The following is a 72,089-nucleotide window of genomic DNA, read 5'->3' on the forward strand; positions in this document are numbered from 1 at the left end:
ACTTGTTCAGGTAGACAATAGTTTCAATGGGATCTTAGACATACAATTCAGGAAAATAACATATTGTGCTTTGTAATATCTTCCCTCTGTGTTTTCATTACAGCCACAGAAAGTAAAGAAGTATTCTTCTAATAAGGAATATTCTACTCAGTTTAAGAACTTATTACCCAGAACCCCCATTGTGTCTAAGACACTCTGCCGTGCACGGCAGGGGATTGAACAACCTCAATGATCTCAGTGAAGTCTAGTTGGCGGAATAAAAACAGAATGAAAATTACTTCAATCTTAGACTCCTGGCAGCGTCAGAAAGGAAGTGCAACATGCTGTAGGTTTTCAAAATCTCGTTAGGGGGACAAAGAAGCCTTTTTAAAGGATTCAGTGTAAGCACAAGATTAAAGGAAAGGTTCCTTACACTAATATAGCAATTTATACCTTATGAAATAGTTTTACATGTATTATCTTGTTTAGCTCTTGCAATATGTAGGGCGGTGATTCTCCAAGCATGTTCCCCAGACCATGGGCATCAGGATCTCCTGGGAGCTTGTTCAAAATTCAGATTCTCAGGTCCCACTTCAAACCTCATGAATCAGAAACTTAGACAGATGCACTTGGTGATGTAACCACCCTCACCATGAAGATACAGAACAGTTCTTTCCCTTCTAAGGTCCCCTCACACTGCCCCTATGCACCATCTCCAACCGCTGCAACCAGACTCTTTTTTTTTGTTGTTGTTGTTCCTGTAATTGTGCCTATTCCAGATGATCTTGTAAGTGGAAGCATATACAATGTAGCCTTTGGAGAGGTCTTTATACATCCTGGATAGATGCTCTTGTTTAGAGATGTGCTTTGCAAATAACTTCAGCACATACTTGAACCCAGCACCTCACTTTCCCCTTGCTCCGCGACACACTCTGAACCTCCCTGTCCGCTCCTGGGTCACGACACTGCTGTTTCACCCAGTCCACGTCTGTGCCAGGAGATCACGTCCAAGAAGTCAGCTCTCTCCCGTGATCTTGGAGGAGGGAATTTGCATTCAGCTTGAAGCCGGGAATCAAGGCCCCAGAAATGTCATGCAAAGTGGTTGCAGGAGACTGAGGAAATAGGCTGGAACTAAGGGGATAGAGCTGTGTACTTCTGAGCATGCTGAGAAGTGGTTTGACGTCACCCATTGTGAGTCACCTCTTACATCTTACACTTACCATCATCGGTAGACATTCTAGTCTCATTCGACATTCTAATCTCATTTGAGGTTATACATAATGGTACAAGAACAACTCTATTTATATATATATATACATACCAGTGACAATATCACTGTTATATCCAGTACTGTTATGGCCTAGAAATTCTTTTGAGACCCAAATTGTCTATTTTTGGTCTATTGTCTTACCTTTAGTCACTGATCATTCTGAATGTTAAATTTTTAATAATCCAATGGCTCGAATCTCACCATCTTTAGTAAAGATATTGATGATGATGTGGGGTGAAGTTGAACAATGAGCAGTGGCTTCCTTGTGAAAAGTAAATGCTTTATTTTCTATGTGATCATTTATATAACTATCTCCCTTGGCCATACTGCTGCTTGAATAGTGTCCACTCAGAGCTGTCCTTGGAAAAAAAATAGAATAAGGCTGAAAAGTAGGCGACAAGCCTCAGGGCTTGAAAGGTTCCCCATTTGTTCTCCCCTAGCTATTGCCAATTGTGTTGATGCTTTTAACTACCAAGTCCAGTAGCCAAATTTCACGGAGCGACACTGAAAAGGCAGTGTGTATGGCGCCATCTGCTGGTCACTTCTGCTCCCTGCCTGGAGGTGTTCCCCGGGTACCCGCACGGTGCTTCAATTCAGTCCTTCAAAGAATCTTTGTCGTGTTTATATATATGACTGGACTCCTTTTGTGTGTGTGTTTTTTGGACCAGAGTCTTGCCCTCAGCTGAAGTTAGATGGAGATTGAATACGCTCTGTAGCTCTTACCAGCTTCTCTCCCTGGGCTAGTTCTTGCACCTTATGCCTTCAGTACTTGGCTTGGATTTGTCATTCTGTCTCTGCCCTGCATAAGGGCCTTTATCCAGAGCGTGGGGCCCTCCCCTCATCTACTGCCTACCACACGTGATTGACCAATTTCTTTCTTCTCCATGGATCACACATGTTGACTTTTTCTCTTTAAAGCTTTGCCAAAAGCATACCACGTACTAGTTAAACCGGAGGACATGCATTACATTTAACAAAAAGGATAAAATGTTGGTAGAGGAATACTAGGCGCATCAGTGGAAGTGCTGTCTCAGCTGCAGCTGAGTCACCTATCGGCTGCCTCCCTGGACATCGCTTCCAGATCTGATGTAGGGCATTGGCTGGTCCAGCCTTCAGAGCGAGACCACGCATGCGCAGTCAGACACCGCCGTCCTCTCAGAACGACCTCCAGCGACCCCAGCCAGTTTCCATGTGCAGGCCAGTTTTATGGTTTTTGCAGTCACTCAAAGTGGCTCCTGCCTATTTATTTCTCCGTTGGTCTGAGTATATGATCCAAATATTCCTCAAATCACTAGAAAGCAAAACGGGAGTAATAAGGTCAGATATTGATTGTATTTCAGGCACCAGTAGAAACCTGGGATTACTTGCAAGCATGGAGTTCCAAAGCAAATGATTGATTGTGTCATCCAAAGATCTGGACATTGCATTCTTTTTTTTAAAATATCTTTTATTGAGATGCCTCCACAGTATCTCCCTCTACGAGATCCAGATTCATTTTCTGCTTTCAAAAGCCTTCTTAGTACCCTAAAGGGTATAGTGGGTATACCAATTTAGGGAATCATATTACCCTTTGGTCTTCGTCCAGGTCCTCCCTGGATGCAGCTATTGGCTGAGTTTGAGCCCAGGTCAGCCAGACCCCTCTGCACACCCTGATATGGACCACTCATGGACCACGCCCACAGCAGGAAGCTGGCGCTGGGTTGGAGTTGTCTGTCCTACCTCTTCCTGCTTTCCCTGTAAGTCTGTGTCGCAAAGGTCTTGAAGGACCTCACCATTTGACACAGAACCAATGGAGCCGTCATTTAGCATCAGAAGGGGCACAGCTGCTGTCCACTTGGTTGTCATCTGTCTGATTGTCTGTTATGGTATTCCAGGGATCATGGGCAACAAAGGTTACTGTGCAGCCAGAATTGAGTTCTATTTCTTTTCCTTCATACCTTCGTCCTCATCCTTTTCTTCTGGGAAAAAATTTTTATTTTTCAAGTTTAAAATGCAAGTTTAAAATGTTGTTTTGCAAACCCCATTTGCAAATCCCATTTCACAAACCACGTTTTTCTCATTTAAAATGAAAATAGATTTAATGAAGCCATTGGACAAATTTAGGGATTCATTACTTTCTCCAGTAGAAGAAGTAGACTAAACAAAATGGTCCCACTCTTTAGTCCTTGGACAAATGTCCTCACCCAAGGACATTATTTCACTGCTTGTGGAATGAGGGGGGAGGAGAGAGAGAGAGAAACATTGATTAGTTGCCTCTCATGTGCTTCCCAAATGGGGATTGAACCCACAACCTAGGCATGTGCCTTGACCAGGAATCAAACCCACGACCTTGTGGTGTATGGTATGACGCTCCCACCAACTGAGCCGCACCAGCTTGGGCAGCAGGGAATTTTGCTATCTTTAATTAAGTAGCTCGTTTACTTTAAGGACATATATGAATATAAGGGAAAAATAATTTACTGCTAGTGGAAAAAGAATCTACTTGTGTTTTTTGAATACATGTATGTATCATACACATGGTATATGTATCAATAATGGGGCTGTTCATCCACTCCTTTTATTAAACAAATGAACCCAAGTTTTAATCTTCCTCAAAGATGTACTCTTGGAAATTAACTTGTGAGTCATATTTTAAAAAAGAAACAAACAAAAACTTACCTCATATTTTATTTCAAACTTTATAATCCTTCATGATCGCTCATTTTATTACTCAAAATTCCAGCTGACTTTTGAAGGGATTCCAAGAATAAAATTTGCCTGTGTAAGTTTAAAGTATCTAAATGTATGTGTAACATAGACCGGGGAAATAATACTTCCTCAGTGAGCTCTGGCTTCTGAAACAAAATTCTACAGATGAGGTGGCTCACCCAACAGAATTTCATTTCTCACAGTTCTGGAGACAGAGAACTCCATGATCAAGGCCCTGGGAAATCTGGTGTCTGGTGACAGTCCCCTTCCATGTTTGCAGATGGCTGTCTTCTCATTGTGTCTGCCCGTGGTGGAGAGAGGGATCATCTCTCTTCTCTGTCTCTCGTCTGTGAGTGTGTGTGTGTGTGTGTGTGTGTTAAATACGGCACTAATCCCATTAATAAAGCTTCCACCCTCAGGACCTAATCACCTCCCACAGGCCTCATCTTCTAATGCCATCTCCTTGGGGATGAGATTTCAACAAACAAATGTAGGGGGGACACAACCATTCGGTTTATAGCAAATGGAATCCTACGAACAGAAGACCACTGTGTAACAAGGAAGCAGGGAAACTATTACTAGGTAAGCACTCTTGGATTTATATGTATGTATAGCACAGAAGTGATTGTGAAGTCTGGACAGAAACGCTCACACATTTTTACAGTAAATGCAAGGAAGAATAGTTAACATATCTGATCTCTACGAGAGGCGAATGAACATGCACCTCGTGTCTGTCTCCTGCGCACCTCACGAGAGACTCTGTTACTTCTGGATGGGTGCACTCGCCATTGCAAGGGTTAGAAGACTTATGACGGCTTTTTGTTTTATTTTTTATTTATTTATTTTTCCTTTTAAAAGATTTTATTGTTTATGCTCTTACTGTTGTCCTGCTTCCCTCCCATCCCTGCTCCACCCAACCCCACCCCACCCCACCCCCACTTCCCTAACCACTCCCCACACTGTCGTCCATGTCCACGGGCCCTTCATACATGTTCTTCAACTAATCAAAGAACATATATGACTCTGACTTTCTGTGACTTTCGCCTTCTTTCAATCAGTCTCCCCCTCCCATGTCCCTTCTCATAGCTGTCAGTCTGTTCCATGTTTCTATGGCTCCTGTTCTAATTTGCTCATTAGTTTATTTTGTTCATTAGATTCCTCTTATAAGTGAGATCATATGGTATTTGTCTTCACCGACTGGTTTATTTCACTTAGCATAACAGTCTCCAGTTCCTTCCATGCTGTCGTGAAAGGCAGGAATTCCTTCTTTCACTCTGCAGTGTACTAGTCCGTTGTGTAACGGTACCACAGTTTTTTAATCCACTCATCTACTGATGGGCACTTAGGCTGTTTCCAGCACTTGGCAATTGTAAATAGCTCTGCTATGAACATGGGGATGCATAAACTCTTTTGAATTGGTGCTTTGGGATTTTTTGGGTGTATCCCCAACAGTGGAATCACTGGGTCCAAAGGCATTTCCATGTTTAGTTTTTCATAGAAATTCCATACTGTTTTCCACAGTGGCTGCACCAGCCTGCATTCCCATCAACAGTGCACTAGGGTTCCCTTTACTCCACAACCCTGCCAGCACTCGTTTGTTGATTTCTTTGTAATGGCCACTTTGGCAGGTGTGGGGTGGTATCTCATTGTGGTTTTAGTTTGCATCTCTCTGGTGGCCAGTGATGCGGAGCAGTTTCTCATGTGTTTATGGGCCCTCTGCATGTCCTCCTTCGAAAAGTATCTGTTCAGGCCCTTTGCCCGTTCTTTAATTGGGTTGTTTGTCTTCCTGATGTTGAGTTGTATGATCTTGCTTTTCCAAAATCAAAACTTCTGTGATCTCTTAATTTTTGAGGAGCCATCCTGAAGAAGTGAGGGCAGGAAGTTACCCACATCTCTCCTCAAAGAAAATCCCACTTTACACGTCCACTCCCTAGCCAGTCCCCCGAGAAATGTTCTAGCTGTGATTTGAGCAATGGCTGTATAATTGGAAGAGGTATGTTACCTGCTAGGGTGATTATTTTGAATAAAAACACTAATGTGATATATAAGTCTTGGTTTATTTACTTAAAAAATTAGTTCCAGTCACAGATTGCATGTGGGCTAAATTGCTAAATGTGAAAGCTCATTTAAAAAGTCATTTTGCTGAGTCACTCATCGGTGAAAACCTGAGGGAGGTAATTAAACTGTGGAAGTTGGAGACAGTGAGAGCAGATGACTTGATCTTCTTACCAAAAAAAAAAAAAAAAAAGGACAGAAGTGAGGACTCGGCTGGAGGAGCCCAGAAGGCGCGGAGCTGCAGCGATGCCTAGGTGTCAACTGGGTCGTCGTAAAGATGTGGGGGCGTCCACACACGCGCCTGACACTGAGGAAGCACTTCTCCCACATCTCAAAGCTATGGCCTTGACACTTAGCAGCTGAATGTAAGCTGTGAAGTCAAGTACCAAAGCGAAAGAAAACAGAAGTGGAGGAGGAGCCAATGAAGAGTGAAAGTTAAAACTTTGTTTAGGTAAAAAGCGACCCGGGAGGCCGTCTCCTTGTTGTTACATGGATTATTGTTCTTCGGCCGGTCCAGGCCTTCAGAGCGGCTTTCGCCAGCAGCATTTTCTGCGATGATGGGGATGTTTTATAGCCGCGCAGATCGGTGTGGTACCCGCTCCCCACAGGGGGCTGCTGAGCGCCCGACGTGTGCCGGTGTGACTCAGGAACTGAACTTTCAGTTTTAGTTTTAATTAACTTAAATGTAAATAGCCACATGGGCATCCTTATTGGATACTACCTCGGTAAAGAACTCCATACTTCCACGGTACTTAGAAAGTAGACATACTTTTTTTCTTGCAAGTGAATTTTGCTGATTTGTTTTCTCTCCTTACACAGCCACATTGCTTCCTGAGAACATAGAGAGCACGAGTGTTTTCAGCTTCCCTTTGCCCTCCCCCGCCCCTGAGTCTGCAGCATACAGGCCACCGCACTCCAGGGTGGGCCAGGCCACCGTTTTGGGACGTGGTGGTGCGCACGCTGACCAGGAGCTGTGAGAGCAGACACACTGCAGCTGACAAAGACATCAACAAGTCACCTTTGTCCCAGCCACTGCCTCTCGTGTCTTTTTCTGAGCAGACATAGCGGGGAGGGAGAGATGACAGTGTCACTTGCAGCGTTCAGGGGCAGAGCTTTCATCGCTGAAGCCAGTGTAGGTGCGGTGGGACTGTCTTTCAACGAAGGTCAAGGCTGGAAGGGAACTTCCTTTATAGGTACGGTTCTTTGCCTGCCATGAAAACGCTTGCTCTTCCCTCTTCAATCGGCTTGTGAGTTTTAAGATCTCTTCCAATGCAGGCCATGTGCTTAGCATATACAGGTAGGATGAAGAAGCAAAATTCAATTGCTTTCATTTCAAATCCCACTGGCTTTATGGATATTCCTTAAATCAGCTGGAAGGACATTCAGGGATGCTGTGGTACAAGGTTTCCATTTTCCAAACACCTGGTCCTGAGACCCAGGGTGGGGGGTGGTTTGTTTGAGGTCTGGGTTGGATGGCTGGTCCCTACAGAGCCTAGATTTAGTTGATTAACTCTCAAGTTGATTTGTATTTGGTCATATATTTTTAATCATTAAAATGTGATCTATTTGACCAGGGGGTAGAATAGTCATAACAGTCATCCTAATCTCCTCCAGAAAAGGGAAAAGGCTTTTGCTTTACGCTTTCTCAGGTCCTACAGTAGGGACAGTTTGCTAGGTCCTTAGCCCCGCTGGGTGCCGTTACTCTCACTGGCGTCAGCGTCCTGATCAAAAGCCCCAGAGCCAGGACTCCGGGCCCAGGGCTGGGGAATTAAATCAGTCAACATGACTTGAGCAATCCAGAGAGTCCGCCCATCTCCAAGGTGACATTTTGTGCTTGGCGAAACTTCTGAACCTGAGGGAAAGCCTCACCTCCTCGCGTGACTGTTGCTTGTTGGGACTGAGCGGAGCTTCTCGGGAGACCCCACTGCGCTCCGCTAAAGCAAGGAGAGGCCTGAGCAGAGAGAGTGACTTCGGCGGGAACAATCCTTCCAAATGCCGCCTCCGATCTCAGCAGAGCTGCTCTCTGCCCACGACTTGCGTGAGTTCACGACCAGCCTTCTCCGAGTCCCCTTAGTGGATTTATCCTCTTCGTCTATTTCTCCTAAGTTCCTGTTACCTCTTTACTTCCGGGCCATGTTTGTGGCTGCATCCCTGGGCTCGTGCCCTGGTCTAGCCCTGTGCTCCTGGCAAATCCACCTTACGTCCTGATCTACTAAAGGGTCACCTTTTTACTCCGTTGTTCTCTGCCTCTCTGTGGACAACCCGGACACTGTGTTTCTGCAGCAGAAAGCAGATTCTGATTCCCTGCCTGAGCTCCAGTCCCGGTAAATATTTTTCTAACACTTTTCTGGGTGAAGAGGAAGGAGGACTGCCCTGTAAGTGGGTCTCTTTTTTTTTCCCCGTCCCTGCTGCTTGTCAGGAGGGGAGAGGGAGAGACTTGCAGACACATTGGCACAGGCTCCCGGGGCTCTGGGATCGTGACATAATCCAGTTTTGCTGAACAGGTGGTAATGTTGATTCTTATTTGCATGTATTCTTATACTTTCCCCACCCACACACTCTCATATGCATGGTTCTAATTTGTCCCTCTGGACCTGGAGTTAAAGAAATTTCTGGATCACAAAGCAAGGTAGGAGGTGAAACAAAAATAATGCAGGCGTTTGCATCCACTGAGTTTAGCGGCGTCACACTGGGCTTTTCTGTACTGTGTTTCTGAAAACTGGTTACAGCTGCTGCTTGTGCTGTCTCAGTTGATACCTGCACACTGGACCACGTTACCTGAGTTAGAAGCCTCTGACTCATCCTCTGTCCCTTTCTGTCTGCCCACTCACCTGCAGCTGCCGCCAAGTGTTACTGATTTGAGCCTCAAAATACTTTTTCAGGCCACTTTTTCTCTACGTCTTTGAGCAAGAGTCAGGGCGGATCCCAGTCTTTCCCATCTATCACCTGGACAATCAAACTTGCCTCCCAACTGCGTCTTCCTCCACCACACCTACCGAACTCATGTAATGAGTGCATTTGCTGCACTGCTTTCCGGGCAGCGAAGATTGTCTTCTGCAACATACACTTCCAAATTGGAAGTTCCATTCCCCTTGTAAAGCCTGTATAGCCAAGAGGGTTAATGTCTCAATTCCTTGTGAGGTTCTCTCAGACCTTATTTACAACACCTGTTCATCACACAGCCTAGGTTCCATCAAAGGATCTTTTTATATGCCTTCCTGAGCCTTTGTGCAAAAGTCTTTTATTATTTTTTACAACCAGAAGGACCACTTGTTGTGCCCAAAGGACTCCTTCTTAGTCTTCCAGGTGCAGCTCAAGTACAACGATGTCCCTTCTGTGCATTTGTCCTCACTCCATTGTCTATTTCGTATCTTTCGCTCTCATCACTATGTGCTACATGCACTCACTGTTCTGTGAGTCTAACTCACAGTCAGCGGGTGGGGGAAAGACTGGTGTTAATCTTGTCACTCTTTATTCCATTTGCCATTTTCTGCTCGATCACAGCAGCCTTTGGAAGTGTTGGCATGGTATCTGATAAGTATTCAATGTGCATTAAATGTTAATTTTTCACCCACTCCCAAAGAAGTAAAAGCGGCTGTCATTTATTCAGGGATTACTCTGTTTCACTCACTTGGCTTTATGCACCTATTTGAATTTCGGGATTTCTATCTCTTCTTTGTAAGGACACTGAGGCTTCCTCTCTGTTTGCCTTTTGTTCCAGGATATTGCAAAATGACTCATCAGTCAATCTAACAAGTTAAATTGTTTATGGATTCTCCTGGGGGACTGTGTCGCCCTTCTCGGGCACGACATTATGCTATTCATTAGGACTCCTTTCAAATAGTGGCACTGATGGCTGGTTGGGGTGGCTCAGCGGTGTGCTGGAGTCAGATTATGCTGGTTCCTGAAGGTCGACTTTTAAAAATGTTATGAATTTTATTAGCTGGCCGTTCAACTCAACCTTTACTAAAAATTAAGTGATATAATCTTATCAAACAAATTGTGTATTAAAATTATTTTCTAATTATTTTCCTACATTTTACTATTTGCTGTACACTTGAGGTTATACCTTTATTGTACCTGTATGGTATAAATGCTATATGCTGGTGTGCTACTGTGTATCTCTTCCCAGTTCAGTGTTTAGTGATTTCACACTGGCCACGATGAGAGAATTTACAGCATAGGAATTGGCATGCACCGCACCTCAGGACTTCTATTCCCACTCCTCCCCTGGTTAGTAAACATTTAGCAGAGCATCACTGGAATGGGAGCATAGTTGAAGATGCTATCCTGCCAATATACACCAGTATAGCCATAGTGATTTTTAAATTATAAGAATGCCTCTGTACTGTTTGGCAATAAAACCTGCTGTTCCAGGGCCCTCCAGGGTCCTCCAGCCGCCTGCACCATCCAGTCCCTTCACTGGGACCTGCCCACGAACTAGCCAGTAAAAGATCAATGCCTGGCCCAATGGGGGCCTCCCAGACCCTGATCCTGCAGCAGCCCCTTCCAGCTCTTCACTGTGTCAGGCACAGTGTAGGGACAGACGAGAGCCCATTTTCGATTGGGAATGTCTTTCATTGGCTGCCAAATTATAACAAGCAGACAAGCACCTCTACTGACACATAGCACCAGTGCAAACCCATCAGTCTTCATCCTTCTCTGATGGAAGAGGTTCTCAGTGCCAAGCAGCAGCCTGTGTGTGCATGACACGCCCCAGTGGGTGGCCATTTCCATCCAACAGGCCGATTGTCGGTCTTGGCTGCGTATTTGTGTCCACTGAGGAACTCTTGGGAAACTAAGCACTCCCGAGCCCCAGTTAAGTCAGAATGTATTTCCAGGGTGAGAGGGGTGATGGATCGGTGCCCTGACACCAGTATTTTTAAAGAGATCTCTGAGTGATTGCAGTAAGCAGCCCCTGATCCAACACACAGAGTGAGGTCAGAGATTAACATCTCTGGCGTCTATTTTGGCTAGAGTGAGAGCTTTACTGTTCGCCAGCTGTGTGCCACTGGGCAAGCTGGTACCACTTTCTGAGCCTTGGGTTCTATGTCTATGTATTGGGAAGATTAACAACCTGCCTCACAGAGTGCCATAGTAATTACGTGAAAGTATAAGTAAGAGCAATTTCTGCACGTCAAAGTTCTAAACAATACAAGTGACTTGGCTGCTACCGCATCCTTGCTTTATCCAACGGAGAAGCTTATAGCCAAGTCACATATATCAGTGTTCCAGCGCTTTTCAAAGACTAGCCGGAAATCCTTTGCCCACACCTGGGGAGATGGATAGCGCTAATAATTTTAAGCACACCTGGTATAGTTGTAAGATCTGGTTTGAACACTTATCGCCTTCCAACACCATTTTTGAAAGTCAGCTGCTACTGGCCATGGTCACATCCCGGGGCAGGGTGCTCCAAAGGCTAATTTCAATCGGCTGCCCCTGCACCATCTCTGATGCCCTGCTGCTGCATGTCACCCCGTGTCATCTTGTTTTTCTCATGCAACAGGAAAGCCAATCACTCCCATGACCTTTGCTTCTCTTCCCTTTGTTTTGGAAGCAAATACACTTTAGCTTCCAGGATTACACAAGTAGAAAATTGTGAAAACAATGTTCCAGTTCCTTTGTTTGCTGAAATATGCAGGGTTCTGGCGAGAGGCTTATGTCTGAGGGTAACAGATGAGAAGGCTCGCTATTTAACTTCAGACCAGGCTGGCCAGAGCCGGCCCTGTGTTTCTTTTCTCATGTACCCACACTTCAGGGGGGGGAGAAGAGGCAGTGGCCTGCCTCGGGAACCCAGAAACGCCACAGCCGACGTGCAGGGACAAGCTGTTGTGTGCAGGAGAACCAGCTGTCCCGACACCAGAAAGCGATGTCACAGATCTGAGAAGAGCTCTGGCAGGAAAGAGCCAAGTGACAAGATTTTTTCTCCTTTCTAATTAATGTTGGTTTTCTGATTAATGCATGCTTATTGGAAAAAAAAAACCCCAACAACACAGAAAGGCATAATACATCTAAAGTATTCATAATTATAGGTAGCAGATTATCACTTTACATTTTGGAGACTATTTTTGAATATATTTTTTTGGCAGAATTTCTGCTTATCACATACTTTTCATGATTTTCTTCAAATAGTAAAATATTATGAACAGCTTTGTGGCGTCAGACCAAACATGTTAATGTTAGCCTCTTTCCCTCTCTGCATGCACACCACACACACGCAGTGCACTGAGCACCGTGCTGTATGCTAATTTTTAATTAGAGCCATTTTGAAAAGGGGGCTGGCTGTCAGGATTATCACCGAATTCCTGGCTGGCAGAGATTGGCAGCACTCATCTGAAAGCTCTCCTGCGCCAGGCAGGGCTCGGCTTTGCATCCACAGTTATCTCACGAAGCATGCGGCATGCAGTCTGCATCGCCTTCTGCTTCTCATCTCGGGAAACCGCACAAGGTTAAAAATATCTTCACCCCAAATGAGATCAGCTAGGGCGCAGGTCTACCGGCAGCTCTGCTCGCGGCGTTCGGTGTCCTAGCCAGTTGCGAACAGGGCCCATGAGCCGGAGCTGGGAGAAGGCTGCCGGGATGTGTGGCCAAAGCTCCCAGCGTCCGTCTATTAGCAGATGTCCGCCAGCAGGTGGGAGGAGGGCCTCTGCTCTCGCGGTGACTTTCAGCAACCGCAGGAGAGGGCCCCATAAACAGCCAGGCTGGCCAGTCATAGAGTCACCGACCCGGAAGGGTCAAGGTGGCTTATTCCTCGGTGTCAGTTTTTGCCTGTCCATGTGGGACAGAGGACTCTTCAATTTGAAGCATTGTTAGGGTACCTGAAGGCTAAGGATCCTTCCCTTATTCCACTCCACCTTTTCTGGCATGGAGTCCCACCCCGCACTGACCGCACCCAGCACGGGCAGCCTTGGAGGACACCCAGTGCTTCCGCAGCAGGCCCACTCACAAATCCCACTCACAAATCCCACTCCTGGGTCACACACTGTCGGGATGTGTGCCCAGCGACCAATGGACATTTTTTAGGAGGGTTGAAGATCCCTGATGTTCTTTTAGGCTTGATGCCTTCCTCACTAGCCCATGGGTATATGTTTATTTATCACCTGTATAGTCAATAGTTAAAAGAGATGTACAGAATATCTACTAAATACGTGGGGGAATGCAGAGAAATAGAAGGCATGGTCTTTACCCTAAAGAAGCTTCCACTCAGGAGGCATAAAACAGACGCACATAAAACAGAGTTGCCGCGGCAGAATATGACTGGAGAGAGATTTACACGGTACATGTGAACACACGCCAGATCAGAGGAGCACAGGTGAAAACCAGCGGGGTCTTCAGGGCTTCCTCTCAGAAGGGGCCCCACCTCCGTCCTAACGAATGGGTGGAAGTGCGGATGGGCTGGGGTAGGAGGACAGAGGGTGAATGGGGGTAGAAGGGGAAGAATGTATGTTTCCACATAGAAAGGAGCTATAAATGTGCTGGATGCACGAGACAATGAAAACAATGAGACAAATCTGTGGTGGAAAGATATGTTGATTGTTGTCCACCCATGGCAAAGGCTAGATTAAAACTGTAAAGAAGCAGGGGAAGGCACTTGGAGGAAATGAGAAGCTGTATTGTAAGGAGCCATTAGGAGAGAGAAAAGTAAATCCTAATGATGTCTTTGTGATGGATTTTCTGGCTTTACTGCTGGTAGTTACAATTCAAGGGTTGAGTCTCTCTTGGTATTCAAATATGGTGCTGATTCTAAATCTCTGGGCTTGGAGTGATCTAGAATAGAGTTAGAGAATTCCTAGTTAATCCCTTTCATACTCCAAATGTGGAAATGGAGGACCCAAGAGGGAAAAGGACCTTTTCTGTTTCATTAGGAATGGCCCAAGCTCCAGTTGCCTGTTGCTACTATAACTTGCTACCTCTGTCTTCCATAAGCCCCCATCTGGCCCAAGCCCCCACCTGGCCACCGATTTTCTCCTATTACCATTTCCCATAGAGGCATGTAAAATAAAATTGCTTAAATAAAAAATGTTAAGTCACCAATAATCCCCCTACAATAATATAACTATTAGTGTACATATTAACATTGGATTTATATCTCTTCAGTCTTTTTCTTTGTGAATATGATTGTTGGGTACCTAATATATATTTTATTCACACATGGAACCACGTTTTTATTTGTTCTGTAACTATTTTTTTTACCTTCACTTATCATGGTAATCTTTTCACGTCACCAAATCTGGACCGTCCTCTTCACTTTTAGACACTGGATTGGATTGGATTCTGTTTTCTGGATGAACCATAATATTTGAATACAATATTTTGCTGTTGTACATTTACATTATTAATGGTTTCAGCATATGCCCATTTACGTCCACAGCACGAATCCCAATATGTGGAGTTGCTAGGGCAAAAGACGTGCATTTTTTGAGACTTTTGATACATACTGTCACAACGCCCTCTGGGAGGCTGGAAACATTTTCAGTCTCACTAGGAGTATAGAAGAACACGCTTTCTCCACATCCTCATAAACAGTAGGCACTAACATTTTCATTCTTATTTTGTAGTCTAATAGGCAAACCATTTTATGCTCTTTCTGTTTTAATTTGTATTCTTTGATAACTGGTGAGGTGAAAGATTTTTTGGTAAGTTCATGGGCCATTTGTAGAATAGAAATGTTGTCTTGATTTTCCACAACACACTGACCTTTATGCATCCCATTAAAGGTACTAAAAGGTGCACTAGCTGGTTTATTAGACACAGGACACACAAGGCAGAGATTACATGCTGCATCGCTATCAGGAGTTTCTGGGGCTAAACACTAAGCAGAAACTAATGAACCCACATGGACAGCAACACTGATTTATACCCAGAGTTAGCAGAATACTAGATTGGTCCTTTTTTTTTTTTTTACTATTGCCTGAACATTATCAGTTATGTTTTAAAACTTGACCAGGTCCTATGGAAGCCCCTCTGACCCACTTAATTTCCAGTTCTCCTCCTCTACAATCACTTGAATATCATCCTCTTTGCCAACTATAGCCAATTACAACTGATCAGCTTTTCTCTAAACATTCTAAATTGTGTGCTTGCAAAATAATAGTCACCCCATCTTGGTCCAGGTAGGCTTTTCTTACTTAGTTTGGATATCATTCTCTATCAAATAGTCACTATGGAGATATATACAGTATAGGTGAGTATACACATGTATCTATTTTATGCCTGGAGGCTGATTTCGATGATACATTCCACTCCCAAAAGCTTATGTATCTTTTTATTGGAGCATGGTCTTGGTTTTCTCCACGAAATCTTACTCGAGACCAGGGTGCTCTTCTGTGGGGAGGGGTCCTCTCCTCTCTAGCCATGTAATTCCTGCTCTCGCATAGTTCTAAGATAAGTTAATGGTTTACTTTATACGGACCTGTCTCCCTCCATAAGTTATGGGCACATTGAGAGCAAGGGATTTTTTTTATTCTTTGTTTATAACACCTGGCACTTAGTAGCTGATTAATAAATATTTCTAGAAAAATTCAATGGAATTCTCAATGGGAGTTGCACAGCGGTAGGGACAGGTCTTCAGAGGAACTGGAGGGAAATCCAAAGTACCTGAAAAAGTAAGTTTTCTGAAAAGATGGAGACATGGTCCACCTTTATTTGCTTTGCAATTTTGTCCTGAGCTAGCCCTATGGGCTACAGATTCCTAAATTCTTGGATTTCACATGATAGTAAAATTTCAAAAAGTGATTTTGACCAAATGACAAAAAGCAACAAAATTTTATCATCCTTTTTTATAAGAAATTTTGAAACTCTGAAGGGGAGGGACACATAACATGGGATAAAAGACAGTTGTTTTTTTTTTTTAAATTGAACACATGTAGCTCACGAAGGTCTCTGCATTTTCTTTGTTGTCCTGCTTTCCTGTTGGACTGCGAAGACTTCATGTCACAGCAGCACCAACGTGCAGGCTGGCATTTTAAAACTGCTTTGCAGCCCAGTGTTTGGAATGTGGGATGGATTCAAGCTAATTGAAGGCAGAGGGATCTCCTCTGGCAGACGGACCCCGTGCCCTCATTCTGGCCCCAGGAATAAGTGCCAAGGAGAAGATCAGAGTCACAAGAAGAGGGTCCTGTTCCCCTAATTACTTATGGAGTAAGAAAGAGTCTTGAGGACACAGTTTTATTGTTGTTTTGTTTAAAAGGGGAAATGGAGGGGGTTTGGGTTCCACATGGGATGGACCTGCAGGCAGGGCATTCTGTGCGCTGACTTCATAACGTCCATCTCAATGGCACACATATCTAGGACTTTAGGTTCCACATGTGAGTGAGATCATATGGTACTTGTGTTTCTCTGGCTGGCTTATTTCACTTAGCATAATAATCTCCAGAGCCATCCAGGCTGTTGCAAAGGGTAAGATTTCCTTTATATATATATATATATATATATATATATATATATATACATATACATATATATATATATATATGGCTGAGTAGTAGTTTGTTGTGTAAAGATCAAAAAAATTAACACGCAAAATAGAAGCAGACTCACAGACAGGGGACAGACTGACAGCTGTCAGAGGCGCAGGGGTTAGGGGACTGGGTGACAAAGGTGAAGGGATTAAGAAAAAACCCCCAGAAAAACCTCATATACACATATAACAGTGCGGTGATTAACAGAGGGGAAGGGGGTAGGGGGAGGTGGAAGAGGGTATGGGGGCAATAAATGGTGAGGGAAGGAGACATGACTTGGGGCAGTGAACACACAATACAATACACAGATGATGTATAATAGAAGCACTTGAAACCTGTATAATTATTAACCAATGTCACCCCAATAAATTCAATAAAAAATGTAAAAAAAAATCTGGGGATCTACTACAGCTTTGACATTAGCCATTGCTGTGTCAGAACTGAAAGCAAACTGAAAAGAGGCTCTGGCCTCGCTAATTCCCTGACCCGCCGACCCCCCGACCTAGAGGAGACGGCACGTCATGTTTGGAGACATTGAATTTGAGTTAAAGGGGGAGTCTGAGGAATGTCAATCAGTCATTTTGGGTGGCATTTCTCTTTCTCAACTTGCTTCAGCTAGGAGTCTGTGGAGACTAGTTTTGACATAAGAAATGTCCAAATATGTAGAGAATTTTTAGAAGAGTGTATCTGAGCCAGACTGATGACATATGCCAGGGAGCAAGATCTCAAATGCTCTGGAGAACGAGTTTTGCAGCTTGTTTCATGCATTTGAAATGAAAGAGGGAGGTAAGGAAGATTACATGGAGGTGGGAAAAAGCAAGGTGGGAATTGGATTACAGGATAGTTAACAAGATTATGTGTTCTCTTGAGAGTGGTTATGGTTTATTTCAAAAATGTGTTATCCCAGATGCGCAGAATCAATGGACAGGGCTGGCTTAAGGCAAAGATAAACCTTTGACTAAAGAAGTTACATGCCTGGGGCCTGACTACCCTCCATGACCTGCCCAGCTAGGAATTTATGATCAGATCACCCTGTGAGGTTGCTTTCCATAGAAGCCCCCAAACCCCTTTTTTTGTCTGTACTGGGGAGGGACCCTGACAGACAGGGAAAGATGGTTTAGAATAGAAAGGCTCCATGGCCCAGACGTGGAAAGGTCTCTGCAAGGTGTGTTCCTGATTTCATTTTTCTTTTTTCTCTTCTTTGTTTGGTTTCCCCGGAGTCAGAACTTGATACAAGGTTTCTAGTGCTGGCAGTTTCACGGGAGGCCCTAGGAGCACGTGCAGTGCAGTGCGTGCAGCTCAAGGAGAGCGACCGACCAGGCAGGGGAGGTGGCCAGCACAGGGTGCACTGTGACACCGGCCACTGCACCTGCAGGCTGGACCTCAATCCCAAGGTGAAGTCTGGAAAAGGCCTCAAAAGTGTCCAGGTCAAAGATCAGAAATGGGGTGTACCTCTGCACTAGTCACTCACGGGTTAAGAACTAGCCCAGGGTGGGGGGATGTTAATTCCCGGACAACTGTCTCCATTGCCTGCATGTCTCCATCGCCTGGCAGCGCCAGGCAGCAGTCTGACCACCTTGAAGGTAGCCCACCACGCCCCCACATGGTAAGAAGTCCAAGAAACGTGGATGGGCCCCCTTCCATGGATTGGATGCACTCTCATATTTTACTCTGAGGTTAAAATATTGTGAAAAGATAATGTGCTATGGGGTGAGAGAAACAAGCTAAACTGGAAGGATCTTAAGGTGCGGATGAGCCCCGCGCAGAGAGGTCATGACCTTTGTAGATGGGGACAGGTACAGGGCAGAGACGGACAGGAAAGGAAGGAAAAGGGGCCCTTGCTAATTACATCCATTTCCACCTGTTGCATTTAATTTGTCCTGAAGATGTGTTCAGTGAAAGGAACGGCGGGTGTCTCTTTCTGATGGTCTAGGGTAAGCTGAAGGTCAGGTTTGGGAGTTTTTATCTTTGCTCTCTCTGTAACACTGGATAATTATTTCTCCTTTATTAACTGCCCCTAAATCCTCCTTTCTGAAAATGATGTTCATTGGCATAGAACTATCCAACATAAATATTTTTTTTTCTGTGGTAGGTAATGAACAAAATGCAGTAAACTGGTTATAGAAATTCAACCGTCTGTATACCCCACAGATATTTAGTTGGCACCAGCTGTGTGCCAGGCAGTGTGTTTGGCCTCAGGAATGAGAAGTAGTGAAGAGCTGGTGAGGAGTTCACCTGGGGGTCATTTGGAATCTAGTTCCGTTCTGGTGGAAGAAGGGGCAATAGGACTGCTGCCTGAGTGCTCCTTTTGCCTGGAGAAGAGCATCTCCTGGGTACGGAGAGAGTGATGACACGCCTCTATTTTCTAGGGGAATCTCCTCTCCAAGCGGCACTCAGCTGCAAAGCAGAATTCCGTTGAGTCTACCCACGAGGGGTGTCCTGGTTGGCCCTGGGCTCCAGGAGGGTGGAAAAAGGAAACACTGATTTGCCGTGCACGGTGCTGGATGCTTGCACGTGCAAAAATGTATGCGTTGCTAGGGACTGACTATGTGTGTACTCCCACCTCCACCCCCGAGTGTATATGCTGAAGCCCTAACCCCCAGTATGATGATGGCATTTGGAGGGGAAGCCATTGGGCAACACTTAGGTTTAGTAGAAGTGATGAAGGCAGGGTCCTCCTATAGTGCTTGTATAGGAAGAGGAAGCGAAGCCATCAGATGTCCATTCTCTCTCTCTCTCCCACCTCCTTCCTCCCTTCCACCTGAAGACAGTGAGATGGCAGCAATTCCTATACCCACGAGTTGGGACTTTCAGACTCTCTTTAGCTCCCAGCAATGTCCAGGTGGTATTAACCTTTTATTTCCATGTCCAATGATACAAGTTAGCTTGGCCCACTCTCCTTACTGGGAGAACAAAATGACTCCAGCACTTACTAAACAAATACTTACTAATAAAAACGATGTGCCAGGGTCTGAAGTCAAAATAGTGAAGCAGCACAGACCTGGTTCCCGTCCGCATCAGGTTCATACCCTGAGGGGGCTGTGCCTGTGGGGGAATGCGGGCAAGGGAACACACAATGATAGGCACTGCTGAGTGATAAAGGCTGCACTGGAGGAAGGCACCATGCAAGGCAGACGGGTGAGGGGAGTCCCTATTTGGGTCTTAAAGGGGTGGTAAAGGAAGGATTCTGAGGGAAGCAACAATAAAGCAGAGACCTAAATAAGTCACGTGAACAGGGTTTTACCAGGTGGAGGAGGGATGGGGAAGAGGGAACAATCTACTTAAGGGAATAGTCAACTGAGGAGCCAGAAATGCAAGCCAACATGGTGAGCTCTGGAACCTGAGTGGCGGGAGAGGACACTCTAAAGGTACGCAGGGGACAAATCACCGCATGTCTCGTGAGTCGTGCTAATGATTTGATCCTCCGGGCTGAGGTGACTGGAACCTACTGAGTTGTTCTGGGGAAATGCTGGAGAGGCAGTGACATGCAGAGACACATTTGTGGACGACCACTCTGGCCAGTGTGCAGAGATTAGGGTAGAGTGGGCAGAGAGTGGGCACTTGTTTTTCTTCTTGTAGGTTTTTTCTCTTTTTCCCAAGCACACACATAATGGTGGCCTGGGACAGGGTAACAGGAATGAGGATAGAGAGACATGGTCCAAATTCAAGGTATATTTAGGAGAGAAAGAAATATGATCAGTAAATCTCTTACTGGTTACAGGAATGAAGGATTGTTGGTAAATACTCTTCATGTCTCAAGACGCTTCACACACTGCACTCTCCACGTCTCCGAGAGTGACAGTTGAGGAACATTATCAGTGTGTCTGTCATTATCAATGCATTTTTAAAAACGTGTGTTAACATTCGCACCGATGTTAGGGTCTAAATTTCAATTTAAACAGCATTTCTTGCTCGATGTAGATATTGTCCACAAAGAAGCTGATTCTCACAAGCACCTTTGGTTTCAGTGAGGGGGTCTGGGAGTTGCAGGGAAAGAAAACACCTGTCGTGTTTGGGCAATACTACGGTGGCCTTAGGTCTAGGGAAGGACCCGTTCGCTTGTCCTTCAGACATATTTGCTCTTGACTTTGGCTGTTTCCTTATCAGAGATGCTTGTGACTTTGCAAAATGCTACACATTAGAAGCAGTTAAGTCAAGGTTTAAAATCTGGATCTTTATCTCTTTTAAAAAGTCTTTGGTAGACAATAGTGTTGGAGGAAGTTCATGATCGAAGGCGTGCTGTGAAAAGACCGGTCAGAGACAAATAACGGACTGCACATTTCATTGTACGGTTCTGCCGTTAGCAAACACGCTAGTAAAGGGGCAGAGTTATTTCATTCCTCTGATATCCTACGGGTCAAACATGACAGACGCATGGAAGTAATTTTATAATTTTGAAAATGTCTCCTTTTTCAAAAAGGAAGTCCCACCTCCTTCGTATTAGAGGACATTGTAGAGGCGGTGTGCCCCGTGGAGAGTTCCGTGTTTCCCTCTGACCCGTGAGTTCAGGGACTGGCACACAGGCCGCACACAGCAGACAATTTGCAGGTGGACAAAACAACACCTTCTTTCATTTGTTCTACGGGGTCTGGTGCAAATACCCCCCCCCCATTTTGTCACAAAATTTTTTATTGCAACATCATAAGCATGCAATTCTGTAACATAGCAATATCATACTCAAGCACATCATATGACATTTTAGGTGAAATGTTCAAATTAAAAGGATAAATTATTACACCCATGTTATTACCCCACCGACCACACTCAAGCAGGCCTTACTCCTGCCGGACCCTGTAGAATTGCCTCTTCACGTTTTACGGCATTCCGTTGAACCAATTGTATCATATAAGCCTAAGCTATGATTACTATTGTTTGTTTTTCTTTTGTCCTTGATAATAAGCCTTTTTAGTTAAAATTTCCCCTAAACTAAAAAGTTTTAGTCTTTGCATTAGTTGCCCCAACGATATGTTTTCTGGTGTGATAGGTCACCTATTACATGCAGATGGATAAATGATGCCTGTGATTAAGCGAAGAGGGTGAAGAATCTCTCTTGTGTTTCTACTTCTCCGTCTGAGGACATACACAGGGCGCTGGACTGAGCTACCGTTCCCCGTCATCCTCTGCCCTCCCTAGAACTTGTCATGTGATGTCTGTGGCTTCTCGTGGGAGGAGACTTCTTCCTCACCTCATGGCCACCAAGGGTGGCCCTGAGACCCGACTTGGCCAGGGGCATGTGAGCAAATATGACATAAGTTGGGTCTAAACAGAACCTCCAAAAGCCATGTCATTGTTTCCGCATCAATATTTTACCCTTCCCCCAAGACCAGGGTGGGGCTACTTCTTTAGCCTAAATCACTCATTCTCAACAGGCTTCTATTACCCTCATTGGGGTAAAATTGATAGCTGTGGGGCAAAAAAGTGTCTTGACCTGTAGAGCACAGATATATTTACAGTACATAAAAGGCTATATAAAAACGGTTGGGAAGCACTGGACTTGATCCTCAGGACAGAGAAGGTGCACCCAGCAAAGCCACAACCCACAGTCGGCCTACAGCTGATGTGCAACTGGAGGGGGAGGTAAAACCTGTGGTTGTAATCCACTCAGGGTTTGGGGTTGTTACCACGGCAATCCCTTGGCTTTTATGGCCCTAATAGTACTCTGGCCAATTTCGTGGGCCCTAACTCCTGGAAGTTTGGTTCAGAAGGTCTTGGTGTAGCGTCTGGTGACACCTATTTTTTAGAAAGCTCTCTTGATCATTCTGATGGGCATTTAGGTCAAAGTTCTATGATTCAATGGCAGAATCGAAGCATCTCAGTAAATTGCTCTCAGATGTATTTGGTGTTCTGAGCTGTTTTAAAATTAGCTGAAGGTTACAGCAAACACTAAGTAACAAAAAGTATCACTAGCCAAGAGGTACTTTGCAAAACCCACATGAGGCTGTTGTACCATTTCTCCAGCAGGAATTTCTGCAAGTTTATAGTTGTTTGTTGTTTTCTGTTTTGTTTTTCCGGGGTTTAAGGGGCTGGTTTGGGAACTTGACTGCAGAGTCTTTGGTGCTGGATTTCCAGCCCAGCCTTAGTTCTCTGCCCTCTGCTTTGCATCCACGGGTGGAGACTGTGGCCTGTGAATGGGAACCTTGCTTCTGTTCTTGGTTCCCTGCTGAACTCCTGCTCTGATTTTATTGCCAGTTGGAACTCTGATTGGGTTCTGTTGCCTATGGACCCAGAATCTTCCAGGTGCAACTCAAGAGCCCATGGCTGGTCTAAGCCTGTTATGGCAATCATGATTCCTGTCCCTTGTCACCAGTGGCTGCTTCAAGGACTGAGCATGGCAGCAGTTCTGGCCAATGAGATGTGAGGGGAACTATGTTGGGGATTTGCAGGGAGTTTTTTCTCCTCCTTTCAAAGAAGGGCTTAGAAAAGTTTCTTTTTTTGTCTTACTGGCTAACTTTCTGCTAGGGATGCTCAGGGATGAAGATGTGATGGTCAGAGCTGCAGCAGCCACCTGGTGATCATATTGTGTTGGCCAAAAGTCCGTTGTGTTTCGTCCATAAAATAAAAGGCACAGTTTTCATTTTTTACCAAGAACTTTATGGATTTGGATATTTTGAGTATGTTGGCAGTCTCTTGCTATCTCATTCTAGTGGGTAGATGCCAGTGGTGCTGCTAAACATCTTCCAATGCATAAGACAACCCCACAGCAAAGAATGATTTGGCCAAAATGTCAATAGAACCAAGAAATCTCACAAACCACCTTTGACACCTTCAATTAGTCACAGCACCTTCTCTATATACTACACAAATCTTTTTGGTGAGTTTCAATTGTGTTTTTACCTTTCTTGAAATAATAAGGCATAATACACTGAAAATGTTGCCTATTTTCTTGTATCTTCAATCTTAAAATGGCTGCACAAAAATTTGCCAATTTTGGTGTTTTTCTTAAATCATACTGATATGATAGCTGTCATAATACAATTTAATGAAATTGTTCTGAGTGAAGTTAAAGACAGCTAAGTGCTACTAGAGCCATCCTATGGGGAAAACATAACAAAATTTTTGGCCAGCTCAGTATCCCAGGTGGGCAAAGTAGGTTTACAATCATTTATATGGAAAAAATATATAACTCAAGAATAGATAATAATAAAGAAGAATATACTCCGTGTTTTGCATCTTCACAAATGTAAAGCTACTTTTGCCAGCCCCCATATATTACTGACATTTTGAAGAAGGAAGAGAGGAAAAGCTAGAAAATGTGTTGGGTCTTTGATAATACTACTGAGAGGCTGTGATAATACTGGAACTTCCTAACTTACCTTATATGTGAGAGACTCCAACGTGTCCACTGTTAAAGCCCCTGTTAATTAGGCATCCTATAAATGCAGGCAAAAATATCACTAACTGATACAAACTTTCTTCTCCATAAAGGCTTTTCCCACTACTCCTGCTTTTATGTACTTTCTTTCAAGTTCCATATCGTCTCTCCCACATATTTGGTTCTTGTGTCTTGTTAAGTATTTCACGCCTCTCCATCTTGCCTATCTAAATGTGTGAGCTTCTTGTAGACAGGAGCCCAATTGTCTATTTGTTATTTTAAGTGTTCTACACAATGACTTCTCAGCATGGAACAATAAAATTCTTGTTGACTACCTGAATGAGGTTTATCCTACAATGTTAAGCATCTGAAGCCCAAAGTAGTAAAGTCTATTACTCGCCCATGTTAACAGTATTGAAGATCAGCTGAAATCAGCCTTCTTTTCTTGTCATTTTGATGCACTGTTAGTTATCAGAAGCAGACACTGATATACATTGCATTTAGTCTCTATGAAGGAGAGACTAATGCCTTTTGGGTAAACGTAGGGTTCACCTCATTTGTTTGCTCCTTTTAACCTCTTTGTCATATGTTTTAAGGGACTTCCTTGGTCTGTAGATATTTGAAACATTAACATAATTATCTACCTTAACATACTATATTTACCACTAGCTGGGGACAAAACATGGAAACTCTCACCGGTTGCTCATTAGCAATAACACTAGTCACTCATTAACAGTGTTGACCCGGCGACCTGTGTATACCAGAGACAAATCACTGTAATTGCAACTAAAAGTGATTTCATAAACATGGTGATTCTTTTTTTGAAATGCAAAGTAGGATGCATTATTTGAATTCACCACATAACTACAGGTTTAAGTGAGAGAGAATCGTTCAACCAAATAAAATAAAAATCCAATCTAAAGAGAGGCCATTTGGAATCAATTGGTATAGCGCACTTTCGGCTTTGAAGGATCGAAACACTTTTGTTGCTGGCTGCAGAAATTAAACAAGGGAGCAACAATGGACGTGGACAGCTGGTAAGTGACATGTACCCTGCCTATCAGCAGGTATTGGTCTTCTTTTGGAACCATTCACGGGGTTGTCTGTTGTCCAGACAATGGAAGTCTGATGAAGCATTTCTATAATCTGCCTGGAGGTTTTCAAGCTCCACTGAAGACATAGAAAATCAGGGAGTTTTGTGTGAAAAAAAAAGCTCATTATATACACATATTTGTCTAGGTAGATATACACAATTATGCCTCCGCCTCTCACGTGGAAGAGAGCTGCATAAACAGAAGCAAACATAGTGTAATATATTTTCAGATCTAGGGGATTCTCATGTACGAGGCAATGACTAGGACACGAAATTAGGCAAAGATAGCCCAGAAAAACTGGGCAGAGACAGCTCTGAGAAAGAAAATCTGTGCTTAAGTCAAAAGGTTAAAGGCTGAGACATTTCTTCAATACAGGCAGACTGCTCCACAGCCTTTGCTCTGTTGCTGGAAAAGTCCTGCCAGAGGAAGACGGCTAAGGTCTGGAGGGGGAGGGAAAGCCAGGGGGCAGGGTGCGGGCAGAATACAACTTTCCCACTCACTGCCCAGAAAACCTACTTCCAAGATTTCTTAGTCTCAGATGTTTAGCGCTTTGGCGGTGCCGGCTGTCATCCTCGAAGGCAGCAAGGCCATGTGGTTGGTAAAATGCTGTACTTACCTTTTACAACGTGAACATCCCCAAACACGGACAGGACTCTCCCGGGCATGCAGGAGGTGGGGGGTGGGGGGGGGAGATGGGGGGCGGGGAGGTGCCCAGCAGGTGAGCCCTGGGTGGGCCTGCCTTTCAGGAAGACATCTCTCTCATGCATTACCATAAAAACACCGATAAGAAGATAGCCTGCACAATTTTATTTGCCAATTATGCTTCAATAAACCACACATGCAGAAGGCAGTCTGGGTAAATACTGTATCTGAGGAACAAAAGCAGGGGTGCAACCCGCAGCCCGCAGGCTGCCTGCATCCCAGGATGGCTATGAACGCAGCCCTACACAAAATCACAAATTTACCGAAAACATGAGGAGATTGTTTGTGTGGTTACGTGTTGCAATGTATTTAATGTGCGGCCCAAGACAACCCTTCTTCTTCCAGCGTGGTCCAGAGACGTGACAATGTGGGACATTCATTCGAGAAACAGAGAGTCTGAGCTCCGGCTTGGACACCCAGGAGCTGACGGACGTAGGTAGAACATTCACCCTGAGCCCCGCTTCCTCGCTGTGAGGGTCTGGGCGCCAGGTCTGTGACGGCGGAGCGCACGGTGGTGCCCAGGGCAGGGCTGTCCCGGGGGCGTCGGTGAACCCGCCTGGACGCCGGTGGGTGGGGGGTTTCTCAGGGAGCCCCGCGAAACTGCGCAGCAGGGCTGGGGTGCTTGACCGCCGAGAATGTGCTGAGTTTGGAAGTTAATCGGATCCAGTGAATCAATGGCAATTGACTGATGTCACACGGCTTTTGCCAATTCTGCAGGAGTCTTTGAAGGAAAGTCGTTGGGACTTTGTGTCGTTTCCCAGCCCAGAAAATGTGCAGGAAAAATGTTTCCGCGCTGTTTTCTACCGTGACGCCCCGTCCGCCTGTCTCTTTCTTCTGTGAAGGACCTTTCATGGACTCATACAATAGCACGCAGTTGGAGCTGCCTCGCCTGGAAGCCCCTGCAGTTCTGAACATGTGTCACCGACCTGCTTATTTCAGTTTTACAACGAACCTCAGGTGCAGCGCTTCACCGTTTCACCGAGGAAGCGCAGGAAGCGCAGACATTCGCCAAGTGGCTCCGCTTACCGGGGGCAGAGTGAGCAGAGAGAGCGTGCCTTCCCCTGCCCACTGTTTGCCCAGCACTTCTCCCATGAAGAAGTACTTGGGCTCCTTCTTCAGTGCACTCGGGGCAGATCGGGATGTTTTCTTGTCCCCACACTAGTGCGGATTCAGGGAAATGCCACCCGGTCTGCTCCATTCGCCACACTGTCACCGTGCGGCGCGTTAGCTCACCCGGGGCCGAAGCGAGGTTTATTTCATTTTGTTGGACTGGAGTTACAAATTCGACTCGATAGCCATCTATAGTTTCTACACGCTTAAGGTAAATATTTAGATAAATCAAAGACTATATATATATATATAAATATTTTTTAAAAATTTATATTTATTTATTTTTCAGAGAGAGAAGGTAGGGAGAGAGAGAGAGAGAGAGAGAGAGAGAGAGAGAGAGAAACATCCATGTGCAGTTGCTGGGGGTCATGGCCTGCAACCCAGGCATGTGCCCTGACTGGGAATTGAACCTGCGACACTTTGGTTCGCAGCCCGAGCTCAATCCACTGAGCTATGCCAGCCAGGCTTCAAAGACAATATATATTTTTAAGGTCAGTTCCACGCTCATTCTAATAGCATGACAATGGCAAACATTTATTTTCTGATTTTCTGACTTTTGGTAAGTCCCCTCCCTCTCCCTCTCTCATGAACACACTCTCTCTCTCTGTCTTGGATAGGCCACTCACCTGCTGAGTGTGAAGTGATTTCTGCCTTCTAGATTTGACTGTGAAGGTTTTCCCTGAGGGGCAAGGAGATCACTGCCCCAAACTGGGGGTTCTAATCATACCAGCTCAGTGGGTATGGGATAAAGGGGGGGCTTCGTATTCACCTTCTGAGTCTGGAATTCAGGGTCAGGATCTCTTGACTTTGTTCCTTGCTATCTATTCAAAACCACATTGTACAGCAGGGTCTCCTCCATACAGAAACGTGCAGTTTTACGTTTTCTGAATACATTGGAAAAGCAATGAAAAAGACAGTTTGGAAGAGAGTAATGTCACTGTAGTGTTCTAATCATTGCTACCCCTCCCCCCACAATCAATCTCAAGATCAATCCATAGGACTGTGTTTCAACCACCAGAAAAGCCTGACTTGACAGTTTGAAATACAAAAACATGTTTTTCAGGATAAGTAAACAACCGCCCCCCCCCCCCCCCACCAATTTTAATTCAGTAAATGAAGTTCTCTTGGGAGAATTTGGATTATCTGCAGAAGGAGGAGAAGCTGGCTGCACACTCTCTCTCTGTGTATGAAGATGCATTAAACCAAAAACTGAAAAGAGTGGAATAAAATGTATCCTTTACACCTGGCAATGGTGGTAATCAAGATAATCTGTGTATATGTATGTGTTTTTGTGTGCGTGTGCATGTTTATGAAGCTTGAAGTGTGTACAGTCTTTTGTATCCACTCACAGCTCTGTTACAAAAAAAAAAGCACCGTTTTGCAGGATATCTCAACTGATCTTCCCGTTAACACTGTGAGGAAGACCCAGCCAGTAAAGTGGCTTGCAAATGTCAAGATGGTAATGGTTTTGATGATAAATAAAGAAAAGGGAAATCTTATCTGTAAGATTGCTTACCTACCACCCCTAAGCTCACCTGTGGTAACAGCTTCATGCATTTTTACTGAGCGTAACCTCTCTCCAGCTCTCAGTCTGTGTGATTCCAGATTTGCTAACCAGGTGACTCAGGCTTAGTCAATGGGAACATATCCAGGGTTTCGTTAAAAAAATAGAATTATCTGGAAAAGGGTACATTCACCTTTCTGGATTCCAGGCTCCAAGGACAAAGCAAGTTGGGGGCTGGCCAGCATCACCTTGGTCCCTACCTGGCCAGCCTAGCTGTGCATAAAGCCATCGGAGAGGATGGCCACCTGAGACATGGAGAGAGGCAGGCTGCATCCCAAGAGCCTGGCCTGTGCCTGCCTAAATGAAGAATTTTTTGAGAAGTAGAATAAGAATAAGTAGAAGTAGAAGAAGAATTTTTTGAGGTGCCTCCTTTAGATCAGTGCCAGATTTGGCAAATAAACACTGTTGGAGAAGGTCAGTGAGAGGTGACCACTGGTTGCCCCGTAGGCTGGACCTGGGCCACTGGAGGCTCCTCACCCCCTCCCCATCCTTGAAATGTACAGTCCGCCTACTGTTTGCACAGTGGGAAGCATTTTCAAAGACGGAGTTTTGAGGGAGCAATGTGTTGTTTGGGGCATCTGGACGGCATACGTGACTAAACTCTGTTAAAGCCCCTATATAAACTTTTAAGATTCTGGTGGGCATGAAGATCGATTTATCTTGCAGCCACCTCAGACAAGCCTTGTGAATAAATTCTCTGGCTTGTTGAAACTGCTGCCTACCATTCTAGAGTGGTCTATCTCTTTCTTTGGTCTCTCCTTGCCCTCTGTGTATAGCATTCAGTTTTAGATTTTACCCAGGGAACTCCCAGAGTTGCAAACCAACGAACACCTTTATGCAAAGGAAAAGAGCCTTCTTCCTCCAGGAGGGTGCAGCTCAGCCTCCAGGATGCATGATTTTGAGGGTGGAGTGTGAACTGAGTACATATATGCAGTGCACACACTGAATACTTATTTCTTGCATGCCTAGATCTAGTCATTCCTGCAGCCACTGTATTCCTGGACTTTGCCATTACATGAGGCAATAATTTTTCTCTTTGCTCAAGCAAGTGAGAAGTTGCTTGCAATCAAATGAAAGTCGAATGCTGCAAGTGTCAGATCTTAGAATGTGATGTGGGCTGTGGGCTGGGAATTTGTATGTGTTGGGTGGTAGCTAAGGAAGTGGTTGAAATGGGGCTTACTGAATCTTGGGACTCCCAGAATGCTTTCCATTAAGACTTGAGTTTTAGAGTTTAGATAAAATTAGTCTATAGTTTTAATTTTGTTTTACTCCCTAACATTTTTATGCAAAGGTTACGCCTTATTTATAAAATGAATTGGGATGAATTTCAGTTGAAATAGAATCATCTCACCCTGAAATATGTGACCAAATTTACCAGAACAACTGTCTGGGATTAATATTTTGACATAATTCATTGGAAACAATTTGTTTTTTCCAAAGTTCTTGCTCTACTCAATTTCTCTACCTGTTATTAAATAAAATTTTCTTGCATATATTTTCGTAGAGAATTTTCATCATTCCTTGTGTATTAATAATTTCATTTATTTCTGGAATAATCCCTGGCAGAAGTTTCTCTATTCATTATATAATTTTAAAGAACCAAGATCTGGCATATAAGCAAAAGAATTTATACTATTTATGCCTGTAATGTTTTATTGCTTTTTTCTTTTAGCATTATAATCTCCTCATTTCTATTTTTCTTGGGTACATTTTGTTGTAATTTTTCTAGTTTCTAGAGTTGATTTGATTCTTTTTTTAACAATGAAGGAATTTTGGCTGTGACTTTTGGCTGAATAAAACTTTTACCATCTCACTTAAATTTTGGTATGCTCAATATTGTTACTTTCTAAGTAGTCTGCAATTTAGTCTAGATTCTTTCGTTGAAGCAGAAATAATTTAATTGCATGCATTAGCCCCACCTTTTTCTCTCTCTTGTTTATTTCCATGACCTTTTCTCATTATCACATAATTTAGCTACATTGTATTCATGACACAAAAGAGTCTCCATGCCTAAAAAGAAATTGGAGAAGGGTCTGGTCACAGACTATTAGTGGATTTTATTGGTTTCTAGGTGTTTTGAGAAAATATGGAGGCTGACTTTACCTGATTTCAACTCAATTTAAAAAATGATTTCACTGGCTTTTTAAGGATAAATCCACATGCCCAAGCTTTCTGCTGTTTTCTAATCTTTGCCTTCTCTCCATCCCCAACTTTTATCTTATTATCCTAAATATCTGAAATTCACAATGAATCGCTGGAGTCACTAATGAATAAAGATTGAGGAGAGACTTCTGAGGTTTTTTCATGTGGGGTTTGATTTCTTAATTTGGCTGCCCAGTTCTACAGCACCACTTAGATTATTTCAATCATTGCAAATATTTTTGACTCCCTGCTTCAAATTCAATGTCATGTGCAGCTTCCCGAAATCTACCACTCAAACATAAAACTATCCTAAGTTATGGGTACTTATATATCAAGTAAAGAATGAGTTCGTAAAAATGATTTTGTCTGAAAGTTTTTTGAAAAATAATGGGATTGAATAATAACAAAACTGTGTTATCTTTAAATCCAAAAATATGGCTGTTCTAAGGGTTCTTAAGTTTATGGTCCAAAATCATTAAGTTCCAGATTTTCCTTATCTTTCTGCTCTGCCTAATCTGTACATGGCATCAACACCTCCCTCTCCCACTTTGCTGCAAGAGTGTTCCAGCAACTCCAGGCGCATCACATCTTATACACTATCAAGGGGGCACCACCTCCTTCTATAAAGCAGAATTTTCCCCATCTCTTTGTCCAGAACGGAGTCACTTGTGTTTCCCTAATGCAGTCACTGATGAAGGAAATAGGTTACATTTATTGGCTTAGAATCACCAGGATTCCTCCCCTTAGGTAAGGACAAGGGGCCTGGCCTGTTCTAGGCACTGGTGTGATTGATAATTTAACAAAATCAGGAGTGAGTTATAAAGGGGGAAGGAGGAAAAGTTGCTTAAGCTGCTAATAATGTCTGCCACGAGGAACACTAATTTCCCATCCGGAGGTCCAGAGGGAACAATAGATAAAAAACAGACAGTGTTCTTAAGCTGCAGTGACTCTAAGAACAAAGATTTCTCAATAAGACAAAGAAAAAGAGAGATAAAATAGATTTTAAAGTCCTCTGTTCTTCAGTAAAGTTTATTTCATTTCTACTTGAATAGTAAGTAGGTCTCTATAATGATAAGCAACATATAGTTGAGTTTTGACTTGGCGCAATTTGGGAATTTTTTGTCTTTCGTGGGGAGTTGAACCAATTTAGATATATTGGAATCGCTGGTATATTTTAATTTTCTTTCCTTCTTTTTTTAAATTTAATTTTGTTCTGCTTTTAGAACAAATATTCTGTATTTCCCTATACTGCTATTTTTTCTTTGGCTTATATTTTCTTCTTACCTTAATGTTTTACAGAAGCTCTCTTTATTTCTCAGAACGTGCGAATCAAAAGGGAAACACTAGTGTGTGAGAAGGTTAGCACAATCTGACTTCGTCTACCCCCATGAAATGTGTTAGTCACGTGGGGGATTTTTTGATCAAAATTCTTTTTCTAACTTTAAAAAGTACTTTTAAAATAATAGCTTTATTGAAACATAAGTGAATAGTTCACTCTTTTAAAGAGTACAATCCTATGTTTTTAATATATTCACAGAGTTTAGTGTTGATCACCCTTATCAAATTTCAGAACAGTTTTATCAGCCTCTGGAGAAGTCCCATACCCAGCAGAGTCACACCCAATGGCCCGTTTTCCCAGCCCCAACAACCACTGATTTATACTTTCTGTTTCTGTAGACTCACTTGCTCCGGATAGTTAGATCAATGTAATCATACAATATACAGACTTTTCGTGCATCTTTTCCTTAGCGTGCATTATCAAGGTTCCAGCATGTTGGAGTGTGTGCCAGAACCTCTTTCCTTTTCATGCCCTTTTCACAGTTGAGAAATATTCCATTGTGTGAATATGCACATTCTGTTGGTCCACTCCTCAGCTGGTAGACATTTGGGCTATTCCCACTTTGTGGTTATAATACACAGTGTTACTATGAACATTTCAGTACAAGTTTTTTGTGGGCATATGTGTTCATTTCTCCTGGCTGTGTACTTAGGAGTGAAAGAGCCGCATTATATGGCAACTTGATGTTTAACGTTGGAATGGATGCCAAACCGTTTTCAAAGCAGCTGCACCACTTTGCATCCCCACCGGCAGTGTCTGAGGCCCCAGTGCCTCCACATTCTCACCAACACTTGTTTCTTCGGATGACAGCCCTCCCCTCCTAGCGGGCAGCTCATTGTGGGTTTTGATGAGCCTTTCCCTACTGACTAATAATGTTGAGCATCTTCTCATGTGCTTACTGGCCATTTTCATACCTCTTTTGAAGAAGTGTCTGTTGAGATTTTTTGCCCATTTAATATTTGGGTTATTCGTCTTCATATTGTTGAATTGTAATAGTTCTTTACTTGTTTGTCCTGGACCCTTTTCGGATATATGACATGCCAATATTTTCTGCCTTTTTGGGTTGTCTTTTTACTTTGTTGACAGTATCCTCTGAAGCCCACAGGTTCTAATTTTGAGTCTAATTTATTTTTTATGTTGATTACTTGTGCATTTGGTGTTATATCTAAGAAACCATTGTCTAATTCAAAGTTATGGAGATTTACACCCATATTTTCATCCAAGGGTTTTACAGTTTTAGTTTTTACATGTAGACAGGGGCGTATGTGTGTTTGAAGTGGACTCTGGGTGCAAACATTCATTTAGTTCACTGGCGGTCAATATGGTCCTTCCACCCTTAACTGTGCTGGACTTTCCCTGGTCTGAAGAATGTCTATTTTACTATCTTTACAGGACAAACCTTCCCTTTTCTGCCATGACGGGGGAGGGAAGGGCACCCAGCTGCCTGCAGCAGGGGATGGGGCACCAACATGGTAACAAACCTAATGGATGCTCTTTGTAGCCCCGCCTCCACCTCTACGTCAGAGGCACCAGGTGCCGCTGCTACCTTATTCTCACCTGTGAATGCCTGCGGTGCAAATTGGGCCCTTTCTCAGCTTGCCCTGCAGCTGCTTTGGGAGCCAGCATGTTACTGTCTGGGAAGTTGGTTCTTTTCTATTTACATTTTAGTTTAAAAATTGTGCTGCTGTCGTTTTTCTTTTTCCTTTTGGTCTTATTTTCTTTTGCTCTTGAGTGCAAAATAAAAATCCATCCTGTAGTTTCAGTGAGAATTCAGAAGGGAGCACAAGTAATGTGTGAGTTGTCCCTATTCTAGTTCTACCCATTGAATAATTAGTGTCAATTCCTCTCGCGTTATGTTCTTATGTTTCCTGACAGTCTTGGCGTCCAAAGTTGCAGTGAGTCTTTTTTCAAAATTGTTTTTATGGATATTTCAGCGATAGGTTGATTGAGGCTGTATTGAATTCTCTAGTCAGAGGCCATTTGGAAGCAGAAGCCATCGATTTTGTTTAGAAAACGGTCGCTTGATTGGATTAGAAACTAGAATTGGGGACGCTGGCTTTGAGGATGATATTCCTCAAGAAAAAAAGCCTTCTACCACATTTCATGAATGGCTTTTCCCACCACCTGAGGCCTATTTCAGTATGTCTGGTCATCGCGTATTCAGGGAGTGTGCCCAGGCAGCGACTTTTCTGGGAGCGTCTTTTGTAACAAAACTCCTCAGCAGAGCTGTCTGTAGGTGCTTTACAGTGCTCACTCCCCGGGCTGATGTCAGTCAATGCCATGACTCTGAAATGCTGTCAACACGGCGAGGGTCCAAACACGCAGCTCTGTCTCCAAACTCCTCTTCAGGTTGGGACTCCTTGAGCCCCCTCCTCCTTGGATACCTAGTCGACATCTCTAACAAGGAATCCTAATTATACTGTGCTACCTGTTCCCCTCACCCCGGTTATTTCTATCTCAGTAAGGGACTCTTCACACATACTCTGTTGCTCAGGCCCAAATCCTAAGAGTAATTATTATGGAATCTTTATAGTGTTTGACCATGGTTTTTTCCAAGACATGGGACTTTCAATGCTAACAAAGGAAGTCTCAGGTGCACAATGATGAGTTAAACACCAGCTCCGAGGTATTAAATGTGTGTTGACTAAGTGAGTGCGAGTTTTGTAACAATGTGGTGTCCCAGAGAATCACAGTAGAATAGAGGCGGCCACTTTGAACTGGTGGTGAACTACAACCTGTCTCCCTGTCCCCTTTGTAAATTACAAAGCCAAAGTAAAAATGTTGGAAAAACTGGAACGTCATGTTGAAGGATAGTAATCAACTACTGTATGGGGGGAGAATTCTGAATTTGAAACCACTTATACTATTCCATTTTTTTTCAAATTTACATAAGTTCTCACTTAACTTATCAATAGGTTTTGAGACTTCAAATTTACATAAGTTCTCACTTAAACCATCAATAGGTTTTGAGACTTTAAGCAAAATGATGTATAATGAAACCAATCGTACCAGAGGCTAAATGATATAAACAAGAGTTAAGTTCTTATGGCATTTCATCAACGTTACAATGAAATGACATTAAACAAAAAGTTGTCATTTGAGGACCTGCTGTACCTGAAATTTTGTTCTATGTATCAACTTATGATTCAAAAAAGTACCACCCATTTGAAAGAGATTCCCTAGTGTGGTCCCTGTGTGTTGTTAGAGCTATAATTGGGTAAGGATTATTCTTCTTGGTGTGGTTAAGTAACATAGCAAAAACAACTATATCTTTATTTTTTAGGTCAAATTCGTTGTTTTCTGGTGACAGAAAGTTAACTTTGACTGGGAAATGAGCTTATTAACAAATGATAACAACTCTGGGTGCCAAGTTCTCTTCTAGACACTGAGGAAAAGACAATGAATGAGACAGAATGTCTTATACTCCACTGGGAGACTCAAGACACTTTATAACCATATATAGGCAGGATAGGTCCTGTGAGGCAAGGAAAATGGGAATAAGGCAATAGAACGAAGGGGTAAAGGACGTGGCATGAAGGGAGATGGAAGAGAGTGAAGGGAGCTGCCACTGTAGGTGCCAGCCAGCCTCCCCGAGGAAATAACAACTGAGCAGAGACCTGAGTGAAGTGGAGAGAACCGTGCAATGGTCTCGGGAAGGAACATTCCGAGCAGAGGGAAGAACGCGAGCAGAGGCCTGCCTGGGGAACGGAAGGCTGGTCTGAGGGGGCTGGGGAGGCGTGGAGAGGAGAGGATGAGGCGGGGGAGGCGGTGGGGGTCAAAGCACTGCAGGCCTTGGCGCTGCAGAAAGGGCTTTGGAAACACAGGGCCCGGCAGGAGTATGGCCTGCTTGGGCGTGGTTGGGAGGCTAATGATATGGTGAAATAATTTGTAGTTTTAATTTGAACATTTCACCTGAAGTGTCATATGGTGTGCTTGAGTGTGATATTGTTATGCTGCAGCATTACTTGCTTATGATTTTGTAATAAAAGATTTTATAATAAAAAAGTAGCATTATTTGTGCTGAACCTGGTACTTTTATGTGTGATGAGAAGCCAGGGGAGGGTTTTTGGCCCCTCTGGCTTCTGCGTGGAGAACGACAATGGGAAGGCAAGAGCAGGAGGAGCAAGGGCTGCTGGGAGGCTCTTCCGTTATCCAGACGAGAGGTGCTGCTTCAGATTAAGATGGCACAGGTGAAGGGGAGTGGTCAGAGCACACCTCTGACCAAAGGTGGATCCAAAGGGTAGGATGGTGAATGAATTAATTCTTGGTTCAGAGAAAGAAAGGAATCAAGTACGACTGCAGCTTTTTGGCCTGAGCAACTAAGGATGAATGGATTTGCTGTTCGCCTTTGTAGGAGACTGGGTGGCGGGGCGGGGGAACTGGCGTATCTGAGCAGGGGAACCGATCTGTTTTGGACACAACAAGCTGCTGGATATTCCTATCGGGTGTGCGGGGAAATGTTCAGCAGGGCGTTAGGTAAACAGATCTGGAATTCCAGGGGCCGGCGACGTGAATTGGGAGATGTCAGTGAGTAGATGGTATTTAAGGTCATGGCATAGGGAGAGACGACCCAGGAAGTTAAAACACCGAGACTTGGGGTGTTATGTCTGCACAGTACTTACAGAAAATGTTATTTAGCAAGTATTATTGATACGTGCTATTTAAGTGTTTATGAAAGTAACTCAATAATAATCCAAACACATGGAGACCAGGCCATGGAGACTGAGGAAGAGGAGGCAGCGAGGCAGAAGGAAAACAGGGGACATCGGTAAAACTGAAGGGAAAGTGAGGTGAGCAGGAGGATGTGACCAACTTTTGTTAAAAGCTGCTGAGAAGTACCCTTACAAGAGGCAAACAATGCAAAGCCCCGGGAACAATTAAGCTGGACAGTCTAAGTGAGGTTGGGGCGAAGTGCAGGGGACAAGGGAGGCATGTGCTGCATTCAGGTTGAACGGAGGGCAGCCCGGCAGTGAAGGCTGAGATTGTAGGCTGGGGATGGGGAAGACAAGGTCCTCAGCTCCTGGGAGGCTGTGCTTTGGAGCTGGCAACCAGCACAGGTGCTGGGGAGAACCACACCTGAAGTACAGTTGCCATGGGAGCCTGTGCAAGGGACTGTCCATGAAGGAAGCCCAGCCATCTGCAAGGCCACCCAGTTCCAAATGGACAACAGTGGCTTTGGCAGTGAGCTGGGCTAATGAGATTCTGCTTTAGATGGAACAACAGTGTGGGACAGATGGTAAAACCTGGTGCCAATGGTGCATCTTGGGGCTACAGCAATTGTGCCACTGCAGTTGTGGGCTGAAAGATCTCTTTTGAAGAACTGGGATAACAATGCTGGGACTCAAATACGCTGTCAGGCAGGCTGAGAGTTAAGCAGGATCTAATTCAATTTTACCAAATGAAGGCATGTATGTTATGGACATCGTAAGTATGTGGTGGAGCAGTTTTCACCCTGTACACTGCTCTGTGACTGTGTCCTCTTGGGAGAGTTTCAGTGTTGCTTTCACATTCCTAAGTATCAAGTACCATCAATACAGTCATTCTTGTCCATGTCAGGTGACCTGCATTTCAGGAGCTGCTTTTCCTTTAAGATAATTCCGAATGATCTGGAGAGAGTGCGCAATTGATAGAACTTCAGTTATACATGCGTGACGCAGATCTACCTTTAATGATCGTGTTTCCTGCCAACCCAGCCTTTCCACAGCCTTGTGGGAATGTTTGGGAGCTGTCTCCTGTGGTCTGTTCTCCCTGGCACCGGGTACGGCCACATACACACCGAACGTGCCAGTTCCTGCGTGAAGCTACTCAGAGTGTCTCCATCACTACGAGTAAATGTGTATCAAAGAATTGTATAGTAATGCCGTAACTGGTGTGGTTGTGTGGGTTGGGCATTGTCCTGCAAGCCAGAAGGTCGCTGGTTTGATTCCCAGTCAGGGCATGTGCCTGGGTTGCAGGGCCAGGTCCTTGGTTGGGCACATGTGAGAGGCAACTGATTAATGTTTCTCTCCCTCTCTTTCTCTCTTCCTTCCCTTCTCTCTAAAAATAAATAAATAAAACCTTAAAAAAAGAATTGTATAGTTATGTTACCTTGAATAGCCCTAAGATTTAAGCATAAAATTCACCTAAAGTGTGGTAATACAGACTTTCTGACCTTCAAACGGTTGCAAACGACAGCTCAACATTGGACAACTTCACAAGTCACTTGACTAACTCAAAGGCAGTTATAAAATCTTGTGTGGAAATAATTACATTTTAAGGTTTTGATTAACTTATACTGTATGTTTATATATATATGTGTGTGTGTGTGTGTGTGTGTGTGTGCTAAAATATTAATTATAGGTGTTCTGGTGCTTGCTTTTTATTTTGGTACCTATAAAACCAGAGTGTTTTAATAGCAGTGAGGAAGTTCTTTTTTTTTTTTAAGATTTTATTTATTTATTTTTTAGAGAGGGAAGGGAGGGAGGGAGAAAGAGAGAGAGAAACATCAATGTGCAGTTGCTGGGGGCCGTGGCCTGCAATCCAAGCATGTGCCCTGACTGGGAATCAAACCTGAGACACTAGCAGTGAGGAAGTTCTTAATGGCAGCCCTGGTCACATCTGTTGACGACCAACCTGCCGCATTGATGTCCTGGTGGCTGCTGGGATAGGGCGCTAGATGAGGACTGGACAGACACGCAGCTTGAACCTGATACATTGTCTGAAACCAGGGACTGAGCTGCTACTGCCTGGGAAGGACAGGAGGCGGCTGAAGCACGGGCACGTCTAGATCACTGAGTCGGCAGGTGCACGTCTGTCTGGCGGGGCCACTTCTGGCACAAATGGAAAGTGGGAGAGATCCGTAGGAACAGATTCTGGGACTTCAAACAAGCTTTGAATGGCCTGCTGGAGTTCAAAGGCCAGGGATCAGCACAGCTGAGTCAGTCAGAGGGGCCAGGAATGCAGGTAAGGAGAGCAGACATTTGTTCAGAGTGTCAGCGACAGGCAAGGTCATCTTTCTGAACTGTTTGGTCTCAGCCAAGGACTTTTCTCTCTTCCTCATGAGGGCCAGGAACAATCCTCCTATGTGACCAGCCAGCCAGGTTGCAACACTCATCTGTTGATTCATGCAACTGATGTTTGTGATTCAGCACTCAACGCAAAAGGCATCAGCCTAGCTCTTACTAAGCTGCTAGTCTGCTGGGTAAGATTGCCATGAAAGAAATATTTTAACATCGCGTGATGAGGGGTAGACTAAGGCTGGGAAGGGAAGTGAGAGAGAAAAAGGCTCCCACTGCTGTGAGGTTTGGGCCATGGATGTCCCTCAGATGTGGCTTTACGTTTCACGGCTGAGCTCTTCTCTGTCTCACTGTCCCTGAGCACTCCTACCTGAGGTCACTCCAACCTGATTTGTGAGTGCAACCCCAGTCCTGTCCGTAACTCGCTTGGCCCTGCCTTGCCACTCATCGTGCTGTGCTGGTGACGTGGTTCCACGGGGACAGGGCTGCAGCCTTGAGCGTCTGTTTCTGCAGCACAGCATTTCCTGGCCCCGGGTGAGACTCCAGGAACAGGCCTGCAGAAGCTGCTGTTGATTCCTCCCTGTGCTAACCGCAGACCTGCCTGAAACTTGGCCCTCTGGGCACATTTCATCTCATGCTTCCTTCCGACTTGGACAGATACCCTCCATCGTGAACACAATACAGCCATTCTGCAAGTCCTTAAATCAGGGTCCCCAACCCCTGGGCCATGGACTAGTATCCATCCATGGCCTGTTAGGAACCAGGCCACACAGCAGGGGGTGAGTGGCAGGTGCTTGAGTCAAGTTTCATCTGTATTTATAGCCGCCCCATCACTCACATTACCATCTGAGCTCTGCCTCCCGTCAGATCAGCGGTGGCATACGTTTCTCACAGGAGCGCAAACCCTACTGAGGACTGCGCATGTGAGGCATCTAGGGTGCACGCTCCTTATGAGAATCTAATGCCTGAGGATCTGAGATGGAGCTGAGGGGGTGGTGACAGTGCTGGGAAGTGGCTGCAAATACAGATGATCATTAGCCTAGAGGTTTGACTGCACAGAGACCATAATAAATAAATCAATTGCTTGCAGACTCATGTCAAAACCCTGTCAGTGAGTGGCAAGTGACAATTAAGCTGCATCTGGTAGCCGGCTATACATCCGCTGCCCATCCCCCCCATCAATGGGAAAACTGTCTTCCATGAAACCCTTCCCTGGGGCCCCAAAGGTTGAGGACCACTGCTTCAGATCTACACATTTCTTTGAATAGGGACCATAAGCCTACCTCCCCAGACCCTAGTTCTGGGAGTGACAACCTCAAATCGTTGATGAAAGAGATGTGCATGTATGAGTCCATCTCCAGCTTGTCGTTTTCAGCTGCGGAGTTCCTCAGGGCGGGACTCACCTTCTCCGCTGCAGGCAGATGACTAGCATTTGTTTGCTGTGTTTGGTTTTAAGCATCTCCTGGGGCAATATGCTTCAGCAAATGCACTGCAACAGCAAAATCTTGTGACATAAAAAAATGACTGTGTTTCCTTGACTGAATCTGAATCTTAATACTATAATTTTGTCTTAGCTTTTCTTGTTTAAAAAATGTGTCCATGTTGGCAAAATAAAAAAAAAAAAAGCCCCCCAAATTGTCTGAAAAGGACAAAAGCTCTTTGCTTGTTTCCACATATAAATTTTGACCTTGTTTTTTGTCTCGCAGTGAAGGGCTAAACTTCTCAAATTTTAATTTAGAAGGAAGTTCATTGGTTTCCTCACTCATATTGGTGATCATCACGACCATAAATAAATATCCAGAGCTTGTTAGAATAGATTTTCTGAGACAGCACATCAAATATTAAGGATAATAAGCAGGTTCTTGCCTGGAAAGCAATCAATCTTTTTAACGGCCAGACTTTGAAATAATATTTAATATTTAGGAGAAATTGCTGCAGTGTTGTTTATGAAATATATCTGAAACCAAATCAAGACTTACAAGTATGAAAAGTGAACAACGTGAACTATTTCTTTGAGGGCATACTCTGTACATAGATATGATTTGTCAGGTTGTTTTTGTAATATTAAATACACACGTGTGCTTTGAACAGACTTGTCAGGCTGCTGACGGGCAGGGAGCTGTGCTTCGGCAGGTGGCGAAGGCAGAGGGAAGAGGAGGAGCCGAGTGTGTCGTGACCGTGGTCCACGGCCCATTAGGGTTCATGGACCAGAGATGCATGCAAAGGTCAGAAATGAAGGTTATAGTAGGACAGAAGCTTATTCCCTAGGAACAGTCTCAGGGCTACTTATCCAGTTCAGGACTCTCATTGGAGGAAACCGAGACCCAGCTGGGGAGGGCGATGAGATTTACATATGTAATGGTAAGTACCACCTAGTGTTATTGCAAATCACAATATATGTTCATTGGACACGAAGCGAGTGATAGTCAGTTAAGCTCAATAAGTATTTGTTGAGATCTACTTTGTGTTACACGGTATGCTAAAGGCTAAGGATACAAAGATGAGTGGCGTAGTGTCTGCACTGGCACACAGAGCAGAATATTCGAAGAAACCAGGTATTATGATGGCTGAGAGTATTGACTTTCCAAAGCAGACCTGCCTCTGTTCAGCATCTGTTTCTAGCACTTACTACTTCGTGAATCAGAATAATTTACTTAGTATCTCTGTGTCTCAGTTTTCCCATGGTTGTGATACTGTCACCTGCCACATAGAATTGTCATTTACAGATTTGTATGTAAAGCCCTTGGATCCATGCCCAAGGCTTACTAAGCAACAAGAGTTCCTGTCACAATTACTACACAATTTTAACATAGCAATATCCAAAGTGGATTTTATGTTGAGCTTATAAACAATGTTGGGGTATAGGAACTGAATATGAAGTCTTCTATTTCAGTATTTTAACATGCAACTAAGACATGAAGCTTCACGATGTTAGTATAGAGGCGTGAGACTGGTGCCCTCACTCAGCAGTGCAGGAGGGGTCAGGGGTCAGGGGTCACAAGAGTGAGAGGAGCTCAGAGCGTGGGGAGCAGGTCACTACTCATTTGTTTGCTTTCAGGAGACCGTAATATATTGCATTTGAAAATAGACTTGGGTGTGTTGATTAAGAGATTATTTAGTTTTTAAATTTTTTCACTTTGTAAAATTTTATCCCGATGTGTCTAACTGAAAGAAAGGCTGCAAGAATGGGGCAAATGTTCCCTGTATTACCCTTTACTTAGATTCAGTGATTGTTAGCATTTTCCTCAATTTGCTTTATCATTCTGTGCATTATAGGTATATATGTGCATTTTTCTGAATCATTTGAAATAATTTGGAGAGCTTTTGCCCTAAATATGTTACCTTCTCTAAATATGTTAGTATGTATTTTGGAAGGAAACAGAAATGCTATTAACTACATTGTATACAATGATCGAAACGGGCGAAATGGCACGTTGACATAATCACCATTTTCTCTTCCAGGTTTCAATCCTGGATCACACGTTATATTTAGTTTTTATGTTTCTTTTCTCCTTTAATCTGAAGGAGCTCTTCAATTTTACCTTTTTTTTTTTTTGATCTTGACATTTTTGATGAGTACAGGCCACTTATTTTGTAGAATATACTTCAATTCTGATTTCTCAGTTTCCCCAGGATTGGATTTAACGGCAGTGCCACGGAAGTGATAATCCGAACATTTCCACGCACCACGTCCAGAGGCTCGTGGTGGTTTGTCCTGTTGCTGGCGATGTGAAGTTTCATCCCTCGGCTAAGACAGTGCCTGTCTAGTCTTTTCCCACTATAAAGTTACTATTTTGCCTGTTGTTTTTAAGTCATAGTTTTTGGAGAGATACTATGAGACTAAGTAAATATTCCTCTCCTCAAACTTACCAACTTGTTTTGGCATTAACTGATTATTTTCTAATGGAATAATTCCTCCTATGTTTATTAGTTGGCAACCTACTATAAGAAAGAACTATTATTTTAGCCCTGGCTGGCATAGCTCAGTAGATTGAGCGTGGGCCTCGAACCAAAGTGTCACAGGTTCGATTCCCAGTCAGGGTACATGCCTGGGTTGCAGGCCACGGCCCCCCGTAACCACACATTAATGTTTCTCTCTCTCTCTTTCTCCCTCCCTTCCCTCTCTAAAAATAAATAAATAAAATCTTTTTTTAAAAAAGAAAGAACTATTATTTCTCTTATTTATAGCAGCATGAACTCATGGATTTCTATTTTTTTGGATTATAGCCCATTAGAATCATTTGGAAGCTGATATTGTCTCGTATTTGGCTGGCATGTGGCCCTTCAGACTGATTCTTGTCTTTTTTACCTTCCCACATTATTCTTCGAGCATTTCTTACTTTCCTGTATGATGAGGTGTTCCGGGCTTACTTATCCCTTACCCGGCCTCAGCCCTGGAATTAGCCTTCTCTCCAAGGAGTCTTGATGGCTTTTAGTACAAAAAATGGTAGCAGACTAGGGAAGAGAATTTTTCTGTCAACAGGAAATGCCAAGTAATTTTCCCTATCTTTCTAGGATATTAAAAAAAATAACTGTCCTTTAAGAGTTTCTGGGTATAGAAATGCCATCATTCAAGTTTAAGGTTAAAATGCATTATTCTGAGTGGTCTGGAAACTCTAAAATATATGCATTAACCAAGATACTTACATTAAAAAGCCCCTTGCTGGACAGCTGCCTGAGTAACTGGCAGAGAAAGTGCAAAACTTCTTTGAAGGGAGGGAAGCCTCAGTCCAGGCTTCATCACATTCTCACGGATAAACCCTCCCTGAGCACGAGCTCACGGACCAGAATGACGGACGGACCCCGTGAGGAAACAGCCTGTCCGGAGTCCGAGTCAGCAGCCGCGGCAGAGAGCCGGATGTGACTGTGCCTCCTCACCTCCCCCCAGAAAAACGCTCTGTTTAAGAGAGTTACCAGATTATTAAACATTTTTAAAGTTTTCTTGTTAAAAAAAGACCTTTAAAATTTATTTTTCAATTACAGTTTATAGTCAATATTGTTTTGTGTTAGTTTCAGGCGCACAGCATAGTGGTTAGACAACCGTATACTTTACAAAGTGTTTTCCCTTCCCGCCCCTCGATATTTCCAGTACCCACCTGGCACCACGCATGGTTATTGCAATATTATTGACTCTATTCCCTGTGCTGTACTGTACATCCCCGTGACTGTTTTCCAACTACCAATTTGTACTTCTTTTTTTGATTGTTGTTTTATTAAGGCGTCCTGATTTTTCCTGCTTTGCCTATGGGAGCGGGGGTGGGAAGGTGGACTGGGTGGAGGAGGGCAAAGGGGGAAATTTTAAAAGTTCTAGACATAAAATAAAGCATCAAAAACAGAAAGAAAGCACAGGATGCTGTATTCTTAAAAACAAACCAACAAACAGGATTTGTAAAAGAGCCAGATTAGATTTCAGGAACTAAAAAGACCTCTCATGGAAAGTAACCTCCTTATAAATTCAGGTACTGACTTTTAAAATATAAATGAGATTGGTGAACTGAAAGTTCTATCTGAAGAATATACATACCTCATGAGAAGGTAAGAAGATAGCAATGTGAGAGAAAGATTCAGAGGCACGTGTACAAGAAGAGCCCACATTTGTTACTCAGAATTCCAAATGGAGAGAATGTGGGAGAGGCGGCGTTCAAGGGGAGAATGCCGGTGAAGTTCCAGAATTAATGAAAGACATAAATCTACTCCGTACACATCACAGGGAAACTGCACAACATCAAAAACAAATAGAAGATCTTGGAAGCAACCGAAAGAGAGATATTGGTTAATTATAGTATATAGCTGTGACAGTTAAGACACCATTTGAGCATTAAATACCCAGAAAACAAAAGGCACACATCTATAATTTTGTTCAGCAAACTTTAAAGTCATATACTCCATCTGGCATCTTATAAAATTTTACCAAACCAAAGCACAGACATGCAGAGCCCTGTTTGAGACTCCTTAGTGAGCAGCAAAGGCAAAAAGCCACATGCCCTGGGGATACGTTCTTATTGTGGTGGCAAGAATGGCTGATTTTACAAAGAAAATAATCACAAACTAAACTCATTTATCACTGAATACTTGGATAAGGCATTAGAAAACATTGCTGATGCTTGGAAGAGACAAATGTTTAAATATAGCGTATGGAAGGCTTTCTGTGTGTTTGAAGGAGAAGTGCGTATCTTTTTAACAGTGTTCAGTGTTTGTATTTGCTAGATTGGGTTTAAATATTGAGTAAGATAAAGGACTAATTTGCTATTCAAAAAGATATACTGGAGAAGACATTTTTCACAGTAAAAGTATGTTTGGTATTAAGCAGTATTTTAGCAGAGAACAGCTGCTTTGATTGGAATAAAAAATGGAGTTTTAAGTTCTAGGTTAGGTGTACAGAGGGCCCTACGGCGGAAACTTATTAACTGCATTAACTTACGGGCAAAACACTTCCGTAAACAAGTTGAAGTCTGAGGGGCACGGAGCTGTAAGATGTCATCGATGTAGCTAATTTTAGATGCAAAATCCTTTTAAAATATCATTGTGTGCAATATGTAATGAGATGTGTGGCCACTGTGAAAATCTGTTGCATCCCACTGATTCATCAGTTACCTTATGGCAAAATACTTAGGCACCCCGCTTATTCCTAGAAAGATTCGTGTTCTAGACTGTCTGATATTTTTTATGGTGATGAATAGCTTTTTCCATGGTTGAATTCTATGCTAGTCAGCACAGAAATAAAAATTAAAATGAAAAACTTTTCTGCCAGGTAAGGTGATTAAAAAAACAACAACAACACAATGAGCTCTGGCTGGTGTAGCTTAGTGGATTTAACACGAGCCTGTGAACCAAATTGTCACTGATTCGATTCCCAGTGAGGGCATGTGCCTGGGTTGCAGGCCAGGTCCCCAGTAGGGGGTGCAGGAGAGGCAGCCACACATTGATTTTTCCCTCTCTTTCTCCTTCCCTTCTCCTCTCTAAAGATAAATAAAATCTTTAAAAACCTCACAATGAATAAGGAAGAAATAGATCCTTCCCCCCAAGTAAAACAAAATGGAAAGACCAGAAAAATTACCATCAGTATCAACAAATAAAACAAAATGGAGAGACCAGAAAAATTACCGTCAGTATCAACAATCCACCAATCCATGCATGAGGGAGGTTAAAAAAATAAAAAGGGTGTTTCAAAGTGTTTTAATGGTTAGAATTTTTTTGGTAGACTTTACCAGTTAGGTTATAAGAGCAACTTCTATAATTCTGAGGTGGTATTTTAAGCTCTAGAGTCATTAAAACAGGTATTGGAATAAAATGAACTGAGACCCAGACTTTGAAGTCACTGTATTATAGCGCAATTAACTGAGATTTAAAAAATATAATGAAGCATATTTGATCACATTGCTTTCTCCCTGGAGTAAGATGGCTTGACTACAATATTAACATTTAAAATATATGTAATTCTTTCCATGTATTTTTGAATGCTACACATGCAAAACTGAACATTCTAAGTAAATGAAATGTATTAAAATAGCCACGTGCATGCACGCTATAGGGTTGTGAAACATTTTTGTGCTGACATGGCCTCACCTTCAGTGGAGGGGGGAGGGGAGACATCAGCTTAGACGCGCTGTCCAGGGGAGACGACACGGAGGGGCACGACAGTACAGAAGGGAGCTGAGGCTCAGAAGGCAGTCTCCCCATCAGGGGTGGCATGACTGCAGATAGATTTGTTTTCCCAAAGTAAAGGGGGAATCAATCAACCAGCAAACTTTTCATGTCCATCCTGTGATTCACTCTTTCCTGTGACACTGAACCAGAGACCATCGTTGCCATTGGAGAACTGGAGTCTTTCCCTCAGCAGTTATTTGCTGAGTACCTTCTTCAGGGTTTCATTGGCCTGAGTACTGGGATACAAGGCAGCTGTGATACCGGCTCTTATGGAACTGAAGAACAATGGACACATGTAGACAGTTTATGCCACAGAACCCAATGGATGGCACAGATGGTAAGAGATAAGTTTAGAGAAAAAGCACATTTTGCCAGCTAGAAAGCCTGTGGAATTTCCCATGTCTTCTGCCACTCTTATCCGGAATTCAGGTCTTTTACCAAGCAAAGCTTTTGCACACTCTGTTATCCTGACCTGGAGCACTCTTAGGACATCTGGTTCCTTGTCATGTCTTGTCATATCTCCAATGGCTACCCTTCAGAGAGGTTTCTGACCAGCATTGTATGGAGACATCCCTCCACTGAAATTAACCATTTTCTATCAGAGATGAATTTCTTCCGTTGGCTATTGCATATTAAGTTTTCTGGGGTTTTTTTCTTTCTCTTTCTCCCCTGTTCAACTAGCATGTGAGCTTAAAGTACAGAACTTGGAGTAAAAATTGCACTTATTTATTTAACAAATGAAACAGATAAGAACTCAGAACTGGATCTTGAAGTGGGTGTAGACTCCAGATAAATGATAAGAGAAAGAGGCATCTGAGGATGAGGAAACCATGGTCTCAGCAAAAAATACAGAGGTGGTATAATGCAAGATGCATTTTGAAGATAGAGAAGGCTGGTTTAGCTTGAGTGGAAGGCTTGGAAAATTTCATGGTGGGGCAGGCCATAAAAACGGGAAGCTCAAGCCAAGATGGGGGAGACTTTGAATGTCAGTCTGAGCCTATCACAAGGCAATTTGTATTTCACCCTGTATACGCTCTAGAGGGACTCACCAAACTTTTATGGAAATTATAAATTAGGAAGCTCAACCTCACATGTGCCTTGGCACTGAGTAAGTGAACACGCAAAACTCTTGGTTGGTTAAGAATCGCTGTAGAGGTTTTTGTCCAGACAGTGGCAGGAAGCGTGTTGGCCGAACGTGTGTGTTAGCGGGGAAGACACAGGACTACTTCTGGGTAAGACTCTCATTTCTGTGAGTCCTCTGGACAGAGAGAAGGTGGGTGGTGCACCTGGAAATCCAGGATGCGGGTCTCCGTTTTCTTTTCTTCCAAATGTATCCTACACTGAGAGACTTTACAGGGGGCTGGACTCGAGGCCACTAAGTTATAGACAAATCATGAGTCTCGGCAAAAATTCAAGCTCTGCCACTTCCTTGGGATGATGGGCAACTTAAAGTGACATTCTCAGCTTCAACTTCTAAAACTGCAGAGTTGACAGAATAAATACTGTCCTTGTGAGGATGAGCGCTAATTTATCTTCATCACTGGCACGTTCTTGCACAATAAACTTTGTTCCTATCCCTTTGGCTCTCTCTTTCCACAAAGGTGGTTAAATAAGGTGTAGCCGTGTTTCTTCTTTGGTACCGGCACAGCCTAATCAGGAAACCAATTGAATAATTTTTTGTCTACAATTATGATAGTACTCTCGATACACTCAAGGCTTTTGGTTAGATGTCCCTATCATTTGCATATCTCTGAACCTGTCAAAAGGCAAATGTTTTCTTAGAACCCAAGATCTCTGGTTACAAAACTGTTTATGTGCAATTTTCAGTTGGAATTCCATATTTTTGCCTTATAACCTCCCAGTGCCAAAGAGCAGTTTTCAAATTACTTGTGAAACACTGATAATGGGTGAGTCATCTGTAAATTGCTGGTTTTGCTTCGGCTGAGGCGGTGTGGTTGGAATCTAAATGGGCTGCTCCTGGGCCTCGCTCTGCAGACACATGGTCGGCTTCCCTGAGTGTGTCACTTGCGGGGTTGTGTTAGGTGACTTCTGGGTTGTCTTCCCCTTGTGAGATGGCACGGTTTTTGGAGAAACTGTATCTCCCTAAATTATTTGACAATTGCTGCAAAAAAAAAAATTCTGTGCAGTGTGGGAGGTAAAACCACATGACCTCTAAGGTCCTTTCAATGTCCAAATTCTGTGACTAAATGGAATTCGTGGATTCTCACAGACAATAGCTACTTAAAGACATTGACATCATCCACTTATCCATGTTAGTAAAACTGTTCATTTTGAAGCTTATAAATATTTCAGAAAACATGCCAGAATTCCACCTCTCCCTCTCTGCTTAGATCATCCTTAGGTAATTGTTCCTTTATGGTCCCCATGACCTCTATGTAAGGAAAGTTATCCAAAGTACACTGACTGCTGTCCTGAAAACTCAGGCCACAGAATCTTCATTGAAATTCTTAGTGGCTTTGTGTCTTTGGGAAAATTGACTTAACTGCTATAATACAAGGGGGAACCCCCAAAACTGGAATTATCATTGCGAAGGTGGACCCCTTGTACCACAGACCTCCCTTGCTAGGTGAGTGTTCTAGGAACCCATCTGTATCTGTGTGCCAGCTGGCATTGTTGTGAGAGGCTGTGTTAGGCTTCAGTGAGTTTTTTAAAAATACTCTGTCAGTGCATTTGCCCATTTCATGATGAATGAGTTACAAGTGCACCTGCCCACACCATGCTGAGTGTCCAGCAGTTTTTGACCAAAAGCAGCTTGACTCTGGTGCCCCACCCTCCTTATTCACAAGCTCTCACCCCGAGTGACTTTTTTTTGGTTGTTGTTTGCCTAGAAGAAAAAAAGTCCTTAAAAGGAAACATTTTGCTGAAGTGGAAGAGATGAAACAAAAACAGCAGAGGCACTGAAAGTCATCAAAATCGATGAGTTCAAAAACTGAGCAGTGGGAAAAACATCATGATAGGTGTATTGCATCAAATGGAGAGTACTTTGAAGGCGATTGAAGTTTAAACATGTAAGAATAAATACACAATTTGTTATAAATAAATTCTAGTTTCTCAGGGTCCCTCCTTATATTTTCTATATTACCACACAGAGCATAAAACATGAAATGTTGTTTGTCTGTTCAGTGCTAGGGAGACACACCTGAGCGGGGACAATGACTAGAGTCTGGACACCATTGGTCTGTCCACGTGGATGACGGCACCCAAAGGACCAGACGGGGGCCCCCCCCCCCACCATTGCGTGCGAGTTAGAAAGGGTGGAGTCACGTGGAAGCCTCCCAGAAGCTCAGAGCCTGGCTCACCTGGGACATGGACACTAGCTTGTACCTGGCGTGATGTTTATAGTTGTCATTTTATTTGTCTATGGAGAAGTTTGTCCTTCAGCCCTGGCCCGCATGGCTCGTTTGGATGGGCGTTGTCCTGCAAACTGAGAGGTTGTCGGTTCGATTCTCAGTCAGGGCACATGCCTGAGTCGTGGGCCCTGTGCTCTGTCCCCACTGGGGTGCTGGCAGGAGGCAGAAGGCAACCAGCTGATATTTCTTCCCTCTCTTTCTCCCTAAAATTAAATTAAATTAAATTAAATTAAAATTAAAAATGTTTTTTTGAAAAGGAAGTTTGTTCTTCAATGTTCTTCTGGTCCCCCTTCCCCCCTTAGTTTTCAACAAAGTGACCACCTATAGTAGGAGGTGAGCAAGCTGCTTGAGAGCATTTGTATAAATTTACTTTGGTATTTCTACCCAGTGCTTACTTCAGTACCAGCACATAGCAGCATTTAAAGATACAAATGTTTGTGCAATTAGGCTTTTAGTGAAAGTGGGTAAGTATAAAAAATAAAATGAAGTATCATTTAAAGAGCATTTACTGTATGGCAGTTATAGTGCTTGGCATTAATGTACTGTACCTCATTCAGTGGTACAACATAGGAACTATTGTCATTTGCCTCTTTAAAACGAGAAAATGGGAGAGAGAGAAGTTAAATAGTTTTTTCAAAGTCCAAAGCTGCTAAGTGTGGCTTAGACTAGGTAATTTACTAGGGCTGTCCTCTTAACAGCCACACTGTAACTACTTCTGTGCAATTGGGTCCAAGCTAGATGAGCCGAATGCAGTGATAAATCATGAAGACATGTCACTTTGACTCATACTCACAGCGGACATTGAAACTGTTCATGACTTTCTTTCCCCCTAAGCTCCTAAGTTGCTACAAAATCAGCATTAATACAGTGTCCCAGCATTAAGAGTGTGTATGTCAGAACAGTCACATGAGTTGAAGCCCATTTGCTGTCTCTGGAGTGGGGGTAAGTTGTGGTGTACTTGACCCCCGGCCTTCACACCACGACTTCTCCCCCGAGGACCATAGCTGGCGTTCAATGGCCTATTGGATGTCTCTAGTTGGATATCCGACAGATACAAAATTGAAATGATTTGTGTGTTCTCTGACTTGGCTGTGCCTAAAGCTCTTTTTAAGGCCTCTGTCTCCGTTGATTCAGTGCCATCTATCCAGTTGCTCTTTCCTTTCCTTGAACCCCTACCAACCTCTCAGCCACCGAGTCCTAAGGACTCTCTAAAACGCTGTCATTGGAACATTTTCCCTGAACTCTTCCATCCACTCAACTAGTTTAAGTCTTTATCGGCCACCAGATGGGTCTCTCCCCTACAGGATCCATTCCTCCCATGCTTCTCTCTCCTCTCTGTTCTGGATCATTCCACCCCTTGGTTAATCCTCAGCAGGTCCCTGTTACCCACAGGCTAATGTCCCTTTATCTCTGGTGTCTCTTGCCGCTTCTGCCCCCTTTGCTCGGGCCTCATCCTGCACCCACATCCCCATCTCAAGCCAGTCCACGCCCTCTCTGCGTCAGCCACGGCAGGGGATGTTCAGTTCTGAAACGCACTGAACCTTTTCCCAAACTTTCCTTGGGCCACTTCTTCTGCCCCAAACACTCGACATTACGTCTTCTCCTAGCCAACCGCTCCTCTTGCTTTCGAGGCCTAACTCAAAGAGCCGTTTCTGTAAACTTGTCTCTGGCTACTTTGGTTTACGAATCTCATTTTAATTTGTTATTGACTTATTTACTAATCCACCCAACACGAAGTGCTTAGGCACTACACTGATCTGGATGGAGAGAGCTATTAATCGACTGATCACATGAACAAACATAAAATTTCTCCTGTTATGAGGCAGAGATTTTAAAAAACTGTAATATTAGATCATGCTCTAAAGGAGGAGCGAGACTTAGCACGATGAGGAGCAGTGGGTGAGGCGGAAGAACTGGGGTGCTTATTTAAAAAACCCTGTGGCAGGGAGCATGGCCCTCCCAGGGTTGCACCGTGCAGGGAAGGGGGGCCACGTGGCCTATTCTGAGACTAGAGGAGGGAAATGACACAACCGGATTTGTATTTGGAAAGGTTGAAGGCTCTAGTTTGTGAGGCGGATTAGAGGTGTGTCAGAGAACTTATGGGCAGAGCAGTTGGAAGCCCTTCCAGTGACTGAGACCACGCTGCACATTAGAGACCTGGGGTGGTGCAGGCGATGGCTGCCCCGGGCAAGTGCACAGGCTGAAGATGCGGTAGGGTGGCCCCATCAATGGACACAGTCCGCAACTGGATTTAAGGGTGAGGGTTGAATAACCGCCTCCAGTGTGCATGATTAGGTAGATAATGATATAGAGAACACTGAAAGGAGGATTCTTTTGTTTTAGTTTTATTTTTAGAGGTGGTGACGATATGCAAAGGGGAAGAATCTCTTAGTTTACCCACTGCATTCATTAGGATAGGTAATATGGGTATTTCTGCAATTAGCTTGTGAGCTCTTTGGGTCCAGGAAACACTTCCTATTTTTACTTATAAACCCAGAGCTTAGCTCATAGGTTTGTTTGTTCAGTAGCATGGTTTTTCTTAAATTAAACAAAATGTTGAGCACAACAAGATTACAGTAACTTTCAATACCAATAAGACATAGTACAAGATTCAAAGAAATACACACGGAAGCATTATTAGTGTCTTTGCTTGCCAACTTAGATCATCAAAACTTAATCTAATTTTGCCCTGGCTGGCGTAGCTCAGTGGATGGAGCGCGGGCTGGGAACCAAAGTGTCGCAGGTTCGATTCCCAGCCAGGGTACATGCCTGGGTTGCAGGCCATAACCCCCAGCAACTGCACATTGATGTTTCTCTCTCTCTCTCTCTATCTCTCTCCCTTCCCTCTCTAAAAAATAAATAAATAATATATATATATATAAAAAAGAAAGTGATAATTATAAAAAAAAACAAAAAAAAACAAAAAAAAACCTTAATCTAATTTTGATCTTATTTTTCAACTTCACAAAAATGCTTGAAAAAAATATTCGGAATTCTTATTCTAGTGTCTGATCTAGTTCCTAGGGTTAGAGCTTGTTCTCAGCCACCTTCCCCTACCCTTTTCGGCTTCCGGCTTTTGGCCTCAAGGCATCAGAGGCTGCGCTTTCTAGAGCTGCATCTTCTCACTTAGTCGGGCTCTCATGTTTAGAACACTTTTCATACGACAGGGTCTGCTGTGGCGGTCTTTCTCCACCCGCTGTGACTGCACTGGAGAGACTGCCGTCCTTTCTAAGAACTCCCCTGTCTGAGTTCTGCTTTTCATCCCTTCCTGGGGGAGGAAAGAGGCAGAGAGTTATGGTGACAGTTAGATGCACCCACAGACCCCTGTGGTGACCTTTTCCCAACAGGGTGTCTCTCCACTACTTGACCCTTCTTCCTTTTGTGAAGATCCGACTTTTGGCTCCTCCCATCAGGAATTACTTTCGGTTTCCCCACCCTAGGTCTTCTCTTCCTCACATGTGCATCTTTTCATACGGTTCCACATGAAATGTGATCAGCACTCCATTCTTTATACCTTTTATAATCCATTTATTAATTCATCTTGGCCAGGAAAGGAGTCACACAGAGCTCCTCCCCCAGGGCACGCGTTCATTCCAAGCACCCATCCATCCTGATGGGGAGAGATGTTCTTTCAAAAGAATGGAACCGATTTTGAAAATCATTGCGGGCAATCAGTGGGACAGAGCCACAGTTAGAAATGGCTATTTATGCCTGAAGGAGATGAGAAAATCTTCCTGAGAGCTGTCAGATGATAGATAATTTGAAGCCCCTTGAAATTATTTATTGGAAACAGCTACTAAAAACTCAGCCACCGTTTTCAGCTTGACAAGACAGGGTTGTTTCATATTTTAAACATTCAAAGGAAGCAGCAGGAAAGCTGTCATTAAGAGATCAGTGAATCAAGCCAATGAGTGAGATAATTGTTCGCAAAGAAGAGGCAGTTGAATGTTTAATGCCTTTTCAGCGACGGAGGATGCGAGGGGGTAAGCTGGTGGCTCCCTCCAAAGTAAGCTGCCCGGTGAAAGAAGGGCTTAGGCAGTGCAAAGCAGAAGAAAAATATCTTTGGGAATCGGGAAAAATTAAAACAAAATAGCCCTGGATCACTTTTCTGATGGTAGGGCCCGATACAGCTGTGATAATCTGTTGGTGTTTATTTTCCTGTTCCAATAAAAATGAAGGGCTATTTGGGAGCGATTGTGTTTAAGTGGCTGCCTTGGAGAGACAGCCAGTGTTGAGCTCCGCTAATTGAACGAGCTATGGTCTTTTCAGTGGGACCAGAGGCAACTCGAAGTGATAAAATAATTCTAAAACATAGCATCAGCAGCGAATGCCACCCAGGGAAGTAGTAACAGGAGGAGATGCAGGGGCTGCTGATCTGGTATGAAGCCAACCACAGAAAATTCTTTCATCCTGGTAGCTGCTGAGGCCCTGTGGGGTGGGGGTAGAGTTTGAAGGGGCTCTTGGAGGAGCAATCCTGTTTTCTTTGCTGGAGTTCAGAACCAATTGAGGAAAAGGAACAGGAGTCTTCAGATACACTTTTATCTTTAATCCAGGTAAGGCTCTTTGGAGAACATGTCTTACCCAGATGACAGAGGGCTGGCATATACTGTGTTGCAGAAGGAAACTTAATCTATCTGGTGTCATGGGGAGTGGAAGAATTATAGTCCTGGCTTCCAGGGACTGAACCTTTAATGTTAAGCTTCCTTGCAGGCCAGTGTGGACCAACATCCCCAAGGGAAGACAGATCTCAAGATAGGAGCTAGGTTTAGCTGAGTTCTGCCATTCTTGCAAAGTAATCAACTGACGTACCGCATGGGAGGCCACTGGAGGCCAGACGTGTCCTCTAAGGGCGGTCACTATCTGCAGATACAGGAGATGGGGGTCTAGTGTCCCCCCACCCCCAAATAATTCAGGCCATAATGTCATGTCATAGAGCATGTCATTAGTAGAACTGTATATTCTCCTTGTATTTCCTAAGGTTTTAAATAGCATCCATCACACAGTACTCAAGAAATCCTTATGGATTGAGTTCTCATGTCCTCATTAGAGAAATACTCGAGGGCAGAAACAGCTATCATGCCACTTTGGTACACAGCGTAGTATGTCGCAGCTTGAGGTGCCTGGTGGCCTCTCGGTGAACACATAGTTGGGCACCGTCGGGACTCAGACTCTGCAGGTGGGCAGCTTGCTCTTCCCAGGTCCATTGGCATCGAGAACGTGGACACTGCACCCAGGTGAGCAAAGGGGCTGCAAAGTGCCCTTCTCTCCATTTCTGCTGGTAGTCACAGATTTACCTAAGAATCTCAGGAGAGGCTTCTGGGAGAAAGAGACTGGGTCTGAAGCCTCCTTTTGATATTCAAAATATGTCTGATTAGGCAGCAGCATGCTGGGAACTGTGCTGGAGAGAAACTTAATGTCAGGATAGGAAATCCATTTAATGACAGATCCCACGAAATAGGTATTATTATCTCCCACATATGCAGACACTGCAAAGAGAGACCACATATGTCACCACAGAGAACAAGGGAAAGAAGAATGATCCCAGGCAGGGCAGTCTGGCCTCAGATCCTGTATTTTTAACTACTGCATCACGCTGCCTCCAGACGGGGAGAGAAGCAGTGCATGGTTTCTTCTCATTGTGTCACTGGTTGGCCGCCGGTAGAACATGTACATTTGTCTCATATGCTTTGGAACTTTATATAAATGGAGTCAAATAGTTTCTGCACGCTGGTGTCTGACTTTGGTTCATAGCTGCCTTCATCTGTGTCATCACATGTAGTGGTATTTTGCTCATTTCATAGCTGCCTCAACAAATCATACGAATGCCCCACAATTTATCAATCCTGCTGCTGATCCCAGTTTGGGGGCTACTAGACTATGGAAAACGCTGCTCTGGTCATCCCTGTGCAAGCCTTTTGAAGCACATGTATTTGCAGTCTTGTTGGGTATTTGTTAGAAGTGTAATTGCTGAGCCACAGGGCAGGTATTAGTTCAGCCTTAGTAGAATCTGCCAATTTCCAAGAATGGGTATAACAACGTACACATTCCCCCAACACGACATGGGAGTTCCATGTGCTGGTCATCACGTGGTCCTGGCAGTCTCTCTTCCCTGTTATTCAACATTCTAGCCGTTCTAACTCCAGTGTTTCTTCCTTCAGTCCATGATGACGGGCTCCAGATGACAGGCCATTTACGTGTGCAAAGCCAACGAGACATTACACTGTGGTCGTTCCTCTCAGAGGAGAACTTTACCCATCTTGGCAGGTCTTTTAAGTGAAGTTGCCTAAGCAGAACTGATGAAATGGCCTCATCTACCAGAACTCTTCATCCTGATTTGTTTTTCCGGACACACGTTGCCTTACTAGAATAAATTAGGGTTCCAGGCCAGAAGCCCAGATCAGATGGCTTGGAGGGCTTTTGTAAAAAAGTCTGTGTGCTGGTGTTACCCTAAACCCACTGAGTCAGAATCACTGGTTGTTTCTTTTAAATTCTAATGTTTAAATTCAATGTTACTACTACTACTACTATTACTACTACTAATTTATTGTCCTTGTTGAATTTAAAGGTAGATAATACCATACCTATTTCCTTGGGAGATTGGGTGTTTCACTGGAACATTTTCAGGCACAACACCTGTTAACAAAGAGCAGTAGTGTCTAGGAGCTGGGGAGACTCAGGCGAGGAGGGGAAAAGCACTGATGGAAGATTGTCCTCTTCGGGCTGTGAAACCCAGTCCCTCCCAGGTGGTGGTTGGGTAAGCTGTAGCTGTGTAGTGTTTGGGTCTCTGACAGTTCTCAGTACTTCCCCTCATAAGCTGGTTTCCTATTTTTTCTATCAGCCACAGTCCAGCCAGTAGCCAAAGGAGAGAGAGGGGGCCTTTTGGAAGTCCTAGGTAGGAAATTTACTTCCTGCAGAACATTCTCATGTCTTATTTACTGTTTTGATCTTTGAGTATAAAGATCCTTCCAAGGCAGTGTGTCTTGGCAAGTCTGTTTTACTTTTTAATAGGAAGTATTATTCTACGAGTGTCCCACTTGGAGTGGAATTGGCTCCTCCACCTTCCCTCTAGCCTCTGTGATCCCAATGTCCTCTGGGGGCTGAAACCAGAAAGAATGTTTTCAATTCACTAGGGAAGAAACCCAGCGGCCACTTTGGGAGAGATGGGGCACTATTTGCCATTTTTGTGATGGTATCTTTGTTTGTATCCCGCTAAGCAAAGGGTGCGGTCAGGGTGCTTGCGCGGGCATCATGCCCCTTTCTTCCTAAGTAGTTGAATCTTGGTTGTAAAACTGGTTGCCTCCAGATGAAGAATTTTTCCCTTTGTATTTTCCAGTTATTCAGTATCCATTTGTGGAGTAAATAATTTAAACTTGCTTGGGCTTTTTCTTCTCCTTCTGAAAGATAATCTCTAACAAGGGGTGTCCAACCTGCAGCCCGCAGGCTGCGTGTGGCTCAGGATGGCTATGAATGCGGCCCACCACAAAACTGTAAATTTACTTAAAACTCTATGAAAAACAAGTATCTTTGTGATTGTGTGTCACGATGTATTTTTTTTTAAAGATTTTATTTATTTATTTTTAGAGAGGGAAGGGAGGGAGATAGAGAGATAGAGAGAGAGAGAGAGAGAGAAACATCAATGTGCGGTTGCTGGGGGTCATGGCCTGCAACCCAGGCATGTGCCCTGACTGGGAATTGAACCTGCGACACTTTGGTTTGCAGCCCGCGCTCAATCCACTGAGCTACGCCAGACAGGGCACGATGTATTTAATGTGTGGCCCAAGACAACTCCTCTTCTTCTAGTGTGGTGCAGAGATGCCAAAAGGTTGGACACCCCTGAGACACTTAAAATGTCTTTGGTTGCCTGAGGGCCTTGTTTCATACTAGATACTCTAACAATGTGATTTAAGGTGGGACTTTGGGTCATGAACTATCAGCTTGACTTCTGAAGGGGCTGGAAACTGACACTGGGTATGTGGACAGTCAACTGTGCCTCTGTCATGGAGCTCCAATAAAATCTCTGAAAACTGTGGATCGGATGAGCTTCTCTGACTGACAGCACACCATGGGTAATGTCACCCATCATTGCTGGGAAAAGTCGTGCTGCCTGTGACTCCACTGGCAGTTGATAACTGGTAACGTTGTGCTTGGAGCTTTTCTGCACTCTGCCCTATGCATTTCTTCCTTTGGCTGGTACACTCCATCCTTTCATTGTCATAAACCAGGACTGCAAGCATCGATGCTTTCAGTGAGTTCTGTGGGTCTTTCTAGCAAATTACTGAATTCCAGTGTGATCTCAGGCTTGCCAGTAGTGTCAGAAGTGAAGCTGATTTTGCAGACTCTTCTCTCTAACTTTGAATCACTGTATGTTTTTGGCCAAAGAGTCTTATTATTATTATTTTTTTTTTAATTTCCAGGGGCCCATGTACTTCTGCTGGAGTTACTTCATAGCCATTTAAACTAGAAAAGTTTTCCCAGTTGTGAGGGAGCATGGAAGGCCCTCCTTGATCTGTGCTGCATTCTGGGATATGACCAAGGGATATATTCTATCCGGTTTAGTTAAATAGATCACTTATGGTGTTGAAGGGCTTTTTTTTCCTACCTGATTTATTAGCAAAGTTCCTGGCTTCAAGAAACTTTTTAGTTTGTCCCAGGATAGAAGGTAAAGCTAATATGTGATTAATAAATCCTAGCTGGCCTGGGGAATTAAATGAAGAAGAGAAGCAAGATTATGGCACATTAGGAGCTTTGGCACTGAAAACATAGTAGCTGAGTCTTGAAAGGAGAGTAATTATGGACACTTTTTGTATGTTAGAGATTATATGCATTAATAAAATATAGGGTGTGAAAACCAGAAGGAACGTGGAATATCAATACCCAGGGATTTTCAATATGTTCTGTAGACACGACTGAGGTTTCCCCCGAAGGGTGTATGGAGGCTGCAGGGTCCGGGTGGAAGTGGGGTTAGGAAGACTCCATGCCACTCCTCCTGGCTTCACTGGGCCCCCTCCGTTTATTTGCACTCTATTTTATCTATGACTGCATTTTACAGAGTAAGTCACACACACACTGTTAAAACACATACACACATTCATAGATCTGAGATTCCTTTAGCTTGGCTTTGTAAGGAACATGGGACCACGGAAGAGTTTTGAAAGTGAGGTGACATTTTTAAGACTGTCTCTCGGCAGATTTATTAGTGAAGCCCAAAACCAATTATGAGGGGAAAGGCGGGGTGGCAGCATGTTTGACGACTGCTGAAGGCTGAATGAGCATAGTGAATGGAGGAGAGGCAGGGCTGGAGAGGGGACCTCTCTGGAGTAAAGGGGACTTGCCGACGCAGGCAGCTGGAGAGTGGGAAGCAGAGTCCCAAGGCAGCCAGTCAGAGAAAGACAAGTACCATGTGATCTCACTTATGTAGTGTAAAATGGACAAAATGAACTAACAAACAAAGTAGAAACAGACTCGTAGATACAGAGAACAGACTGACAGCTGTCAGAAGGGAGGGTGTTGGGAAGTTGGGTGAAAGAGGTAAAGGGATTAAGAAGAAACCAAACACACAAAAACCAAACAACAAGATCCCTCCTAGACAGAGCCTACAGTATGGTGACCACGAGAGGGCAAGTGGGTAAAGGGGGATGAATGGTGACGAAGGCGACTGGACTTTGGGTGGGGAACATACAATATACAGAGGATGCATTGCAGACTTGTACACCTGAAACCTATATAATTTTATTAACCAGTGTCACCCCAATACATTCAATTAAATATATACATATATTAAATTAATAAATAATTATGGGGGAAAAGGCAACTCTGTAGTGATTGGACAGCTCCATTCACAGACCTTGAGCAGGCAACCAGATACTCTTTGTGAGAAATGGCAAGCCTGGTTTTATACAAGGCGAGGGTGAAAAGCAGAGACACCAGTAGGCCACTGGAAATGTGGAATCAAAGAGTTACCTATCTATTCGGGTGTACTCTGGAACCCATTAGGAAGACTGATGTTATTGAAGAAACGAGAAAAATCTCATCGATGAGTCGGACGTTTTAAATGAACTCAAATGCTTGAAAGATGGGTTTTAAATGCACTTGAATTGTACTGCCTGTGAAAAATGACTTCCTGACACTGATGTATTAAAAATTCTTATGTTTTAATAGGAATGTTAACACTTGTGGCTTTTTCTTACCTTGGAGAGTTGAATCTTTATAAAACATCGATCATGTTATTCCCCGATCAAAACATTTAGTTACTGTTCTCACATCTGCCAAAACTGGGGAAGGCTCTGTCCCTGGATCCATGTTGTTTTAATTATTCCAACTGTCGTGAGCGTCAAGCTCAGGAAACCGAGACAAAGGCTGGTCAGAAGGGTTCCAGATCCGCTAACTTTGTACCAAATGGAATGAGAAACACTGTCAAGAGGCCCTCCACACGGCTTCCGCCCTTCCCCAGCCCGGACAGGTCTGCGGTTGTTCCAGTGGCCCTAAGCCCTCCCCCGACTCCCGCTCTCCTCTGCTGCCCTGCCAGGGATAGTCGTTTGCTTCCTGGGAGTGAGGGGCTGTGCCAGGGGTAGGGGTGGTTTCCTGCAGCCTGTGTGTGATACTGGACATGACGCCAGAACGGGTTGTTAGTTTTCCAAAGGCAAAAAGAAAAAAAAATGACTGCAATTTGTACCCAAGGTGACAAGCTATTGAACCCTTTGTTTTGCAAGGATCCACAATCTACAAAACACGTATATCAGAAGAAGGCCTTTGTGTGTGTTATTCATCCTCTCCTCATGTATATATGCTGGTGTTGGTGACTTAGCATGTAAACAAGGTACCCCATCCTGTTCTCACAAGGTTCTTCACGAACTTTAAGGAAAATTCCAGACTCTTTAGTTTGTTGTGAGAGCCAAATGATATATATTAAAATCAACCACTGTGTTTCCCATCACAACTCCCTTTCTGCACACTGGAAGCTCTGGGGCCTTCCCCTAGCTTTAGGTCAAGGATGTCTGAGAAAGGAACAGAAGTATTGGAGCTTAGCTTCAGTGTGTCGTGGACAATAGACCTGAATATTTTTGGAAGTTTTGCCAAATTGCTGGTCTGCCTTAAATCAGTTGTAGATGCAAATGTAAGGACACATGTGTTGAGAATAAGAGGTGTTGCCAGGAAATCCAAGAACAGCAGTTGCAAGAGGGCCAGGCCTCATGGAGACATTTCTAGAAGTTAGCGCTACATTATAGAGAGCACCGCAGTTCACGGTGCCATAGGTGCATGCCATGCTGTTGATGTTAGCGTTTGAGTTGCACAGAAGATTAAAGGGAAAACAAGGTAAGAAAGTCACACTTTTCCTACAAATACTCATCAAGGACTATCACATAATATCACACATCTCATTTAATTGGAGAGAAAACACCATCACGTGGCCTCCTTGTTCTCATGGGCATGTGGTCACTCAGAACCAAACCCATATTTCCAGGCTCCCTGTGGAGCGGGGCGGAGCTGTGTAGCTGAGTTGCGCTCAGTAAAAGTAAGTGGCAGAGAGGAGTACAACTCTGGGAGGAGGACATTCCACTTCTGTTTCTTACTACATTATATGTGGACACTACATTGGTGAGCATGGTGGGGTGATGAGAAAGAGTCCTGTCCCCAGGTCTCAGCTCTGGACTGCCAGCATTTACATGAGAGAAAAGAAGTTTTTACTTGTTTAAGCAATTGTTATTTTGGATTTCCTGTTACAGTCTAATTTAATGAATAAAACTACGTATTTGCAAATCTCATATAAGTCATTCTGTATTATAGATTCATTAAAAAAATCCAACTTGTAGCACTGTTATAAAGTCCCATTAAAAGAGAATTGCCGTCAGATATTGCTAAGAAGTACTGGTAAGAGTCCTGGCTAATTCCTGGTAAATAGCAGACACTAAAAATGTTTGTGGAGAGAATGTGTGAATGAAACAATGGGTGCAACTGACAATTACTCACTTGAAACCTAGTTTAGAGATGAATTTCCTCAAAAGAACACTTGAAGTCCATGTTCACGGATTGTGACTAACCCAGTGATCTGGAAAGATAACAGCGCACTGTCTATTTCTTCCCTTTGTACCTGCGATTCTAGGAACTTCCAGACAGAGACAACAGTAGATTAAAGAGTAGCGCAGATTGATATTAAGATTTTACTCCCCTTCAACTGAGTCCTTGTCCAGTCTGCGCACCTGCTTCCTCTTCTAGGAGAAGAAGTTGCTTGGGCTAGACGTTTTCCGAGGGTGTGCTTCTCAAGCTCTAATGTGCATACGAATCATTTGTGGATCTTGTTAAAATGCAGGGGCTGCCTTAGCAAATCTGCACAATAGGACCTGAGGTCCTGTATCTCCAACAGACCCCAGGAGATGCTGATGCTGTTGGCTGCAGAACACCTACTGAGTAGCAAAGTTCTAGGAATGCAAAATTCCCAGACCGTGTGACAGATCTTTCAGAGTATGCCCATAAATTCTGTGCCTTATGCTGCCGGATTTTTTACCACATTCTTTTCTTTGGGGACACAAAGATTGCCAACGAAGAGAAGAGTACAATCAGAGGCTCGGGGCTTCTCAGGGGTCAAGAGAGGGCCAGCCTTTTCACTTTTTAGATTGCTAGTGTATTTTAAGATGAGAAAAATGCCAAAGAAGGGTTATTTTTTTTATAAATATGGTATATTTTAAATATTAACATTCACATTGAAACTATTATTACTTAAAATATAGTATAATAAGGTTTTTTCACTTTCAAGATGAATAGAAGAGCTGTATTTCATAGTATACTCTGAACAGTGTGATTGAACATGAACTTAAGGAAATAAAACATCTTTTTCAACCCTATAAACATATCTATGTTAAAATTAATGATGATTTAAAGCTTCATAGGTCTAGGTTGGTGTTGTTAATGAATCTGAGGCCAACGCCATATGCCTCTTCCCTTTCTATCATTGGTGGTCTCTGCTCACTCGACTTGGGGATTTCATGAGCATCGCTACTCTCTTTTCCTGCACCCCCACCACTCCGGAATGTGTTTGATGACACATAAGAGCCAGTGGCCTTATTGCTCTTAATTGAGAAGTGGATTTTTGGAGTTCCTTACTCTGCCATTCCAGAAGTCCCATTCTCTGACCAAGTCATCTTGGAAGACCCTTCCCACCACAAGTATTAGTGAACATACAAGTAAATTATGGCAAGTAGCATGTGCACGTGCGTACACACACACACACACACACACACACACACACACACGAAGTTTGTTGGAAGGTCCTGAAAAAGATTCAGTCCTGAAAGATTCTCTCATGTGTCACTTTCCACTTCCTGACTTTGAATGCACGTGTGCATGGTTACAATGCTTAGCATTGCTACAACCCTCTTGTCACTAACTACCTGGGATCAATAAAGAACCCCTCCAGTTTTCTGACATTCCTGAGCTCCAGACCCAAATGTAGAAACTACTCAACTCTATGGAAGTTCTTGTAGTATCATTCAGAGATGTCAATAAGTAGGCCTGATTTAAGGGGAAGAGGGATTAATACAGATGTGAAATCTCTCACTTGTAAATCAAGAAGAAGGTGGGGGAACTACCAAAAGCTAGATCTTCACGTGAGTAGACTGAGATGATACTTAGTGATCCCTGAGACAGGGCATTGCTGTATAGAATCGAACACTTGGTCAGAAAGAAGAATTAGAACCAGTCCTTGTTCTGCCATTAACCAAATTTTATACCACAAGTAAATGCATTTTTTCTTCTGAGACTTAACATCTTTGCTTGTAAGTTTAGTAGCTTAGAATAGACACTGTCTAGGTTGCTTCTGACTATAAAAGTCAATCACCTCACACCAGTCTGTATCATTTTGTGACATGTCTAATGAAATGTAACTTAGATTTTTAAGACCCAACTATCCATGATTATTGGGATATTTGCTTATTTATTCATTAATCCATTCTGGCATTCATCTTTAAATTAAGATATAGTTGACATATAACATTGTATTATTGCTAGTGTACAATATACTAATTCAATAGATTTACATATTGCAACATGATTATCATAACAATTGTACTTCTGTAAAAAATGCCATCAAAATTTTGATAGGGATTGTATTAAATCTGTATGTTGGTTTGAGTAGTATGGCATTTAAAAAATATTTCAGTTTTTATAATCCATGACCAAAGAATCTTTCCATTAAATAAAAGGTATCTTTCATCATAGTTTTCAGTATACGGTTCTACCTGCAAATACTAAGTTTTACTTCTGCCTTTACAATTTGGATGCCTTTTTTTTTTTCCCTTGTCTAATTGCTCTGGCTAGCACTTCCAGTCCTGTGGTGAAGGAAAGTTGTGAAAGTGGACATTCTTGGCTTGTTCCAGTCTTCAGAGGGAAAGCTTCAGCTTTCAGCTTTTCACTGTTGAGCAGGATGTGAGCTGTGGCCTTGTCATGTATGACTCTTACTATGTTGAGGTACATTCCCTCTGTACCCAGTGTGTTGACAGTTTTCATCATGAATAGATTTTGTTGAATTTTAAATTTTGTTGAATTTGGTCAGATGATTTTTCTGCATTTCTATTGAGATGACTGTGTGGTTTTTACTCTTTATTTGTCAATGTGGTATATCACAATGGTTTTGTAGATGCTGAACCATCTTTGTATAAATCCTGGAATAAATCCTATTGATCATGGTGTGTGATCCTTTTAACGTATTATTGAATTTGGTTTGCTATTGAATTTTCTTGAGAATTTTCAAATCTATATTTATCAGGGATATTGACCTGTAATGTCTTTTCTTGTTTGTCTGGTTTTGACATAAGGATAAGGCTGGCCTCATAAAATGAATTTGGAAGTGTTCTACTCTCTTTTATTTTGGGGGAGAACTTGAGAAGGTTTGATATCAATTTTTCCTTAAATGTTTAGTAGGATTTAGTACAATTTTAGTAGAGTTTAGTGAAATCATTGTTTCCAGGAATCATCAGTTTCTGGACTTTTGTTTGTTGAGAAATTTTAAATTACTGATTTTAATGTCCTTAGTAGTAATTGGTCTATTTAGATGTTCTGTTTCTTTATGATTCAGTCTTGGTAGGTTGTATGTTTCTGGGAATTCATCCATTTCTTCTAAGTTGTCTGACTTTTTGGTATGTAATTTTTCATAGTAGTCTCTCATGATCCTTTGTATTTCTGTGGAATCAGATGCGATATCTCCTCTTTCACTTTTAATTTTACTTGAGTTCACTCTTTTTTCATGGTGAACCTAGCCAAAGGTTTATCAATTTTGCTTATCCTTAAATTTTTTCCACTCAAATTTGCCTATCTCTTAGTGTTACCAGTCTCTTCTATTGTCTTTTTGGTCTCTATTTCATTATTTCTGCTCTGATTTTTATTTCCTTCCTTCTACTAACTTCAGGCTTAATTTACTCTTTCTTTTCTAGTTCTGTGGGAGGTGTAGAGTTAGATTGTTCGAGATCTATTTGTTTCTTCATGTAGGTATTTATTGCCATGGACTTCTTTTTGAGAACTGCTTTTGCTGTTTCTCATGAGTTTAATATGTTGTATTTTCATTTTTATTTGTCTCCAGATATTTGCATTTTTTAATTTGTGAGAGCCCAAAGGAAAGATGCTTACTTTTTAGCTTTTCATTGTCATTCTTTAATTACTTAGTGCTATTCCACATGGATTTCCTGGTCTTTGGCTTTCAAAGTAAGTAAACTTTCTGTTTCCCTCCAGTATCTTATTAGATATTTCATATAACAATATAATTATTTGTAAGTACATGGTATGGAATAGAGTGAAAAAAATTATTTAAGAAATGCAGGGAAAATGTAGGGTAACACAGGATGCAGAGTGATAATGAAAGAGAGAGAAGTAACTTTCTTGGCATTGGTCTGGGCAATGGTTTTTTTTTTTTTTAATATGGCACCAAAACCACAGGAAACAAGCAAACAATAGATAAATGGGATTGCATCAAACTGAAAAGTTTTTGCACAGTGGAAAAAAGCCCCAACAGAGTGCAATGGTAACCTAGGAAATGGGGAAAATATTTGCAAATATTTATACAATTCAATTTAAAAAACAAATAGCTTAATAAAAAATGGGTAAAGGATCTGAATAGGTATTTCTAAAAAGAAGATATGCAAATAGGTAACAGATGTAATTAAAAGGTGCTCAATTCACTTACCATCATAAAAATGTAAATTAAAACCAGAAGGAGATCACCTCACACCTATTACAATGGCTTTTATCAGAAAGATAACAGATAACAAATACTAGTAAGAATGTGGAGAATAGGGAACACTGTGCACTGTTGGTGGGGATGTAAATTGGTACAGCCATGTTGGAAATGGTATGGAGGTTCCCCACCAAATACAAAATAGAACTACCATATAATCTAACGATCCTATTTCTGGGTCTATATGGGAAGGAAATAAAAACAAGATCTTGGGGTGATACCTGCACCTCTATGTTTATTACAGTACTATGAACAATAGACAAGATGTCAAAACAAGTGTACATGGACAGAGGAGTGGATAAAAAATACATAGTGCGTGTACATAATAGAACATTATTCAGCCTTAATAAAAGAAGAAAATACTGTCTTTTGGAAAACATGGATGAACCTAGAGAACATTATGCTGAGTGAAATAAGCCAGATGTAGACAGACAAATTCTGCATGGTCTCACTTATATGTGGAATCATAAAGTAGGCAAACTTAGAGAAGCAGAGAGTAGAATGGCAGTTTCCAGGGGCTGGGCGGGGGAGTAGGAAATGGAAAGGTATTTGTCAGTGGATGGAAAGCTTTGGTTATGCAAAGTAAATTTTAGAGATATTGTATATAACATGGTGACTATAGCTAACAATACTCTATCCTACGCTTTAGATTTGCTAGGAGGGTCCATCCTAAGTGTTCTCACCACATCCCAAAAGAGGTCACAACAACGTGAGCTGATGGATATGTTAAGTAGCTTGGTTGTGATGATTATTTCACAATGTATATTTATATTAAATTATCAAGTCGTACACCTTAAATATGGTGGGGAGAGAGAGTGGCAACTAGGTATTTTTGAGTCTTTCGTTACTCTGTACACAAGCAATACTTGTGTTAAAAAGATGTATTTGTATTAAAAGATGTATGCATTTGTATTACATATTTTAACAAATGTTGCTGCTGATACTACTTACACTGTGTGCACGAGAGAGGGGGAGAGGGCAGAAGAAGAATGAGGAGGAAGAAGAGGAGGATAAAGGGGGGATTGGATGACCCTATGACCAAGGGACAGCCATTCCTGAGGTCTTCACCTGTGAAGCAGTTCTCTTTGGAGAGCATGCTGAATTTTTTGAGGAGTCTGTGTGACTCCTTCCATGAGAAGACACAGGATAAAATATTCATTTTAATGATTTTTAGCTGTCTCTTCTAGGACATATTCAGCTATTTTTTTTAATTAGCTGTCATGGTAAAAAACATTTTACTTTTGGGACAATTAGCACCATCATGTCAAAACAAATTTATCTTTGCACCTTCCTCACATGGATGCTGAGAGATCCCAGAACAACAGAAGGGAGCGAACTCTGTGGGGCGGTGTTCCGAAGCCTGGTTGGCTGGCTGCGGATCTGCTCCTTCCAGCCTTGATGATGGGGCAGCCAGAGGGTGTGGTGGCCCTTTAAGAGCTACTTCTGTTAACATGTTGTTTACTGGAGTTCTGGATGTAATGATTGAGGAGGCGGCATCATTTGTGCTTTCATTCGTTGTGCAGGTGCTCCAAGATGGGTTGTATGTGGAGATCAACGGGTGGATGACGTTCATTGGTCTTTGAATGGCCTCAGGATTTAAGACCTGAATCCTTAGGAAATGAATAATACCCTTGCAATTGAATCTGATCAGAATCTCTCTGTATAACAGCATGTTTTCTCATCTCTTACTAATGTAGAGGTGCATGCCAAGCTTTTGAGAGGGAAGAACTAGGCTGAAACCAGCAGCAGTAATAATTCCCTGGTGTCTGTGAAGGCTATTTAATGTTGTTTACTTAAATTTCATTCCCTGAAGTCAGTGACTTTAATTTATTGAAATGTCCCAGAGGACCCTAGGTGTGCCATATTGGACAGGGTATCTCACAGATTTGGGGTCTCCTATAAGAATGGCTTTCTTGCACACCTTTATGCCTCTGACCTTGCAATCTCAGTGTGAAAAGGGGAGAAAGTTTAGTATCTCAAAGAAAAGAAAAGAAAAGAAAAGCTGCAATGCTTCCTTTTATCATTAAAGGTGAAAAGGTAAAGTTATGAAAGACCTATTTTCAAATGTCTAGCTTTTTACATTTTTGTCCTCCCTTAATTTAAAACCCAAACCAGACTCTTTGGAGAACACTGTCCAGCCATTAGGGGGAAATTATTTATATCTTGATGTAATTTCTTATGGCATTTTAAAATTAGTCATTTTAATAGGACCTTTAAATTTTTATTGGCTAAGTGGCAGTTTTCCTTAACTTCCTCTCAGAGGATCTGGAGAACTTGACAAGCGGTTATTTATAACCTTCATTTGAATATGATCTCCATCAAGATTCTGATACTTTAAACCTGGAATTTGACTGTTTTTGCGTGAATGTGGTGAAACAGATAGCTGAGCAACATATTGAAGTGTTTTTAAAGAGAAATTGATTGCTTAATGAGCCTTCTATAAGATGTATCGGGACCGTGACTCACTGGAGGCTTGATCTTCCCCTCACCCTTTTATTGCCTTGGAAACTTCTCTGGTTCTAATTAAATCTGATCAAACACATTTATCTCTAAGCCTTCTTGGAATCTTAATACAAACAATGAAAGGGTAAAGAGACTAAAAACAATTGAAACCCTGAAAGACAAAGAGAAGATGGAAAAAGACAAGAATCAAAATGTTGGAAGCAGAGCAGGTTATGGACCTGTGCGGAGTGGCTTAACAGGTCTTGAGGTCCCTAAACCAGTGGTGGGAGAAGCGGAGAAGAATTTGGTTTGTATCGCAAACCCTGAAAGATACAGTAATTAGCACCATCGCGTGCATTTTAAAGTAATGTTGAAAACAGGAGTATTGGCTGAAAGGCTGATGAAAGAGAAGGCTCCATCTCAAACCCCATCATCATGCTTCTTATCTGGAAGACTTGCCTCCTGCCCCTAGGTAGTAAGGCAGAGGTTTACCCTCGGGAGAGTGGACACCTCGCCTCTTCTGGGAACACAACACATCTGAGGGCCGGGGGAACATGTTGGTAGAGGATGATGTGGAAGTACTGTTAGGAACCTCGGAAGTCCCAAATCCCGTTCCTTGCTAGGCTCCCTCAGTGCAGCTAGGCTAATCCCCTTCATGCAGACATTAAAATATTTTATCTGGGGAGCTAACAATACAACAGAAGACACTTAGTAAAATGTCTCATTGTTTAGTTTCTGAGTCAGCCACTCTTTTCTGTGGAAGGACGGCCAAGGGGGGCATCAGCCATGCTTCTAGCAAGGGTGACGTCGCATACGGCAGTTGGCGGACACACGTGCAGCAAGCCAGCACTCAGAAAAATACACTTTTATGATCATTTTTAAGGATCTAGAAGATACATTATCTATGATTCCTAATAAGACACCGTTAGGAAGATTCTTTCAGAGGAAAAAACAAGGTTTTGGAAATTAAAAATAGTAGGAATGAAAAAGTCAATAGAAGCATAAGAAGGTAAAGTCGAATATCTCTTAGGAAGCAGAACATTAACAATGGCACTAACAAAGGTACTTAAAAAGAAGAGAAATGATGAGAAAAGCAGGCTCCTTCAGATAGGTCCACTATCTAGCACATAGGACTCAGGGAGAACAGGAAACTGAGGGGAGCAGATGATCAAAAAATAACTAAATCTTCTAGAACTAAGGGACCTGAGTTTCTGTATTTAACAAGCTCACTAAGTGCCCAGCAAAATTATGTGAAAACAGATAATAGGGCACATTATAATATCATTTCATAACATGTAGGTTTATGCTAAAATTCTAAAATTTTCAAGATATTAAAAAAGAGCTACAAATATAACTCGGTATAAGCAACTTTCTACAAAAGGTTGAAATTGGAATCAAACTGGACTTCTTCACCACAACTGAGGCCAGAAGGCCTGACCTCTATATCCCCAAATCCTTAAGCAAGATGGTTAGAAATATTTTTCAAATATTCAAAGTCTTAAAACATTGCCTATTATGCTCTCCAATTAGGAAGATACTAGGATGATCAATCCTGATGATATACCTGGTAAACACAAAATAAAATATACGATGAACTAGAATAAATGCACAGGAAACGAATGAAACACAAGCTAGATCTTGGTCATGCTGGGCCAGTGAATTTAGGTTGTTTACTCAGGTCCAACCCAAGGCTTGTGGAGGTGGCTCTTGAATTGATCACAATAGGCTTTTTGACTCCAATCTTAAAATTACCCTTTGGGGACTTCAAGAGAGGTTGTGTTGCATGTGGGACAGCATTTCTTCATGCACTTCTCAGAGGGACACTAACAACTGAAGGCTGAGGACAGTAGCCTGTTCACATCTGGGAAGTCACTCAGCCAGTCAGTCAACAGTGAGCACTGAGCATTGGCCTACAGCGTCAAAGCATTTACTGAATTCACTTTCCAGCCTGCTTCCTTTGTGGTGTTATCCGTAGGCAAAGAGGTTTCCCTTGGTTTCTGTGTTATGTTTCCACTTTTTATGACAACATTTCATGATGTGTCTTTGTGTGCTAAACAAGGTAGGAATAACTACTTCCCATTTTAAAGATGATAAAACTGAGGCTACAAGAAGTAAAGTAACTTCCCCGGGTGATCTATCTCTTGTAGAGCAGGCCTGTGATTTTTTTTGCCCACTGGATATAGAAATATTTATCTCAATGGGATAAGTAGAGACTGGAGCATTTGCTCCAGAATAAGACACTAGGTATTAAGAATCATTCTTTAAATGTATAGAGTTTATATCATATAATAATTTTATAGTTTTGAATAATTGCAGTGCATATATACAGTCACATCATGTTTTTCAAATAATGCCTTTGCCCATTAAGACATTTTTTTTCTTCACAATACCCCTTCTAACGCAGAGAGTAAACTAAACCTCATAGAGGTTTTAGGACTTGCTCAAGGTCGCCTGGCACCCTGGTCACCAGACCAGAGCTGGAAGCCAAGAATGGTAAGGAACTGGGTAGGTCTTCTTCTTACGACTCTACCGTATTCCCCTAAAAATTAGCTATAGTCTCTCCTCACTCAGAGAAACATGAGGAATATGACAAGTTTCTCCACAAAGAGAGTCAACATATTTTGGTTGAAACTTCACCCTGTCAGAGAGGTGCTTTGCTACCATTAGAGCTTTTAAGCAAGGATGAGATAATCACAATAATTATCTTCCATTAGCAAAATGATCTGGCACCACATTCTTCCTCCGGTTCTCACAGCCTCCCTTCTGGAGCGGAGAGCATCTAAAATGGGCTTGGAGAACATCACAGTGGAAAATAATTAGAAGTGTAAAAATGAGCTGGAAGAGGCTAAACTAATCAAAGAATCATGAATGATAAAGAGCCCAAGATCAGAAAAATTTGATAATTTGAGGTAATATACTTTAGTTTTTGTCTTTCCCATAGATTCACTATACAGCAACCTTCCAATTAGCATGCTTGCATCATAGCATCAATAAGGCACACAAATTTTTACACGTCAATGCAGCATTCATCCATCCAATTCACCTCTCCTTATGCACAGTAAATAAGGCTGATAAAGTTATACTGATTGCTTTAATTCAACATAATTTAACATGAACCCGGAGAATCTCTATTTTCAATGGGACTTCAAAAGGAATTCACAACATTTTAACCAGGTCTTCTTTCTTTTCCCCCCAGATCCAAAATTTAAAGAAATTTTCTATTGGGTAGCTTTTTTTGGAAAAAAAAATTAGCACTTCTACCACCACCATCATAATCAGTGTCATCATCATTTTTATCATCATCTTCATCATTTTCTACTGTGTGTGTGTGTGTGCGTGTGTGTGCATGCATGTGTGTGCCATGCTGTTCTGTGTCTGAGGACATGGCTGAGCAAATGAGAGCCCACGCTTGCCTGGAGAGTGTTTGTAACAAAAGGGGAATGTATATTGATAAAGTCTTCAGTAAATGCAAATGGTGTCCATTCTAAAATAGTCATCTAGTAAATTTACACACTAAAGGAATGCTAGTGAAAGACGGGGCTTAGATTTGTTCAATTTACCAGATTGTGTGTCCCATGAATGCAGGGGCCATGGCTGCTTTGTTTACCGCTATGTACCCACCACTCGGTGCTGTGTCTAGCATTTTGCTGGGCGCTCCTTAACTGTTTGTTGAAATGCAAGTTGGAGCACAGTAAAATGG

Source organism: Phyllostomus hastatus, unplaced genomic scaffold, assembly GCF_019186645.2.
Source record: "Phyllostomus hastatus isolate PE091 unplaced genomic scaffold, TTU_PhHast_1.1 phas_contig_80, whole genome shotgun sequence".
Taxonomy (NCBI): domain Eukaryota; kingdom Metazoa; phylum Chordata; class Mammalia; order Chiroptera; family Phyllostomidae; genus Phyllostomus; species Phyllostomus hastatus.